At 30.4% G+C, this 72,089-nt stretch overlaps 2 protein-coding genes across 2 annotated transcripts; both read left to right on the forward strand.

Annotated features, from left to right (window-relative positions):
- The first annotated feature begins 53,425 nt into the window (after positions 1-53,425).
- Positions 53,426-60,164, forward strand: LOC116772745 (sodium-coupled monocarboxylate transporter 2-like). Its single transcript, XM_032665019.2, has 10 exons — positions 53,426-53,698; positions 56,531-56,655; positions 56,812-56,964; positions 57,111-57,330; positions 57,511-57,781; positions 57,908-57,996; positions 58,071-58,179; positions 58,337-58,498; positions 59,158-59,333; positions 59,849-60,164. Exons 1-10 carry the CDS (start codon positions 53,499-53,501, stop codon positions 60,144-60,146), a joined length of 1,803 nt encoding a protein of 600 aa, XP_032520910.1. The 5' UTR covers positions 53,426-53,498; the 3' UTR covers positions 60,147-60,164.
- A 6,408-nt stretch (positions 60,165-66,572) lies between these two features.
- On the forward strand, positions 66,573-69,745 carry LOC116772638 (uncharacterized). Its single transcript, XM_032664880.2, has 5 exons — positions 66,573-66,694; positions 68,287-68,339; positions 68,445-68,627; positions 68,761-68,891; positions 69,095-69,745. Exons 1-5 carry the CDS (start codon positions 66,670-66,672, stop codon positions 69,471-69,473), a joined length of 771 nt encoding a protein of 256 aa, XP_032520771.2. The 5' UTR covers positions 66,573-66,669; the 3' UTR covers positions 69,474-69,745.
- Positions 69,746-72,089: the final 2,344 nt, after the last annotated feature.

Consider the following 72,089-nt stretch of genomic DNA (forward strand, 5'->3'; position numbering starts at 1 on the left):
ATTTATGTAGCATGTTTACACCCTTCTAACATATTGAGAGCCACGTGCCAAAGGGTTGCTGTTGTTTCTCCGCTCTGAGAATAATTTTGAATGATGGTATCGTTTTCAATGCATAATTACAATGATTATACTAATTGTTGAATCAAGGACCTCTCTACTTTTGTTTTGCCTTTGACCATATTATGAATAGAAGAATGAAGTTTAAGAGTCCTTTGTTGAAATTTGAAAAAACAGAATTTGTACCCTTTTTTTTGTAATGACATTTTTATATTAAACTATCAACATCGTGAATATCAAATTATTTCAGAATTTTGAAATTTTTTAATTCTATACAATGAATATATTTTTATATAGCAGCTTTTAATTTTTTTTTTATCAGATACATTCGCAACCCGCATAGTCCCTGTTTAATTACACATTCATATGCAAATGTGTAAAACGGTGCAAAGATTCGTTCATACATTTTACCAGCAAAATATGCGTTCATGCGTGATCTGGTACACCCTACCAAAAAGGTAAAAACATATCAGTGAATAATAGACTTTATTTCTAGAAAGTTACGAGTTTGCTTCTAAAAGAACTGTGAGGATCACTGTAGTTGTCGGTACTATAATTAGCAGTAATATGAATGGAACTTTTTGTCAGAAATTACCAGCTTTTAAACGATGGCAAATATGGCAGACTTTTGAGTTTGTTTACTTTTGAATCGAAATGAATATAGACCTAATGTTAAAGCTGTTGCGTACAGAATTAAAATTTATGAACATCTCATTTCGTGATTAAATGTTATTAGTTATAAATATTGTGATATAAAATGTCGTAAGCATTCCAGTTTTGAATTGGATATCTTTATTAGGGAATACTATTTAAATATTATGTAGCTATATTTTATATTTAGACACGAGATATCGTACCGAAGATTTAGATTATTTTGTTAAAACATATTATTTATTTATATGTGTAAGTCGCCGATGTCCGGTCATCGTGCACGCGATCATATCGAAGAATCAAACGTTGTGCTTTGAACACTTAAATAAATCTCCCGATCTCTAAACATGCCACGGTATTCGTTAGGGGCTTAATTAAAAAACGAAATCAATTTTATTAATTGGAAGTGTTAAAAACGGGCGGAAGAGCCGCTCGGGGTCCGTATCTGCGTCGTATCTCTTATTTAATCCGACATTGAATGTGTTATTTTTACTTTTCTTAGTGTATATCGAATAAATTTTATCGCTCGGGACTAATTTGGTTACAAATTTATTTGGCTGTGGGGTCGTTAACAAGGGAGTACATCCTCTTGGCTATCTGAGCTGCACTCTTTAGTGCTCTGACACGACCGTTATAACAATATATCGACACTTGAAGCTTGATAAAATGAAGACGACACTTCACTTAGGATTAAATAATAATACTTGTTTTTTTTAATATTACTTTTGGAGTTTTTAGGAGCATGTCCGCTACATAAAAATTTTATTGTTACGAGTATATCTCGATCGCCTTCGAGCTAAGTATACGTATGTATGTAGCATGAAGCAAAAGCAATGCATACCTGATTGTTTATATTGGCGTACCTTTAATAACTATGTCATGGTCCGTATTTTTAGTCGTAATAAAAATCAAGTATTTTGATCATTGCCGTAAAGTATGATAACATAAAAAGTATCAAATTCGTGAAAGTTTTCCTAATAACAGAATAAAGCATTTTGTGTATTATGTTGAGTACTTTAGGTACTTATTAATAGATATAATTAAAACTAATTTTTAATTGTACGCACATATGCCATTTTTGTTTTTCTATTTTCTGTGATACATTTGTTGTTTTAAATATATATACTGTCAATATTGTGTGTTCGTTTAAAATTAATAGATCATTGTATTGAGTGTGGGTCGTCGTTGAACACGGCCGACTGAGGTGCAGATTGTAATTCTTACCCGAAGTGTAACATTATACAGGGACGGATTAAATATGATATAGCCATTACATTAAAATTATTGGACAAATTGATTTGTTTTATTTTATTTATCTGATCTTTTATTATATTTGTATTGAAATAGTTGTCCGTAAACTTAACGTTCAAGTTTCCAATTACACAAAGCTAACTGGCAGATTATTACAAAATTATTAACAAAGCACAGAAATATTATAAATAATATTAAATACCATTCATTCTATAATTATTGTAAGGATGGGAACACACTCTACCTTACAAAGTCCATTTTGTGTGTTTAATTTCAAAATACAACTGTGGAATAATAGAGTTGGGTAAATTAACAAAATCTTTGAATAAAATCTAATAAGTTCTCTAAAACGCTTCTCGATAGCAGTCTAATTTATCGATGAATAGTATTTTACCATATCGCATAAGTCTAAAATGATGTTTTACGCATGACAGTTATGTCCATACATTATCTACTGTTAACTCAAAAAAAAAAAAATTGTACAATGTTCCCTTAAACTGATTTTATGTTTCACTGTTGTGCTAGAAGTGTGTCTGCGTCCTTTCATAAGTTTGCGTGCGGGTTCATTTCAACGTGGGCCGCTTAACTATAGTTGCCCATCGATAATTTTTTTAAATATTCTTAATAAAGCTTGCTAATAGAAAGAAAATATAAATTATTAAATTGTTAAGGAAGCAATTCATGCTTGTGAACAAGTTGTCAAGTCAACCAGAATTAGAGTCCTTCATAGACGTATTGACGTCACGTGTATTCTATTTCTGAAAAACTAAGATTTTTAACATCTTAACATATCAACTGAACCAGTAATATGAAGTAAATGTAGATATAGTTCATTTAAATAGAATTTAGCAATCTTGTAAACAAACGTAATCAGCTGATATTGACAGAGACTTGTCTATGAACCTAGTGATGTGAAAGATACTAATCTTAATTGTTATATTAAAGTATTTATATAGAAAATACTTTATGTTATTATAATTCATACTTAGATATATTTTATTTATAAGTGAGCTTTTTTTTAATGTGTTTAGAAATGAAGAACGAGTGGCTACAAATAGTATATTTTTGCTTCCCAATAGCACTAAAATGGCTCACTCTAATTAATGATTGATCACCAGCACTGCAAAAATTTTATCTCAATGCCTTACATCTCAGTTTTAACTGATTTTCATCACAGCCTGTTAAATAAACTATAGTGTTTGTTATAATCAGATCTTTTTAATATTTGTGAGTTGGTTAAAGTTCAAATAATAATGATTATAAATATCTTCTTTATTATATATAAAAAAAAATCGTATTAGTTACACTATTTATAACTCAAGATCAGCTTTACGGATTATGCTGAAAATTGGAAGAGAGATAGTTTAGAACCAGGGAAAGGACAAAGGATACTTTTCATGCGATCGAAAAAAAAAATTAAAAAATACAATTTCTTCTTATTTACTGTCTTAAGTAACAGATTGTGACCGGTCAGATTTACATTTCTAATTTTGAAAGTAACGCAGACGAAGTCGCGGACAAAAACTAGTTGATTATATATTATCATGTACAACACTCCCTTTTCAAAGATAAATAGACTTTGATGAGTAAAACATGATCGTGTCAATTTGACAAACGCAATAAATTTTCGTGTTCAAAATTGTTTTATAAAATAAACATTTATACACAGTTTTTTGATGATGAAAAGATTGTTAAAACAGTAGTGGGTTTATTGAGATGTAATTAATATCAGGACTTACATTCGATTGTACGTAAGAACGGCGTAATCGTGGTAAATTGCTTTGTTTACAAGATCACCAAATTCTATTGAAATGAACTATACGCGTAAACTACATAGATAAAGTTAAGATATATAGTTTTTAAATGTGTTAATATTATATGATATTTGATGGTTTCATATGTCATACTGATGTGTTATCTTAGACTTAATTCGAAACGTTGTCCGCCACCCACGGAGCTTTAGGATTAAATTTAATCTAACGATATTAATGAAGGTTAATAAAGGAATCACGTTTTGTAATTAGGGATGAGGTCTTCATGTTTGCATATGTCTTTAAAAGTGTTGCTTAAATACTGTATGTTAATGAATTATTAATACTATGTGTTATAAATATATCGTAAATTACGATTGTTCATATAATAATAAGATTATATATCTTATTCAAACGACAAAGATGAAAAAAAAACTATATTTTTTTTTTCAGAAAAAACATCACGACCGATGTTTAATCTCTTCAGCTTTTTGCTTATATCTTAATTGAGGGAGTTCGGTTAGACTGGTCTATATCGCTTTGGACAATTTCGCAATGTTTACTATGTATTTTATTAAAATTATATTTCATTAATATTTGATAAGCTTCCTTAACCTTATTTAATAAGGATAATCCAAGGTTGGAGTTGGAACCAAATTTTTCCTGAAAGAGAAACATCTTCAAAATTCCACTCATAATTCTAGATTTTTACTAATTTAATGTTTATTACAAAATATCTTGAATGGGTTCCTTACATTTGAATTTTATATTTTTATACACATATTTATTATTGCTACGAGATAACAAAGAAACAAGACATGAGAAATGTTTATTATAATTTAAGTTTAAAAATAAAGAATTCTTGTTTATGGAACCGCTTTTATAAATCCTATAAGAATAATTTCACTAATTGATAAGCTCTCCTAAATAAAGAATACGTAAAACGTGTGCCACTTCGCCATCTGACCCCGGGTCGGCTCGCCCGATCATAATTATCAGTGAAATAACCTGATTGTGATCACACGCACACTTTTGTATTTTTACTGAGCTTCTCAACATTAAACGGGTTTTTGTTGTGTGAAATTTAATTTCAAGTTTTACCAAAACTTTTTTTATCCATTACAATTTGTCTGGATACGTCACACATCAAACAGGAAAAGTGATATGACAAAAATATTTAAATTCGTTGCTCGAATAACTGATGTAGAAAATGATATTATTTACTTTAATTTCAACAACTTATTTAATTTTAATTAATAAGGAAATAAATGTAATGTATCGAATAAAAGAAAAAAATTCTAGAAAATATATGAAGCAACTTACAACTTAAAATCTTTATTACGTATATAAGTATATGTAGTGAAATCACCAACAATTTATCAACAAATTATTATATGTAAATAAAGCTATGAAACTTTGGGAAGCTCATACCACATCAATGTATGCCAATGTCCAGACAAAACAACTAGTATGGCACCCTACGTCTCACCCACCATTTTGTCTATCCTGTTAAATAGCCGACCTGTCGATACATCAATCAAATAAACAAGCATCATTTAAATATTTTTCTCTTCAATTAGGTCTTTTGTAATACGTAAATACATTTTGAGTTAGTATTAAGCGTGTTGTTAAACATTGATTTTGAAGCTATCTTGTAGAGCCATTGTTAAATAAACAGGTATTTATCTAATAGCTTTTAATGTTCTCTATTGAAAATACATATATTGCTTATCGATGGGAATTTTATGATACTAAAAAAAATATATTAAGATTGAGGAAATTCTTTAAACCAAATAAAATACACAATGATCAATAATTTTCAACCGAAAAAATCTATACCTTTTTTAAATATTCAAAGTAAAAAAAATTATACAATCAATTTAAGTACAATACAAACCGATAACAATATGGGTTCTGCAAATAATGAAGATCACTTAGTGGCTTCTTTTATTTTGAAAGTGGAATCGAAACGTCGATCAATTTAATTGAACATTCAACGTGATCCGCGCTAAACTCGATATACGAATTCCAGACACTTAATCAATTTACAAAGATCACAAACCGATCGCTCCATCATATTTCTGACCCTAGATGAGGGCGTCGGAAGACGCTGCAAAACATATTTAGCTCAACACAACAAGCTCGTAAGTTCAACGGTAAAAGGTATATAAAATTATTACAGTATTCGCATTTATATATAGTTCTGTCACAGTATGTGACAAAAGAATATTTTTTTTTTTTGCAAAAATGTTGTGTTATTAAACTCATTTTTTAATTAGCTAAATTTCTTTGCCATATCTGCGATTCCAACTCATCGTTGCATTCTGTCTGACAATTCGTCATCATCACCGGGGAATTCGGTAAAGGGCAATCTTTAGCCGATTGGGTGCGACCTTATCTCCCTTTATGGTTCGATCTTAAAAAGATTTATGATAACGCACGGAACGAACGGGTACAAACACTTTAAAATAAATGACAAGGAGTCACATCCAATTGTGATGGAAATGCTTTCTGCAGTAAAATTAAACGATAACCCTGTCGTTTAGAGAGATTTAAATGACTTAGAGGCTTTATTGGGTGCGTGTGTCTTTTATTTGGTTGGATTTCACCATTTTATGGTCCTCACTCGAGGTGTTAGTGGATCGTGCTTATGCTTGCAAATGCAATATTACCAACATCAAAAATTTTCTTCTTAACAATAAACCGAGTTTAAAAATTTATTCTTGATCTCAATAGCATTTTAGATACCGTAGTATCTAAAACTATTCGCTTGTTAATTTACCATGCAAGGTATATATGAATTCTACTTATTCCGTGGGTGGTCTAGCATGAAGTACGACCGTCAAACATTGTATGCAAAACAAGCGACTAGAATTACATAAGAAATTAGTTGAAATTTATCATCTAATAAATATATGGAATTATACAAAGATGTTGCTATAAGAATGTTGAATAGGAGATGGCTATAAACGGTCTAAATATAAAAATGTTGCGAAAAAATATTTTAAAACATTATTGATTGATAAAAGTTGAAACTGACTTCTTTCATATAAGTTAAAGAATAGTCAGAAAAATAAAAATATTCAACACAAAACTTTAAAATACTGAAAATGTAAGTTTCTATGATTTGGTTCAATTATCTCGTTTAATGTGAAACGATTGAATACGTCTCGTAGGCGTTAGGCTAACGACTGACGAAAGCTGAGACGATGTTGTTTTTATTTTCTACCTTCAGTGCGACAACAATTTGTTTCATCAACAACACTTAAACGTACTTATTAATGACATACTCGTTTATTTTTACTGAGTTACGAATCGGAATGACTGTGGAGAATAAAATAAATATTTGTTTTACGCAAGCGTAACAACTTCACGAGTGTTGAAATAATTTGAATTTTAAATACTATTAATGTTGTAAAGTGTTTTTTATTAATTTTTAATAACCTTTAATGTATATTTACATACAAATTTATGTTTTTAGTCCATTAAGATGGATTAGATCGTTGTTGTAATAAAAAAAATATAGTAATCCGCCTGTTCTTCCGCGTTAATGCTTATTATGCGTTGATTAATATTTAAATATTTATATTTATTATAAAAGTTCGTTATTCTTTGTCTCTCGATGCAGACTATTAAGAAATTTAAATAACATATTAGAAGGTTAGTCGAAAACAGGAAAACAGACAGACAGACTCTAAAATAGTCAAACCCGATTGTAAATTTTTAAAGAATTAGATTTTGCTAAAACTGATACTAAATTTTGCTCAAACTTTACTGCAGAAAGTTAACGAAAACCCTGTTTTTTGGTTTCTTTGGATTTTAATATGAAAAAACAGATAGACAGAAAAAAAAACCTTTTTTATTATTCTTTTTTCGTTTATCGTTATCTCTTTTACTGGTAATTATATTTACTTACAAAGTAACAATTTTTTTCTATATTATTGTGTGACGTATTTATTATTTATATAGTATCAAAAATAATTACCTAAGTATCTTTAATTGTGTAAATGACAGACGACGAATGGATTATGGTATATTTAATTAATTTATTGATAAAATGACATTTACAAGTATATTTTGCATCAATTAAAACAATCGATCTCAGCTCGCATCCGCATTCCTGACACTTGTCGGGTGAACAACCTTTTCTTTGTCATCGTTTATAAATCCTTTCTATACTAAAATGTTTTGTTAATATTCATTAATTTAATTTGAATGGTGACAAGCGTTTTTGCTAGACATATAATAATATTGTTTCTAACGTTTCTGATAGCATATAAAATTTTCAACGCATTTAACAATACAGTGCTCTGTATGTATTAATTGTTTATTGTTGTTATGGGTAGCTCTTTAGCCACAAATTGTCAATAAGTCACTTTGATATACGTTCGCGTTTAATTTCTGAGCCAATAAAATCGTCCAATAAATATCTTCGGGTCATTGTTAGCGTTGTTTCGGTTTTTTACGATCAACATTTAAGTCTCTTTGCCGATGTTTTTTTAAAGATTTGAAAGTGTGACAAGGTGTATTGCAAGTATACAGGAATTGATATTATATTCGTCTTATAATAATAAGCTACGCTCATACGGTCGCGAAAATTCCTTTGTTTAGTGTAAAGTTAGTCGCTATACATTATTTATCATTACTAAAGGACACTAATGTCCTTATTTCTTTTGCATCCGATATAACACACAGTCTATTTTTATTTAAATGACCTTCATAAATATAGGGGTCATCTTAAAGTATTTACATTTCATACTTATTATTACCCAGAGACTTCGATAATATTAAATATAGAAAACTAATTAACTATTCTTAAAAAAAATTACATAATAAAAATAAATAATTTCAAAATTAACAATATAAAATCAACGAACATAAGATCAGAGAGACCATGGCCAGAAAATAACACCGATTTAAAGATTTTATCTCGCCGATACACATATCACAGAAAAACAAATTTATTTCTAAATTTACATATCCTAACAATGAACAAGAACCAATAACCAATAATGTAAAAAGGCTGACACTAATACATATTAATATATTCGAAATAATTCCAATGCATACGAGCATATCTATAAAATGTAAGAATTGATATCCTTTATTGCCTATTTACATAATTCTTATCTTGTTGGAATAGGGTTGAGTTTTGATAGAAAAGACATGATATAATCCTGTGAAGAAACGGCTGTTGAGGGAGGGCCCTTTTACCGTACTGGAGATGCTATGTTTTGGGATCAGGGTGACAACTCATACATTTGTTATAAATATAAAAAATTGTTTATGTTACACTGCTAATGATAGTGTACTATTCTTCTGTGACAAGGTCACAATCAAGAGCAAAACAATAGATCCGTTTGAAAAGCCAATAATAATAAATTATAATTTCTGACTCGTAAATTGCTTAAAGTCAAGTTTATCTTTATTAATGATTTTATTACAATAGTGCATAATTGAACTTTTGAATAATAAACGGATATTAAGACATCAAATGTTTTTTATTTTTTAATAATAAATATCATAATGTCTGTAAAAGGTTTAAATAAAAATATTGATTCTTTAATAAAACTGATGCTGAAATTAATACAGCCAAGTGATATAACTATTACACTTTTAAATTAAATTCTTTATAGCAGTGACTTAAAACAATTCACAGCGGCAAAGCTCTGAGCTAATCAGAACGGTAAAGATTGTGTCGGGAGATATAGAGAAAAAAACAATCATAAATATAATTCCGCAAGTCATAGTTTCCGACGCAGTAAGATCTAGAGATACGTCTGGGTGTTTGCCAGTTCAATTATCATTACGAGATGAAATTCGGTCTAGTCATCGTGTTATGGGTGACCCGCATTAAATCGGTTAATTCAAACTATTTATCAACTCCATTCGTTATGCATAAGATCTGATTTTGAAATTGTTTGGAGATGTTATAGCATGGGGTCCATTGTGTGGCATTAGTTTGATGGGTGTGCTCCAAGCTAACTGAAGTGATTGAATTGGATGATAGTATGGAATTAAAGTATAATAAGAGCATTGTTTCAATTTTATCTTATTAAATGTTGATGACAAAGACGTTGCAAGCGCTACCTGGCTCACAGGCACTTGATCATTAGAAGTGCCTATGTCTTGTGCTAATAAGAATAACAATAAACAAAAATAACATGGTGTATAGGGACAGTTATTCGAAAAAATTAAATAAAAGATACTATAGTCCATATCTATGATAAAGAAATTCAGGCTCAAAAAGTTGAATGGTGTATTAAGAATGAAGATTACATACAAGGCAACATGATGAAGTGTTGCATTAAAAATCAAATGTAGTGTCTCATTTATAACTCCCAAAGAATAAACAAACATATCGCTTAACGCAATATAAAGATCACGTCAATGGTAATACAGTTTTGGTATTTAAGGATTTACACAATGATAACAAATCAAATTGATTGCCACGATAGTTTATACTAAAAATGTTATAGGGCTATGGTAATGTCAGTGAACGTCCAAAACTAAAGCACGAGCTCCAAGTACAATGAGGCAATTGTTCACGTCCAATGAATGTATTTACAATGCACGCTTGACACAAATGAGCAACTAATTGGAACATTACGACATCACATACTTAAACCGTACCATGCAGTGTGGGATACTATTTTTATCAAAATACAACATGAGCTATTATCATGATTAAGTTAGGTTTAATGGAAACAATATTATTTATAATCGTTAGTAATATTTAATGTTGGAACTAAATAATCAATAAATCTATTTTAATTCTGATTCTTTGAAGTAAACAGGTATCAAAGTAATTTTCCTACATACACAGTATTGATAATAATCAGTAAATGATTGCAGGTAAATTAACACACTGATTAAGGCTTAGTAAATCACGCGAGGAGTAATTAAATCCACATGCTAATAAATTTTCCATGCAAATAGGTTTCCTTATTGTTTTCCTTGTTAAGATTAAAACTAATAATCATCTTGGCTGACTCTTTAACCATGACTAAAACAAAATTCAATATTTTATTTAAAATTACAGTCCGTAATATTATTGCTATGAAAGTTGTTTTACTTTATACTCCACTTAACTTCAGGTTGCAAAAGATCATCAACATGCATTACTTAAGGGAAATATAACTTACAGGAAACTGTTAAAACGGATTAATTTGGTGATACCGGTTAACCTCGAACTCTATTTTTGACATTTTTAACTATGTCAGTCAGGCTTCGTGTATCATCATGTCGTGACGCCCAAAGTGGCGACTTCGTGCTCCAAATTAATTAAACGGAGACACAAAACTGAAGCCACCACGATTACATTTAATGTTTAGGATAGTATGGATGTGGCTTGTTCATGTTTATGAACTAAATCCACCATGAATTTATCGTCCAACTTTCAAATTCAGACCAAATATTATGCTTTGTACATAGAGTTAAATCCGAACATAATTCTTTGAATTGCGTGAGGTAAAACTTGTAGAGTAAATAAATTTCTATAATGTCCTATATCTGCATAAACTCGAAATAAACACCTGTAAGAACTAGTGATAAAACATAACATACGTGTCCATATATTAGAGCTCATAAAAATCTTAACATCGGGCCACCGCTGTGCAGTATGAGGCTCCACACGCCAACCGTCACATTTCAAAATTCAATATGCTAATTAACATGACTCTTTTTTTATTTGCGCTACGAGCTCTCAGAAACGAATGCAAATTCCCGACGGGCCTTTAATTACGTTCCAAACACGACCAACGACGGCGTTAAAGATATAGTTTTAAGAATTGTCAGTGTTTGCTCTCCACATACATACATACGTAGGATTTAAGTGGTAAGCGGATTTAGTGCTCGCTTTGACAATGACTATGGAAATGTTTATTACTTGCACTAGAACTAGGGTTGTCGCTTCCATAAATTTTATTCTCACTTGCAACATGAAAAGATTAATCTTCTCTTAAGTCAACAATAACAGTTTCGAGTCTTTCCAAGAATTTTACTATAATGTTCGAAGCCTTATCGACACAATTCAAATCCTCATAGATGTCACCAATCAACAATAGAAAACGACATTAATTTCTATCCATCATGTTGGACCAAAAGGGAAGTTCATTAAAGGATACATTCCTCAAGTATTATTCTTTGAAAACTGGTAATAAAAATAATAACACGAGGGCCACCCTGCCAAGTGCTATCAGCTCCATCTGTTGTCGCTGCGGACAAACTTGCCTAATGAACGATGATAAATCATATTCGAGAGGCGGCTCGCAGGCTCCTTCTTGTATTTCTTGATCTATGCATAAACACGTTTATTTTGTTTGTTCGTTATACATTACGGCTTTAGCAAGAGTCCTTGATTATTATTATGTGTTAGAGAATCAATGGAGAGTAAGAAGTGTATTTTTTAAAACAGGGCAAATGTTCACAGGTGATATTGTAGGATGCCACTCGCTCGGTGTCCCTCCCAGCAGACCATTGTGCTTACTAATGATTTTATGCAAATGCATCCTCTTAAGATCGAAGTCTTAGCGCGATCTCAAACCGTCAGGTACCAAGCTCATTATTAACAATATGAAATATAACTCGGGATTTTTTAACAATGCATTGATAATAATATCCATTTTATCAAAAGCCTCATCTTAGTTTAAACAATATATACACCGTATATAATGTAATTTTTGTTTAAATTTATTTTAGGTTTATATTAATTTAAAAATAAGACTGAATTTTTTTTTTACATTTCGTATATTTTACTCTGAAAATTTGTGGGATTCAGAAGGATGTTTTTGTTTATTATTTTCCTTAATATTGTCAAGTGCTGAATATGAGTGCTCTTTATTTTCTAGCAAGAACATGTTTGCTTAAATGACTCACTGACTACAAGTCCAAATTATTTTCAAGAGAAAATCATTGCATTGCAGATATAAAAATTATAATATATTATCAATCTTTTAAAATTAAAAATTATTACTGAACAAATATTCTCACATAATTTTTTCTTCTAATTTATATTATAGAAATTGCTATATAAATTTAAATCTTAATTCAAAATGAAAGAGTTAATAGATAGAGAATCTTATAAGTTATTGTCTATTAGATACAGACAAACAGATAAGACCTCCACGACTCGAAAGTAAGACTGTCTATTGTAATTAAATTAACAACGTCTCTAAATACCTAAGTCATTCAAATATTGTCTAATGCCCTTTGGGGCCGTGAGAAGTTTCTGGTACTGATATTAATGAGTTGGGTAATTTGAAAAGTTTTCTGTGACTCATGAACTGAACGCTGGAAGTTTAACGTATTTGACACATTTTGCTAGAACTGTTTGTCTTAAAAAATAAAATAAAATAAAACGTCAGTATGGAATAGATAAATCTATTTTTTATTCATTAATAATTTTGTGGAAGACTAAAGATTTCTTTCAGACTTCCTATTGAATTGAAAATTGTTATAGAATTATCGGTACTTATGACATAAAAAGGAATCTAAAAATATTTCCCTATCATTGTAAATATGTTACACTATCTGTAACAGTAAATATCCGAAATAATGACACAATTTCTTTTTGTGACTTATAAAATTTCATAAAAAGAGTTAAAATAATCTTGCCTACCTATTAAAGACTATAAAATATAAGAAATATGTTTATAAAAATCCGATCATCTTTTCATAACAATATTATGCATTCAGCTATCAAGCAATAAAATTAATTACAAGGAATATTAATAAGTACATAGCAAATATACAAGGCAATTATATATATGCAAACTGCTCACACAATACTGGAATGTTCTAAGAAATCACTTAGTTTGTGATCACGATCGACTAATTACCGTCACTTCATACCTAATATCCCTTTGTCTCGACTTGCTGTTGTATAAATAATAATTTTAAATGGCCATATACATGTAACTGAATGAAATAATAACTTTTTAATTGGTAAAAAGGAGCATAATCCCAAAACAAAGTAATTTATCTATACCGAAATCTATCTTTATCAAAATCTAACAAACAGTTCGAACAAACACCGGTCACAGATAAATATGTTGAATTTAAAGTGAAAATTATTTTTTATCTGTACCACTAGAACAACTTAAAATGGGCGATTTAAGAGAGTAAAGGTAAAGGAAAACCGTTTTGCTAAATCTTGCAAGACATCAAAATAAAGAAAAAATAAAAACAATATTGCAAAGAGCATGTACCATTGAACTAATTATAAACGTGTGTTGAATTTAATCCAATTAATATACAAATAGGTTTTGTCGTATTGTAATTGTTCTATTTTTTGTTATAGATATATTTCTTACACTCAAGCAATTATAAAAGCGTTGTTCATATATTATGATCTTTACAATAATTGCTTAAATATCTCACGAGTAACACATCTCGGTTTTACCCATATCCGTCGTGCCAAAGGTATTCTATTTCATGGTATTGTGTTAATATTAATTAACTGTTTCGATTTCGTGACGAACATGCCATCTTTGATTTACAAGCTCCGTGATAGTTTAAAGGTTAATTGTGTTTAAAACTAACATTATGTCATAGTATAAGTACCACTTTGATATTAGAAAGTAAATTTGTGTCTCGGACTTCATGAATCATATAAAGATTTAATACATTCATATATCACTTGAATAAACATATCTGTTAAAAAGTTAACATGGATATATTTAATTTAATATGCAAATGTTTTTTAAATACAAACACACGGCCCTTAGTCAAAATGGTCTGCATTAGTCAGACACAAACAACGATCAACAATCCAAAATCTTTTAATTGGCATTAAGTATGACGACAGGCAGTGACTTGCCTAATCTGTCTTGTAATGATATGTGTATAGAGTTGATTACTCGTTATAGACGAAATATTTGAGTGTAAATAGTGAATTAATATTTTTATTCTCATACTAATATTATCATCTTCAAACCTTTACAAATCGAATGCAAACTTATAAATATTTTTTTACTAGTTATGCCATTATTTTCAGTATTACAACAACTAAGGTTAGTTTTGAATCCAACCTGTATACATAATAGTATGTTGAAAGTATCAGCTCCTTGCAATTCCCACATAGATGCCATTCTAATCTGTCACGTCTAGGTCGAGCGGTGTAAAGTTCATCAATGCTGAATTCAATTATCGATTACACCATTGTGTTCCGCTCTTTAGAGTTATATTTAAATATCAGTTTACGAGAAATGTATTGTGAAATTAGATAACTATTTATTGTATTAAATGGACCACCTGCCTCGAGAGACACCTCGTTAGTTCTTCGATTTTATATATAGCGTTTCAAATTCGCTATACTTACAAAACAATTAAAAGTATAAACTATATTTATATGTCATATTTGTTTGTAACTGAAGTATTGATATAAAATATATGTCACTTCAATTAATTCCCGCATATAGAGTTAACGATCTGAAGCGTAGGTGGACCCAAATAATACAGAAGCTCCAATTAACCGATAACGTTGTCTCATAAACAAAAATGTATCGGTTGACAACTAACGATAATTTCCTTGGTGGTCTGAGTGGACTTTTAATCTGTCATCCGAACTGTCAAATTACTAACGGAAGAGCGAGCGACCGGCTACCGAACGTGTTATAGATAAGGAACATAGATTATTAGCTTCGTACAAGTGCAGAGCTCTGAGAGACGGACCTTCGCTTTGGATGAAATTTAAAAAGATTTTTTTTATCATGCCACTCCTTTCCAATACGAATTTCAGTTTTTCGAATTTAATTAAATTATGATATATGTTACAGTAAAACATTTAGTTATAATGTGATTTTACTCAAAGCCATTGTGATTTGTGTTTAAGTTTAACAACAAAAAAATAATTTTAAATACTATTAATAAAATGATTAATCTTTGACGGGCCGCAAAATAAAACAAGTAGAAGTACTGGCACGAAGACACCTGATTGGTCTTGTTTTATTTTTTATATGGAATTTTAATTAATTTTCGCTGTCAACTGTACTCAAACAAAACGTGGCCAGTGATTAATTCGGGTTATAAACCAGTTGGTATCACGGCCTGTAGATAGGTGCAATGTATTTGTCAAATCTCGATTAATAAACGCTGATAAAACTCTTTAAATTTCTGATTGAGATTATAACCTATCACTGTGAATTACATTTAGAACTAATTTTTTTAATGAACTGAAAATTAATCAGTATACAAAATCTATAAGAAACAATACTAAAATTAAAACAAACGCAAAAAATATAGAATAATTTGATAATGGCTTAGTCATAAAATATTTCGTTGTAGGTATTTCTTTAAGTGTCATGATATGTCTTTAAGTAATTCTATTATTAATCTATTATTTTTAAACAAGCCCTCCTTATGATACATCGGCACATTAGCTTCATGATGATTAATTTCGGACACATGCACAATTCAATGTGCTAGAAATGAAATGAGGTATTAGAATGAATGAGTGCTTATTAAGAAATATACGAGCCCAGTCAGATATCAAACGATGAAGCTTTTCATCATCTCATGGATATTGATCGCCGGTTTATAACAATGTATAGTAATTATTCACATTATTAACCTAAAGACTTACAGTTTCAAGGTTTTCTCATCAAAAAACTATCAATCATCCCGTGAAACAAATAAAGACAGAACTCCAAACATTAAACGATTTGATTGACGATACAAACAAATAGCAATAAGGCTAACAGTATCTCAACTTTAAGCCGTTGGTTTATTAATGTATTTTTTTTAAAATAAAGTAAAACTTTAATTATAATCCGTGTGCTTATGATATTTTTTTTTTAATAATAATTTTTATATGAGTCTGCGAATCTATGAACTTGTAATATTATAATGCAACAACCTATCAATCAATGGAAAGCAAATATAAAGGGCAGGCGAAGTGAAGGTTAAAGGAATGTGCAGAATCATGAGCGCAATGATTTCTTGTCATTACTCATCTTCAAATAATAGTTTGCACCCCATAGCTAAGCACGGTTTAAATCGTATGAACATCTTTGAATCAAACATACAGTACAGTCATCAAATTACATGACCTCTCTGACGTGTTTGTTTATTAAACAAGAAATAGTAATATGAAATATTTCTTAATTAATTTACCACATCGATACATTTTCGTGAAAATTGTATATAAAAAAAAGTGCTAAGCAAAACTAAAAATACGTATCGAAAGTAAGAATCAACAGCAATATATATTATAACTGCCGATATATCACAAGCCGACAGTACCTTCACAGCAAGACGCAATTCCATCCACACTTTCATTAATTATTTCAAGTTAGATAAGACACTGCATTCTTAATGACTCTCGGACGAAGCCATTCCTCATGCGTACGACCGCTTTTGTTCTTCCATCATCAGACATTGTTCTGACCATATCGTAAAGTACACTCATAATATTATTTACAACCTGAAATGTATGAAAAAGACAGAAATTACTTAAAACTTTAATCAGCAGTCTGTTTATCGATATTACTCTTGAAACATTATTTCATCGAATTCTTAATTAGTAATCATAAAAATGAGCCTCGTACCTTTAATAACCATTACTTCAAGTGCCATTCAAATAATAAAGCTAATACATGAAACTTGATATTTTACCATTCACGAAAATATCGTAAAGAAATCGTGTTTTTAACATCATAAAATTTGTATAATAACACAACATATCTGGCTTACTTAAATACATATAAGATATAATCGATGTCATTGTACCCAAAAATATCATAGGTCCTAATAAAGAGCTCCTTAAAACCATTCCTTTGGAGTGTTCAAAAAAAATATATATTAAAAGTGAAATCCAGAGTTCTGATTGACCACAAATCAATATTAATGATCTAACCCAGCGGGTGTTCTTGTGGTATGAGCTGTCCTTCTCGCGACCATTTAAACGAGGAGGATGGAAGATGTTTGGACACGTCGCCCTTAAAGCGTTTTAAGTGCTAAACGAATAAAACCATTAATTACACGCAATTCAATGTACATATTGAATTTATTCAAATGGTGATAAATGGGTATAGAAGAAACAAGAGGTGCGAAGGATATGCTTGAGGACTCTTCGGGTACAGGAATGTACGTCGTGATTCAGTGCCTGATATCACGATAGCTTTGTTGTGAGTGTGATAAATTAAAATTTTGTATATAATTTTTTGTTTGTGGCCTAAAAGGATAAAATGGACTGGTACTGGAACAGGCACGAGTTTTACTTTTTAATTTCTGTTCATGTTGTTGATTAGTTTAAATACCTTTGCCATGTAAATTTCTAAATGTTTATTGAAGTATACACAAGCGCAAAATTTTTGTTGATTTCACTTATATTCAAGGGCGAGAGAGACTGAACATATAAGAGCATTGACAATTAATGCTGTTGACACACCGGTAGATATAGCTCGAAAAGCATTTTTGTTCCAGGGGTTATTGAAAGACGGGTTTTATGAGTAGGAAATCGAAATCTTTTAATTCTAAGGAAAATCACTAATATTTTTCTGTGACAGTGTGGTCTATCTTTGGTTGAGCCACTACTAAACAAAACCTGCAGTCAGTTTACTACCTACCAGACAACAGTATTTTTTTTTTTCTATTTTCAAGTAGTAAACTATGTTATATTAATTTAATTCCAACTTCTCAGCGTTCTTTTCTCTTGAGACTACTACTGCCATCTGTTGATAAACTTTCCAGTTCACTAATAATATCAAATACATATGATGTATGCTAAAATAAATACAATATATAAGGTGAATAAAAGGTATAATGTTCATCAATTTTATTGAGCCCTCCCTATACTTGAAAAGGTACAAATCAAAGCTAAGTTCGCAATGTGACAAATACAAAAACCATTAAAATAAATTAATGCTCCTTTACCACATTCTCTAAGACCGTTATGGAGAATTTAAGGATTCAAGATACACATTGTTTTCCTTTATGTTTAATAATAGCAGAATGTTGAATACGCTTTAATTTATTATTATGTAAATCATTTTAAATATTTATATTTGTTATAGAATATTTATTTAAAATTATATCGAAGTCTTAATGGCAGGCATAAATAATTCTCACTGTCTTCTTAAAGTATTTGGAAATTCTCGATGTTTCACAGATAAATTAATATAAAAGTTAAAAAGCCGACGCTAAACTTGTAAATGGAAAAAGTATTGGCAGTCGAGTTCATTCATTAAAACTGAAAAGTTTGAGACTGTTGAGGAAATAAAAGTTATTTTAATATAACGAGGAAAATATGTAAATGTTTTATCTCAGTGAAAATAAATTCTAACAGATCCTCACCGGCTGGGTGTTATTTACCAGTTTGGCAGTCTCTATGCCATCTAGTATCGCCATCTAGCGTCGAATAGCTAAATATTCTTTAGTATTTTAAGTTTATTTATTTGTATATATGTACATTAATTTAATAAGTTCTGGTCATTACAAACGAAGATAAAATTTCTAGAAAGTGAAATTATTATATGATATAACCATTCACATAATTGGGTAGTAATGTATCTATTAGGAATATATTGCCAAACCCAACAGCTATCGGTCCGATAGCCGATAGCTCCTTTAATTAATCAGCCTCACCCACACATTAAATCTTTACGACTATCACGTGAAGACATTTGATCTGTAGAAGACTTTGTTGCTGCAAATATATTGTTTAGAATGTTGAACTAACTGTTTAATTGTTGGGATTTATTTATTTTTTTCGTAGGACTTTATTATTAAAAATAAATATTTTTGTTTTACACCTTGGTCATTATGTATACCTATTAAATAAATTAGTATACACTCGCACAGATATTTGTAATTAGCACATTAAATATATATTTAAATGAGACAATAAATAATCCAAACGGGAATTTGATAACGCATCAAAAACACGTGATTTCCTTTCTTGATAGCAACTCGCACTCCTTTGTTAGGAGTCCCCGAAAAGATTTCCTGCACCGCTATGAAGACATATTGCTTTTCGCGTTTTTGAACTCGCGATCTCAACGCGTATTTACGTATTCACACTCGCATTACTGCTAGTAGTATGTTCGGGATGAGATATGAGCGTGTGTTATGTTTGTATGTATGCGTCAGCCTCTAACGATACCAATATAGCTTGCACCTTTAAACCTCCCGCGATACTATGCAAACGAGGAAAGAGTACAGATGACGTATGTAAGCAAGGAGATCTTATTCCATTGGTGATTTGCAACGTAGGCTTTAGTGAACATGTGTGCGTGTGTGTTGGTATGCCAGTCGCCTCTAGGCGCGCAATAGATGGGGGTGGGCTGCCCAAGAGGATGGGGTATAAAGGAAAACCATTTACATTTGAGCGATTCGTCCAATTTAAAATTCCTACAAGATAGCTTAGACACGGGTGCCATTCTTTTGAAGAGGCGAGCATCATGCAAGGGACTTTCGTGCTCTGTTATTTCTTCAAGTTTGCTTGGAATGAAGTTTTTTATTTAACGACTAAAATAGTCAATCTATTAAACAACAGCTCAAATGATGATGCGTTTAAAACAATTAGATTTTCTCTTAATTTAATCAAACATAAAATAATACCAATGAGCTGGTGTCTGTTATGAATATGAATCTTCGGTATGAGAATCAGTCGTAGAGCGTTCCATCAAAACGTCATAGGTCGCTCTGAGGACAAATTTGCCCGCTTGCCCACGTCCCGCGTTTTACGAGCCACGGCGACGAAGATTCAGCACCCAAGGGAGACATTCGGCCTCCAAAAACTTTACCCGTTACAAATTTGTTTTTTTTTTTGCCTTATCTGCTCCCCGCGCAAACCTAATTCCGTATTCAAAAATATTTCTGCAAGTATTGTGCTTGTACGTAACGAACGTTTTATTGCTGTCCATATAACGTTTTAAAAGTTAGACAGTTTCGACGCTCGGTCGCGTTTTTTGCTTTTAGAGCTTCTTGTCAAAGTATGGATGTATCTGGCAATTATTTTTATTTTATGATTTTCCTTTTTGATGGCTTTATGGCACTATATGACACTTTACGTTTTGTATTATTACGTTATTCTTCAAAACTTCTTTTAATGTTTACAACCAGAGATATTATCTAATATTCCTGTAAAACAAGACATCCTCGTAGCCTACAATGTATATAAGTTTAAGTTACCTAAATATAAATCAGAAACATCATATAAAATATACAAAAATATAGGTCTCTTAAAAGAAACTACAGCTGACATTTCATGTATCATAAACAATACCTAAAGTGGCCCATACAATCTACAGTAAGTTCTAATCAGGCAAAACACGAACGAAGACAATACGTTTTGTCGTTAGTGGCTTATTTTGCATTCATAGAATTTTCTTAAGCGTTGTTCAGAGGGTGGTTAGGAGTTGTGCCATCCAATTTACCATTCATATTTCGAAGCCAATCGTATAGGTAATTTCAAAGGTCGACACATTGATCACGTGGAGCGGATGAAATGTCGTTTGATATTTAGGGCAAATAACAAAATCAATCTAATCTAACAACATACGTGGAATCAAGTAAAAACTATTTTAAAATTTCTTCAACATTGCACCAAGTCTCTACGATGGTATGAGTATATTAAAAAAAGTAAGGTAGGCAAAAAAGGGATACACAATTTTCATGCAAGTTTTTTACTAACAAGTAATTCATTAAATCAGCGTATTTACACTCCATCACCGAGTAACTGTCTATTTAGGTAAATAGTATTAACTATGTTCAAAGTCCCAGATTTTTACATACCTACAATGTTCAAAACAAAAGCTTATAGCTATTGTAATATTTGAAGTGAAAAATGTAGAATAAGTTATGAACCTAATTCATCGTTATTCGTTCAACTAATTTTAAAGTGTCATTTTGTTAACAGGCGTATTAACGTAACTTTAACGACGCACTGTACCTTGCTAGATGAAACCTATATATATATGTATATATATATATAGGTAGCTATACTTATAAACAATAACCTAACTTAGCAGTGCGACCGATAACTGAATATTATTAATATAAAAGTAATTAAATTAACATAACATAACACGATTAATTCAAAATATTATATAAATAATTTATGAAAATTTTATGTTTAACGAATAATATATTACATATATAGAAATTCATTTATTAAATTCGTCTATAATTAATAACCAGTCTATATTTAGAATTTAAACGTCGAATATCTTAATTTTAACATTTAAGTTTCTTAATTTTAACATTTAAGTTTCTTTTAATGGATTTTAATTATATCTGAAAATTCCAATCATCACGGTGTACACTGTATCTGTTATGAAACGTATATTTTCTATTATTTCTTATATAATGTAGAGTAGCAAGCTTACGCATACGGTGTACGTTAAACCTAGATGCAATTGAAAATAACATTACATATATCATAAGATATGATCTCGTGCCGTACGATAATCCGTTCCGAAATACCAATATAGCTACTATTTGAATTCCTCGGAAGTTAGCTTTTAGAAAGACGTCCAGATTAATATAAAAATTATTATAATTCAATTATAGATGGAACTGAATAGTTTTTTAATGCATAGCAACAAAACAAAGAATTGATAGTTCCGAATTAATACTATCTTAAAAATTTCCATTTAAAGACGAATACGAATAAACGTTAATACGTTTTTACCGCTATAAGTCCACAGACATGTTCAAAGAAAAAACAAATATCCGTCTTAATAAATAAATGTAATTAAGTAAGAATTATAATTTTTTTATAATATAAATAAAGTAATAAATAATATAATACGATTATCATAATTAAATATTTAAGAATATTAATTATAATAATCTATTTAATATCTATTGTAAGTAAACGAATTAGAAACTTGTCAGTCTTTGTTGCAATATTCCTAGTCCGATTCATTATCACATAAAGACTATATTCTAAATATAAATATAAATAACAAGAATTTTCATATTATAACCATTGTATTAACATATCAATTATATTCTAATGTGTTTTTGAACGAACTACTGACATTTGCTCGTAAATTTCGTGATTGTGTACGGTCAACAAAATAATACTATAATTAAAATTTTAAAACGAAACCCGTTCAATATAAAATTTAAATGAAACGCAATCCAAAATAATGAACAATAATTCTATGAGAAAATGAATTCATAATGCAATTTGGTAAACGTTAAAACGAAGCTATTTTCATTGTGTGCTAAAGAATTATGACGTATGTGAAATCGACATTTGCGTCGTTTAAGTTATGCGGAGGAAATCGCAAACAATTTTATATAATAGGCTTGAAGCTTTCATAATGCTATTTTGCTGTAACGAACGGTGCCGAAAGGTTGTTCATCTATGAATTTTAAGGTGTTCAATGACTTCGTGTGTGTACGGAAGTTATATGACGTTACTGTATATTTTAAAAATGTTTTATTATTATATAATTATCGTTTAATTACAAACTAGATTACTATAGTTCTTGATTTAAACAAAAATATAAAATAAACGGATCATAATTAAAGAAAAAAAAAATATATTTCTAATTTCCCATTTAAACAACGAAAGGCTGACGTAATGGATTTTCGTTAAGGCTCTTTCATGGGATATACATATAGACGAACCAGTAGTAACCAACAGCTGTGTTACAACAACCGCTAAACCTTACCTTAATAAACCAACGCTTTAAAATTGCATGTTATATGTGTTGTATGCAAAATGATAACCATTAAATTGGTAAAGGTACCCCTTGATTTTAATAATAAAACAGTCCAGTTCCTACAGCAAGGAAAATCGTTGTGTAAATTCAATAGATTTTATATGCAAATAATAACATACCATTCGAATTGTAGTTTACCACTTTAAATATGTTAGGTCCCGATTCGTTTCACCGGTAATCGGTATTTGTAAACTGTTTGGGATATTTTAATGTTTACACAAATATTCGTTTATGCAAATTTTGCAAATTTAATATCACTTCAAGAGTTACTTGGTATGGAATATATAATAAAATAAGAATAACGCTTAGATTGCCCAAGTTTGTAGTTTGTCTCATCAACCGTTATAAGCTATCAAGTCATAAAATTGTTTATGTCTTCTAATTATAAATCTTAATTAAAATCTATTTATAATTAGTAACAGTAAAATATATCTAATCATTAATATTCCAACGGTACGTTCAGATAGAGCCGGATTCCAGTTTTACTTAGCCTTTGACACCAGCCTTAATTATACAAAATTAACATAATCGAAGAATGCGAGAATTTAATGTCCATTGTAGGAGATAATGAAGTTGCAATAGATTAAAAATTTAAAACTAGTGTATAAAATTATTTTTTGATTTAAAGGTTGCCAGCAAAGAGGATTTATTTGCTTTAAAAAATTTTTTCTATTCCACCAAATATCTATTTCTGTTTTCGAATTCCGTTAGTTTTATTGCATCTTTTAAATCACGAACGCATTATTAATGAACATAAGTTATTAAATTAAGATAGAAAGACGTTGCGAAGTAACAAACTTATCTTAGAGTGAAATATCTACTTGTTACTGAATCCATACATAAAAACTATTTATCAAAAGAGGTTTTAATCTTCTCTTTGTCGAGTATAAATTAAATGTCTAACCGTCTGAGGGTTTAAAAAGGAACTCAGTAATTATATCACACGTGACGAAACTATCCTGGCATATCTAATAGACGGCATTAAAACGAGAACACGATATCAAACAAAAGTAGTAATAAAAATAACGACCCTCTATCACGCATCCGAAACTCAGTCAAATTAAAAGTTGACTGCTATAAACAATAAATACGGTCTAGGCTTCGTTTCGTTCGTTTGTTACTGTTTTACGTAACGTAACTGTAGTTTCACAGTCGCTTTAATGATTATAACTTAATGAGCTTTTTATATTGCACGCCATTTTTTTTTTTTTTGGAGTTCTTAACAATCATTGAATACTTTATTTGGCGGATATAATAAAAATCTTTTGTTAGTTTAGATTATCCATAAAAAAAAATTAAGGTTCTATTATTTATTACTCTTACTTATTTATTCTTTTATAAAACATAACTTACTCCTTTCGAAAATCCCTAAGACGTATTTTTAGGCCTTCTTTTTAATACATAAATTTAACAAATTTTTAATCGTTCATTTCTAATACTTCATTTGTTAATAAAATCCAGTCATTATAGGCGTTCAGATACTTTCATTTTCATTAAGCCTTACTTTGGCAGCCGGTTATGTAGATTATATACCAACAAATCTTATAATTACATATAAAGAAAAATTAATTAACAAAATAAATAAATTGAACAATAAATATTTATCTATTCGAATATAATATTTAATATTATGAAATTATTATATTAATAGCACACATTGTATATGATTTACTTTGATTAAATTAATTTTTACATCTTTTTATAGATACATTATGTTTGTAAGGTTGCAATGAGCAGATAAATAAATCTCTTCTGTAACTGTCGACCTAATGGTAACACTGCATTAGGAAATATAATATTTTTTAAAGATAGCAATACATAAATTGGTATAGAACCAATGTCAGGGATATTAACGTTGACAGTTACTAACTAAACGAATGGAATGTACTTAGATACATATATGAAATATCTTAGTCATCTGTTAAAGTGTACTTAAATCCACTCATGACTATAATATGATGAAGATTTCTGGCAATTTACTTAAACGCTTAACTTTCCCATAATGGACAATAACCATCAAATTAAGAAGCATTGTCGAAGCATACAATTGACTAAGAAAAAAATTGCTATAAACAATTACAAAATGGCCTAATGACGCTGGTTATATATTCACAAACGACGTAGGTATAATTCTTAATACAACATTGATTAGGCTGTAGTCATGAAAATCGTAAGGTAATGACAATTTAAAGACTTAAAAAGGTCTGTTTTATTATCATATCGTATGACTCTAGGACCTATTAACCCTTATGACAACAATGTAATGATTATGGGGCACGCAAGCGTTTTTCTTATCGTGGCAAACGTTTATCAGACACAGTATATACGTACGCGATCGATTGCTGTATTAAATGTAGAACTTAATATGAACTCGATTTAGCAAAACTAATAAAATTTGAATCTAAATACAATTTTAATATACGACCCTTAATTTTCCCCTATCCTCCTTTAAACCTATTATGTCTTATAAAAACTTGGAAAACAAAAATCCTATAAGTAAGGGTTGCGAGACTTTACTAATTTATTAACCGCTATCAGCCAAATCACAAATTATCTATATATTTCTACCTACATACGAATATAGTACGCTTCATTAATTTTGATACTGAGCTTTGATTTGAGAAACTGATAAATTTATGTATATAATCTTTATTGCTTAAAGAATGTTTGGATTATAAAATATTTAGCTATAATTATAATATCATTTAGCCGTTAAAATAACATGTAAATAAATATTATAAAAATACATATTTAATCGTTTTAAATTCATAGGGACTTCAGGTTTGGATAATTTAAAGTATCAAATTCATCAATCCCGCTATAACACCGTCAGGCAAAGTCATAATAAGTTCAAAATTTTCTAATACGCTAACTTTAACATATATTAACGTATGCATATCTTAGGGGGTGGCTTCGACTAAGTATTCAGGCTATTACGGTTCTAATCTAAATTGATGGGGCGTCCGAAACCGTGCATTTTAGCCCGCATTAGTTATTTTTCCGCGTAAAATAATGTAATAAGCGTAAGCCATTCATTACTTAAGGAGCCTTCGAAAGTTATTAGAGATATTAAGGTAATGTTTTAATCCGAGCTTCGTGTATTAAACGGACATAATTTGATTTATGATGGCAATGCTTTTACAAATGTTTGTCGTTAGCTAGTATTTATTGAATACTCAATTTGTTATACTCACTCAAAAGTTAAAGGTAATGTTGTGAGAAATTTTAAAATAAAAGACCTTAAAAAAGTCTACAATTATATAAGTATAATATGTATTTAAATAAAATAATTATAATAGATATTAATTAATTAAACGTTAGGAACACTGTCTGTCTTAATTATGTGACACAAATAAAATCACGTGTCGTTCATTGGCGATCAATTATACACAATTTGAAGCACTCAGAGATAGCATGACGACTGTACGGACAATTTGTACGTTAACACTAATTGTATAGAGTACCACTTTCGCAGACGGAACACTTAGCAGATGAGAGATAATTAATTTAATTTTAACATAACCTGATTTGTCCAAGTTTTACTGTTAGAAATACTTACGTTTTTAAAGGAATTTGTTATAAAGGTATTAAGTGTTCTAATTTTTTATATCGATATAACATTCCATTACTATTTTGAAAATAACTTTAATGAGCAGCTTCTCCGCGTTTCGTCGGCAAACTAGAAATCTAATAAAATCACAATATTAATGTCTTTGAATTCTGTCTGATTGAGTATCATAACCACAATGTTTGATAAAATTTTACGAGCCAAATAAAAGCACATGATAATGTAAACAGTATTGTATAATGACAGTTATTACTCTGTACAATTAGTCTAAATTGCCCATTAAAATCGTCACAGATTCATGCAAATGACCCATCGCTGTACGCATTTCAGCCAGACAATCAGCACCAATCAATAATCTATTGGCAGGCTAATGACTAGCCAAGGATGCTGCAATTGGACCCGATTGTAACTCGTACAGATAATTGGAATAATTAAAACCGTCTGTTATCTGATGATGTTTTGATTGTTCGATCTGTGTCATACTTAATCTATGATTTTTAAGTATTTACAGATCTGAATACTATATTCATGTAATATAACAAATTTCAGGATTTGTATTTAAGTACTGATGACGTAAAACTAATATAAATATCTGTCACAGAATTCTGTGCCAACTAAAACAAAGTTAGTACGCCATGACCATAGAGTAATAACGGAACTAAAGTGTATAGGCACTTACAGTTTAAAATATAATCAATGACCGAAAACTAATATTTTCTATGTGCAAAATAGCTTTTCTTTTTGGGATAATCCTATTCTGAAGTGTTATACTCAAGACGACGAACACGAAGTTAGTTGACTGAGTATACTCTAAATTTTGGCTTTCCTAGATTTTAATACTCAAAGACCCTGGAAAGACAAAATAGCTGGAAATGCACCAAAGCTGTTTGTGCTACATTACATAGCATCTGGTGGCTTCTTCCATGTCTTTAGCCTTCATTCATAACGCTCCAGACAAATTGGCCAATATATATAGGTTTTTTTCCTATCCTTGATGGGCATGTAGATAATATTTGTTAATGGAAAATAGAATTATAATTCGGTACTTTCTTAATATTATAATAGATCGGCGTGTGTGACTTTTCTTATAACTTTAATTCCACACGTCTCACGTCCAAATAGGTAATATCGTCTATAAGGTTTTTTATTAGGATTACCGCTTTCAATGTCAATGAGGCAAGGAATAATTAGTTCTAGAGACCACCGAGTATCAGCCCACGCTTCGTGGTGTCCCATAAACATGGGGTAAGGAATCCCACACCGCAATTGTTGTGTCCGGTGTTAATAAAACGGAGTATATTTTAGTAATTTTGACAGTTTGAAGCTATTTGTAACATTACGTACCCATGGTCATGAATTTCTGTTAATTTTATTAAGAACACATCAATGGGAAATGACAAATAAAGATAACGTTACCTATTTTAAAGTAACTTATTTTAAAAACTTATATATAAGATATATTTAGGCAGTGGTCATAAACAAAAATCGATAATCCCTTTTTGCCTATACATTTTCTAAGCCTTTGAGAAAAATTGTTAGTATTTATTTCTCTCGATAATCCTTTTTGCCTTTTCATTTTCTAAGCCTTCCAGAAAAATTGTGAGTATTTATTTCGCTAAGTATAAGTCAAAGTTGTTCTAAACAACTTATTAGTTTATTTAATTCCTAGCTTTTGGTTCTGATTGAGGTTAGTTGACCATCTTATTGGCGAGTGTGTATCAGATAATAGCTGGAAGCGACTCGCTGCCCGCCTACGGTGCTCGTGAAAACGTTCTGCTTACAACTTGATTTGTGATTTCAAAGATTATTGCTTTTACAAACCATTATTGAGTTTTTGTAATTTAGTCTAGATATCCGATCGGTTTTAAATGGTAACTATATAAAAATTACATTAATTTTATCATATTAAAGTAGCGATTGTATTTAAACTAATATTCATATAAAATAAAATCAGAATTTTATTAGTAAAAAGTCATCGCTGGTCATTATCTTGTCGGTGACGCTGTGTGATAAACTTTATTTGTGATTTTTTTGTTTCTGTTTAAAATGAAAAACATTTTTATGGAATAAATTATATGAATGAGGTATATTTTAACGGTAGTAATATTGATCAGCAACATTTTAATAATAACATATTTTTCATTTGCTGAATCTAATTTCTGACGGTCGGAACTATTTCCGCCGCATATGCTCTACACCAAATGTCATTTTTATTACCATGTACTCAGCCTTTGCATTTTAAATTTATTTAAATATTTACTTTAAAATTTTATAAAGGGTTTTTTTTTTTGAACAAGTAAAAGTTTATTCATGCGTTCATATTGATTTTTTTAGGCTTTATATTTATATCAATAACGTATATAATCCAAAAACAAGAATATCACGCCCACCTCCGAGTACGCTTGATGCCTCTTCCTACCCAAATTCTAACAATGAAGCAAGCACATTGACTCAAAATTTTCCCTTTTTAAGCTGATGTCACACATACATTTTTTTTTTTTATCTTTTATGACAATTTTATTAAGACGATGCCTACGCATTGGCTCGCTCATTCATTAAACCGTTCATGTACATTACCGTTTCCTCTTTCATATCAGATGAGAAATGCCTTTTGTTACGTTTAAAATATTTTATGATCACCAAATAGAAGCGAACGGAAATTTATATGGCCAGAGTTATTTTAATGTATTTTTATTTATTTGTGACAGAACAACTTATTTAAATTTAGAATCTCAGCGAGCTCTTTAGTGCTAATTATGCATGTATTTCACGCTTGGAAGCACAATATGCTTATCTCCTAATAACGGCATATTCATGTCTGTTCGCGAATCATTTCGTTAAAAAGCGAGCTATATATAAATAATGGAATAAATTGCTAATAATAACATTTATTTGATTTGCATTTGTTGCGCTTTACATTAAACGAGATTAATGCTTACATATTCACTTATCATATATTTTATATTGTCTCGACATATATATTTTCTATAGATCACTCGAGTCGTGTTTGTGAATAATGAATATATTATTTATATTCTGAGAGTTATTTCTATTATAACATATTTATATATTATATCACGTTACATGTAGGCCGGCTTTGTTGAATAATGTTTAACAATATAGGAGTTTTTAATAAAATATGATACGGATAACGGTTTTCATTTGTAGTAAATTATTTAACTCAGTGAACGCAATCCTCATTGCATTTCGTTTTACCGACTATCGTCTCGAAAGGTGTCGTTTAAAAATAGTTTAATTGGAATAACACGTAAATAATACATAAATTTCTGTTTAATAATAAATTTAAGCTCATGTTTATACATTTATGTTGCAGAAAAATCGAAACGGGACGAACATTATACATTTTTATCATCAGTTAAATACACATTGTGTTTCCTTGTACGTTCCGATCGTTAATTAAGCGAAGGTTCTACTTTTACGACGTACGATCCTTTGGCTGAATAAAAATTGTGGTGCTTCATCACGCGGACAATGCAAGCGTATTTGGTTGATTCTCTCAAGGTTTTTAATTTTTGAAGTGGTATTTCTCGTGTTACAAAACATTCGTATAATACCTAATTGTGATGCGACCCACGCTTCGCCTGTCTCCGAGAATGCATTAAAAATATAGCTGCAAGCCTTTTTTCGCACGGGAATTATTATAGTCGGTTTAAGTAATTGCTGTAGGTAACATTGCTAAGATTATGATGTCATGAGCTTTGTTCGTGCAAGCAACGCCATCTATCGGCGAGTGGTTTAAATTTTCTGGATGTCTCCTATTGCGTATCATATAACATACGTGTTATATGTTTTCATTAAATAATAATAGTTTTAGCACATTGTTAATTATTTTTGTACTCTATCAAGTTATTTTTATATACATTATTTTGTACAACATAGATGTAAAGAATAGCAACAGTTTAATATTTTTGGGCAATATCGAGATGGATAACGATATAAAAAATAAAATAGTTATATGGGAAATAACCCATAACTCTTACAGTACTCATAGTTTATCAGTTACTTTAAACCGAATATTCAGATGTTCTAAAACGTAACATAAAGTTAAATAAAGAATTAAAGTCTTTTATCATTATATTGTCTACAAGGTCTATTGTCATTGTCTATTATGTATACAATATTCTTTGAAATTACTTAGATCACATTATTATTTTATATCGAAATCTGTAGTATATATCTCCAGATATCAGATCTGTAGTACTCTTGAGGATAGACAACCTTTTTTGTTTGATCTTGGTGTAATTATTTAGTCATATACCGTAACAAAATAGTTTCGTATACGCGCAATAATTACTTGTAGATAAAATGAATAAAAAGTTTTTAAATGTTTAATTTCATCCACGCGTTTAACAAAGGGGTAGCTTTTGATGAATGTTCTTGGTTTTAAACTCCGTTAATAGTTTTAATGGGTTCGGAGCGAGTGTTAAGGTTGCTTTGAAGTTGCCCTTTATTGAAAATCTAATTTTAATTGCTCGTTACATCACATGTGGTGAACTTAGTATGCGAGGTAGACAAAGGCCTGGGAAATCGGTCGGGAATTTTTGACAAGAATCTTTTGAGTTTAATTGAAATTATTCAATCTATATATGAATAAAGAAAATTAGGCATATAATCAATACACGCAAATAGGTTTTATAAAGAAAATAACAAAAGAATGTTTGTATGTGTTTTATTAAATCATGCAAAAAAAATCGTACTGATTTTGTTAAAGTTTTGACATATTCTTATCTGGACCTTCTACATTCTGTATCTTAAATTACAAACAAACGGACATCTTCAATTACAAACAAATGAACGAACTGGCGGTTGAAGTTTAGTTTTGTTCGATTACAAATGAAATTTAAAAAAATCAACATATACAAACTTTTTGGTGTAATAATGTTGAGAAAAAAAAAAACAGAAGCTGAACTAACATCGAATATTTAAACGAGTACACGTTTATGATAGAAGCTACTGACAGTCATTTACATTTATTTATTTCTCTGTTCATCATTCACACGTATCTGTTTTCTCACGAAGGCAGTTTAATAAAAGCATCATATCGAATACAAAGTTATAATTTCCATATAAATTACCAACCCCACTGTGTCAAACAATATGTTAAATTGAGCTGTAACGGTAGCTTGAATATGGAACTGAATATGAACTTTGACTTTAAATATCTAATTAAATTATAATAATAAAAAAAAAAAAAAACAAAATCAACACAAACAATACAAGCTATTATTATAAAAGCACTAACAGATTATAAAAGCAATAAAAAAAATAAAAAAAATACTTTTAAAATTAAAATGTATAATCTTTTCTTAATATTTTTAAATTTCGAACGGCTACCCGAACGTTACGTTATAATGCTAACTGAAAATTGATGCACATTGCCACAGCACACCCTTTCAAACAAAAAGCACTTAATATTCGCGTCAGCGAGGCGGCACGGCTGTGCTCTAATATCATTCATACCATTTATATTAGTTACAAATGAATGGATACCGATATCATTTAAATGCTAATTCAATAATTAAGCCGAACGGTCCGTAACGCGAGCTATTGATTTGATACAATTGTATGTCTCTGTATTATCTGTACCACACTGTATTGATGTGTATGGGAAAAATTTATTTAGGACTTTTTCGACTGTTTTTATTTCATTTAAGTATTTTATCTATAAAATATCTTTAGATATATAAGATCAAATAACTAACTAACATTCATATGTATATATATTAATTTTTAAATGTGACGGATTACGACAATTTTAGACGTAAAATAATAGGCAATCTAAAATTCACCGCAATTGTTCATAGCTTGCTTATAAATACATTAATATCAGACGGAGTCATGGGAGTGAATTAGTGATCTCTTTGTGCAATCAGGCGACCCCTTCCCGAGTTATGAATATGAATACTGGCACTCATTACTACATCGGTAACAACCAGCCTAACCTATTATCTACGTTTATAATATCATATATAACTTAAGAATAATTAATCATTGCTTGAGTTAAAATATATATTCTTAATATTTCAATATAAACATAAATATATACATATACTAACTTTGCTATCCTCATTATGTATCTAGAGGGCTATTGATTAGTAACGTTAAAAATAACTACTTAAATAACATTTTATAACATCCTTAAGTTTCCTACAATCAAGGTAAAGAAACAACAGAATGATTGAAACATCCATAAGACTGGAACGTACTAATAATCCTTGATATACAAGGAAATAATGATAAAACCACATTCATATATGTATTATATAAGCTTAGCTGAAAATGTCGAATGACAATATCTAAGATCAAACACACACGACCGGTGGGAACAATAAAAATAATCCTAACAGCAACAATTTAAGAGCATATTAAAAAAACGTACTTACAACAAAGGCAACATTAAAAATGGGTTATAATATCACAGAGACGTTTCTCGTCACACAATCAAGCTATTATCTCTTTCTTTACTAAGAAAACACGAATCGTCGCTTCAGCCAAATTGCCGGGTTATAATGGCGGAACGACATTTCCCATGAAGTCATAGATGTTGAGATAGCGGAGTCGTAACAATTAAACGTTGACGAAATTCAGTAGCGAGCGTGCCGCTAATATTAAAGAGCTAGCCGAACGACTTAACAAAGATATGTTCCTTGTAAAATTAAAAAGATGTTTATCGTGTGTAATTCTTGGTCTTGGAAGCACGTGCAACCAGCTTTAGGTTACAACCAGCCTTAGGTTGCAACCAGTTCCACGCGAGACGTTTTTCGTATTTCTGAAATTAATGTACGTATTTTATTTTGAAATGTATGTAAAATTATTGAGATGATATAATATTATGTTATCAGAAATTTTTGCTTTTATGTTTTATGTTATCGCATTTGTTAAAAAAAAAAAAAATTTAAAGTAATGTTTAGATTATTTTTTTTTAAATTTTATTCTTAAAATGTATACAGTTTTTAATTAAAGCATAATACATTCTACTCTTAATTACACGATATCTGTTTCCAAGTAATAGCATAATCTCGAAGCGTACATCGAGGGTACGTGCCATCCGTAAGTTTAAGGGCTTGCCCTTGCATATCACAGAAAAATCTAAAGCCGCAGCATCTTGTATTATTCAAATTAAATTATAACGAAAACTATGGAAATAAAGTAAAAAATGCGTATTCTTTTCCTTTACGAATATTTTAGTTAATTTAAATTAATTCCTTGTATTAGAGAACAGTTAGTAAAGTCCTATTTATTGCTATCGTCTCTAGGTATTAGTGGATAATGTATTCCTAACAGCTTCTCCTGTATTTGAATACACTGATGCAGAGCATTTACTAGTATGTATCACACAGTCCATTACGAATACAGCATATTATTATACGGACAATACTATATACTACGTTATATAAACATGTATATATATGTAATCCTGTATTAATTATTAATGTTAGTTTAATGTTAAATGAAAAATGAAAGCAAACAAAACAACAATTACATAGTATTTTTAGCCTCAAAATATATATTTTTTTAACTAAAATTCTGTCGTATTAAATTAGATCATAATAAAATGTTTCATGGAAGTTATTTGATAGAATAAAAAAAATTTAAAGTAATTGTTGTTAGACATAAACAATATTCATTTATGGAATAGAATTGAGAAAGCTTTTTTTAAAAAGTAAAAGTATTGTGTATTATCATATTTACTATATCCATAAATGTTCATATTTATGACCGGCCCTAAAAACTATGAGGTAGATATATAAAAATACAAAGCAATTTGAGTCATATTAACTCGTTAAACCATGTTTGTTGCAATCTTACATAATAAATAAATAATTTGATATGACAAAGAAAATCGTCAAAATGAACATATTCAAATACAACCATTTTGAATAAATAATGAGATCTAAGACTTCCGCGAGTTTTATTCATTTAAATGAAACTAATATATTTCGGATTTACTACGCGGATATTATTATTTTAAAACTACATAATCCCAAAATAAACTTAAACTTATTTAAAACTTTTCAGCAACCGTGATCACGGGCACATAGATCTCGTTTGCCCGTGATCACGATTGCTGAAAAGTAACCGAAACGTCGGGATTATGTAGTTTAAAAGAGACGTTACAAGTTTGAAATCGATGTGTTTATCTGTTTGTGACATAGTAGCTCTCGAACAGGCCAACCAGTTTGAATTGTAAGCCAGTTTTTTGTCGTGGTTCTTGGACTAGGTTTGATTAACCAAAATGTAAAGTACTACAACTTTTTTTAAAATACATAAGGCATTTTTGGGGTATGATTACTAATAAGATGCCTCACATTTTATTTAAAATTATTACATTATAAAATTTTTGATAAAGTTTTTGTTTTGATCAATTTTGATGGATTAAAGATATCCTTGACTTCACTACATAAAAAATTCAGATAAAACCTAATAAATTAAGTTTGCATATACATACATACAAACATACATATATCCGTTTGTTAGTCAGTGAATACGAATAAAATGTCCTAAATATATAATGTAATAATCCATATATGGTGAGGGTGACGCCGTGAGCAAACGCTAGTTTTGCATAATTAAATAAAAAACAACAGCAATATCAAATAGCAAACACCCTTAAGATCGTGTCAAATAAAATATATTTTATCCAGCAGAGGATGTACTCTCTTTGTGTTCTATATGTCAATATTATAATAGCTGTCAGTCGGAAACGACATTCAGACCTCTCGACCCCAAATGTTTTAAGAATATTGCATGTATCGCGAACTGAGACGAAAAGATCGATGATAAAGGATTGCCGTCGTCCTGTTTGCCTTGTCTTATATATTGCGGTGGCAACTTTATACTTTAAAATATATATATATATAGAATATATTTTATATAATTCTAACTTCGTCATCACGATTAAAAAGTTTCAACTTAAAATTCCGGACCGTATCCACGTTCGTAATTAATACAAGTCAAACGGAAATATCTTTACTCCATCAAACTGAACAAAGGGAATCAAATACGAAATGGTTGGAAATTAAACAGTGCAAATTCAACCCGAAATTCTTGGAACAAGTGCCTGAATTACCCTTGCTCTTTAACCCTTCTTGTGATTGAAGAACAAATTAATCATCATCATTTACATGCAACGCTGGTAGCAGATTTGTTTCTCCGATTATGTCACCCTCCTTGTTAGGGGTTGAGCGGATTTTGTGGACGTGTTTTAATATTTTGGATGTTAATTATGATTTTCGGGATCGCCAACCCTAACTCATTTAGGGTTGGCAATGACGCTTAATTGTTGAAGTCATTAAATCTCATCTGCAGGGAATATGAAAATTGCAATTCGAGTGTGTAAACCGACATTGTTTTAATGAAGTACAATTTACAAACATAAGATAAAATCTAAGAGAAATACAGTCTTATACATTATCAGAACTATTTTGAGCTTATATGTAAAATTATAATGGAAATTTATATTGATGTCTCTGAATAGAAGATCCATAGTAGTCTTTCATTGAAAGTCGAATATAATAACGCCAAGGGCGACTGGGACTGGGCAGTGACAATTATTGCGTTCATTTGGATTTAACACTACCGTCCCCCAGCAGCGGAAGGGTTACGTAACGAACTGTCCATTCACATAGAAAATTAGGATATTAATGAATTTACTATTAAAACCAGAATCAAAATTAGAATGAATCCAATGTACATCATAATCAGAATAGGTTTATTTCTCTTTATTTTCGCAATTTGTATTTTTACCATCGAACGATATGAATCTACGTTCAAAAAGTCGAAAACATTTCCCTGCATTTTTCCCAGTTCATTAGTTTCCTCCCCTCAGTTAGAGAAGGAAATCAAGGAAAGATGTTTGCAGTACTTCTAATATTTCAGGATTAATGATTCCACTCGAATTAAAGACGATATTAAAGTTTCCGTTTCATGATATTGAAATATTAAAACCGTCTCGTATTTAGTGTCAAGTCTTGTTAATACAAAATTTATTACCATAAGCCAAACTTATTCGTTCCTATTGTTCCTCTCGGAATGATTCGAACAATACCTTCATAATTTACTTTTCGATGCATCCCTCTTCTACGGCAGATAAAGTCGTGATAACAAATGGTAACTAAAATAATAAAATAAACAGCGGCTCCATAGCGACATATTTCATTAATAAAGGCAAAACAAGCAACGAGGTATCATACGGACTCACTTCGCAGTGTCCATACGTTATAGAGATAAAACAAAAGATTCGAAGCCGTTGAATTTATGCGTTATCGAAGCTGGACTGATGCTTTGTAAGAAACAATGGGAGATCGTGGCGCCCCATGCGGCGAAGGACGTGAACTATGCTATGCCTTCAGAGGACCCTATGGTGACATCTATTGACAAGTAGGGAAACTAGACTCTTTAATGTAAATAGTCTGTGCTTCATCCCGAATAAAGGTTTGTTTTACACGGACATAATCAATTGCCATTTGATAAAACAGATCGATTAATTGAGTTTTTTTTTTTATTTGAACGAGAATTGTACACCATCGAAACGATTTAAGTTAAATAAAGTATATTCTTCCAATAGAAAAGCAACGAATTTTGCCAAAAATATTCATAAGCTGTCATCAAGCGACTGGACCTACGCCAGATGCGGCAAACCGACGACAAAATATTTCGCAGCAAAATACTTACTCAAGTAAATCACCCCTCCGCTCTTTAAAATCACTTTTGAGAAATTGAGCGGCAATTCCTTCAAAGTTTTGCCAAAATTAAGCGTCGAAACTTTATTGGAATTACAGCCGGAAGTTTTTTATGGTTATGACAGGTATATATTTCTTCATTGGGGAAATTATATTACAGACTCTAGAGAACTGGCAAGACGCCCGCCTACTTAATTAAGTCCGTTTTGTTTTAACAATTCCGAATTCCGCTAGCGTTTTATTATCCAGCAACAAATAGTGCTCACTTCCGCATATTCTCTTAAACGCACCATTACAGTCGCTGGCCCGTTGCGACGTTATTTATGCCTCGCATTAAAAACAAAATGATATGCCTTCGCTACTGAAAATCTAAAAAGAATAAGCAATAAAACGATAAAACCCAAATCTGATACATACTAGGGCCGCAATCTTCCGCAGGGCGTGAGAGCGAGACGGTGCTATACATCGCCGGTATGAATACGACGCTACTGTTTCATCTCTCACCTCTATCGGCCGGCGATCTCTGAAGCGTCCTAACTGTTTTTACAATAAAAGCAAACTCGACCTTACCCACCAGATTTGAACAGCCAATATCGCATGAAGATTACAACAAATGGATTTGAGATTAATATAGTACAAGTGCCACCCCCGTCTCATACCACCCCATTCGACGTTCAGCATTCAAATAGGAATCGAAAGGATGACCAAAACATAATATCGTTGGAAGATTCAGCGGCCATAAATCAAATGAGAAATAATCTGTTTCGGTACAAGATAGTCGCGAGGAGCGTCGGGTGACCCCAATAAAAACGCAAAACGCTTCGTCTGATTGAAATAGTTTAGTTACGGGTGGAAATTTTTTCTAAGCGTTATTTCCCATTTTATTTTCCTTGATGTATAATCAATGTGTTAACGGATGGCCGCCAAGGGCTTTGAGAGTAGATTTGCCACACAAAAGATTCTGATATTGAGTTTGAAAGTAGTTTCTCTTTTCTTCCTTTATGTTAATGGCAGTTCCGCGGCATTCGGTAATGGCCTGTGTGAATAAATGTCGCGTTTCAGCTACATGATGTGACTGTTCTGACACAATAGAAACAGAAAAAAAACTCTGATACGGATAAAACAATTGCCGATCTAAAATTTATGTTACAAGTGTTGAGCTCGTAATTTATTAAATAATTTTATAGCGATTAACCCGTCACATTATAATTTAAGAAATTCGATAAAATAACCAACAGATTGCGCCACATGTGGTCAACCTGTCTCATAACCCTGGCACATGCCATGCCTTCCACAGTTTCTACTTCAAAAAAAAAAAAAACCTAAACTACAAATTGACTCGAACGAAATTCAACCTTCGATCGCTGTGTCAAAGTCAAAAATCAAATGACTCAAACACGTCATGGACCCCATCTGTTCCGGACGGTTGTTATCAAAAAATTAACAATTTGTTTAAAGTAAATGAACCGAGGTCAAGTCGCCGATAAATTATTGGAACGTTTAGCGACGGCTTGAGAGTTTTATGCTCACCGAATGTCACCTTTCCTGTGCGATGCGCTTATCAATGTAATCTTGAGACGATATTTTAATATGTTTTTTATTGAGCGCTCCCCGTGCACAGCTGTCTTGTTCCGTGAGCGTTTGGGCTTACGATACTCTTTAAACAATTGAAGATCACTTTTAACATTCACAAGCATTGATAAAAAAATTCAATTGTTCAAAAATTACAATGACGTACTGCTCGAAAACAACTAAATACAGTTTCATAAAAGTAATGTATTTCAGCATAAATTTATTACGATCCCTTTAACTACTTTCCAAGAAGTTATTCTCCTTATTCCGTGATACCTCTTCATTTAGGTGTCATTAATGTAATGATATATTACATGACAGATAACAAAATTAAACGAATCTAAGCTCCAAATAGACAATCGCATGTTGACAACTAATTATCAAAAAGGTTTACAAACTTTTTTCATACCGTGACTGTTGGTATAATAAATCTTATCCTAATGAGATATTTATGCGAACTGTCGTATATATTTTTTTGTGGACTATTAATACTTGATTTGGAGACATACTTTTGTTAACGTTGGCTAAATAATACAGCACTTTCTTGTAATCAATATAAAAATATATATGAACATTAATTTTAAAAAGTACACATTCTAGATAGAGGGGTGTGTTTTGATCACTTCTATAGTAAATAAAAGTTAAGTAAAAAAATTTATAAACATATAATAAATTTATATTATAATTTAAAAGACAAATAAATATAATGTGAGTAATATATTAAATACGTCTGCTTAGTCTTATGAATTTTTGCAATAAATATAAGCAGATTATATTTTTTTTCACTGACATAACTTTCAAATTTGATAGTCCTATACAGTTAAGTTTATTTAATTTTCGTAAAACTGATAAATTATTTTAACATAACAACAAACTTGTTTGGTAATATTTAGCGAATATACATACATACAAACAAATGTCAACCTGCTGAACTTATGTGTACATATAATTCTATATAGGGTGTCTCAACTATATAGGGTGTCTCAATATTTTGAGACACCCTATATAGAATATTTGATATATTATCACTTATATAACATACAAGCTGTATGTGTAATATGTTCCATTACAGTAAATTTACCTTTAACTTAACTATTAATTCATTTATAACTAAAATTGAGTGTAGTTTTCATCGAATATGACATGAATAAAATTATACAATGACTGACTGCAGGGGCCGGTCACACTATCGTGCAGTTAATTGGCGTTTAACAGACGTTTAGCTTTAGATAAACATCATGACCGTGTTATATTGAATTTTTTTGTTAGAGAAACTAATGAGTGAAGCGAGTGATTTGAAATGAGTGAATTAAATTTAAATTTTCGATTTGAAAACATCGTTGCATAATCAATTCGTAATATCAAAATGTTTTCATTGAAAAATAGTATGAATTGTTCTAAACTGAAAGCTTACAGCCTAAGCCCTAAAAAATAAAGAATTCTAGTGCTATCGGCGCCTCAATCAGAAATTTTTGACTAAAAAGGTGGAAGAAATACATGAAATTATTCGGTCGAACTTATGACAATACAAACATTTTTTCTATTCAAATTAATTTCCGATTACATCAAATGTTCATTTACGTCGATGATAAAAAAAATATGAGGTCTATTAAAGCAATTTATTGAAGTAAATAATTTACATTAATAGGCAAGCCGTCTTTCAACACCGGTACATAAATAGCTCGTGCGGTCTAGTGTGACGTCACGATCTTATCTCTAATAGCTTTATTGGGCAATTAATTAACGTTTAAAACACAAGCAGGTTAACTTTTAACGGAGCAAAAAAATGCTATGTAATATTCAATTTCAGTATATTAATGTTAATGTACCACTAGCCTCATCCCGTGGTTTTGGTCATAACTCATAACGATGATAATAATTGTACTAAAGAGGAGGCGATGAACTTCTCTGAAGTTAGATTAGGCTTATACAAAATCTTCATCAAAATTTGCACAGACATTATTTTTGAATCTATAAGTTTTCACATTTAATTATCACGATTAAAACTACATATAGTACTACGAAAATTAAAACATTAATCATCTTGATCAAAAAATAAAATAAAACAGAAATTTATAAATATTTGGTTCGTAACTTCTTCAATATTACCAAAAACGTCTTAACGGTCACGTAAAAATCAATCGCATTAAAACTATTAAATTCATATAAAAACAAACATATAACAGAAATCAGACGTATAAATCCAAAAACAAAATCCTCTTTCGGCTGGTCCGTGTAATTTATGGTGGAGAAGCGAATAATCATGGAGGTGGCGCATAAATCGTGGACCATTTGTAAAATAGGAATTACGTACCGTTGTCACCCCCCCAACGTATCTACAGCCCGAGTAAGCATCCACATATGTAAGTGTAGACATAGCGTCATATTCCTTGTAAGATTATATTGAATGCTTATAATGTATATGTTATAAGCACTTATATACGTGTAGTAGGATAGAGTGATTATTTATTTATAGTCATATATATATATATATATATATAAATGTTGTGAAAAGCTTAGAATAAATGTATCAGTATTGAAATACTTAGAGACTTGTAAGTGAAAAAAAATATATATTTTAAATAATTTAAATTGGAAAACAACAGCAAAAATTTATAATATCATTATATTAAAAACGGCTTATTTTAATATATTCAGAGCTATACGAAACTAATACCTGCTTCTGTAAGTCGAGCCAAACAGGAGCTGGTCTCGGTAGCCACGAAATTTTCTAATAAACGTGTCATGCACTCCACTCGCGATATCTCTCACAGAGAGTAAACCACATATCAGCTTCGGAATTTTTAATAGTTTCACCCCTTATAATGTATTTCGGTTCTCAAATCTGTCTCGAAGCCATTGGCAATAGCTGTTCGGAACAAACATTGGCCCAACTTTTAACTACGAGACTACCAGATATAAATCCAATGGATATCTACTGCATAGTGGGGAGGTCGGCCCGATTGGTATATCATTTTAATATTATTGTTCCTTGACTATTATTATTATGGGGCAGTGTTATTTATTTTTATTGTATACATTAATTGAATACAATCGTTCAATATTACTTTTATTGAAGTGAAGTGTAAAACTTTCGATTAATTTATTTATAATATTTTTTATGAATAAATTGTAGTTAATTTATTAATAAGATATTTGGATAAAATTGTGTCAAGTACCTACTTTTAAAATTTACTCCCTTGTCCAATCGAGCCCGTCCCCCCACCGTATCGTAGACGCTTTATACGAATCTCCACGAAAATGCACATTAATATTAAATGGCTTGGAAATGCGTGGGGAGGTAGGGGCAACATGCTGCAATAAAAATACAAAAGTAATATAAGACGATTTAAATTACATTTACTTGTTTTTTTGTCGCCTTCGTTTAGTTAATTGTCATATAGAGATTTTTATGTTTTTTGATTAAATTTATTCTCTACCGATAATGGCTTAGGTACCTACTAAAGATACTTATATATTATATTGCAAGCTATTATGTTAAAGTTTTGTCTACCAATCCATTTCCCTTATAGAGTGCTTTCCTTAAACTATTTTTTTTATAATCGATAGTTCTGCCATCCACTACTAGATGGCGTTGTCCAAAACTAGTGCTGCTCTCTCAGGCAATTTACTCCTCGTACTAATTAAAAGAGCGAGCGAGATAGGCCACGCCCACAGCAGAGAACAAATAGATGGGGGAACGATTTCAACCAATCAGATCGCTTGATTATTTATAATTAGAACGTCGTGTTCTACCTCCGAGCGAGATGACCAATGGGATTTAGTTTTCAGCTTCACGACTTTAGTTTCTGAAAGAAGATTCGGTTTAATTATGTAAAGAAAGCTGTTCAAACAGCCCCATTTGTTTTGCAATTAATTTGAATGGGTGTGGTTCATCTAAGGCTCTAAGTAAATTCGTTAAGGTTAAAATATGTAGGTACCTTGGTAATGAATTTGTAAAAGGAATTGCATTGCAATTATTTTAATGACGTTCAGCTTTCAAATAGTGTAAGTGTTGTTCTATGAAATGACCGTATAATTGTCTCTACATATCTATTATTGAATTTTCACCAAAAATATATACAACAATTAATTAAAATGAGAAACCGACACACAAAGATCGGTTTGTAAATAGAGAATGAATAAAAGAAACGATTAAACCAACTATATTTCATCTCCGGAAATGTAGTTCAATCTGATTGAGGAGAAGAAAAAAAACAGAAAAGTTCCATAGAAACAGCACAATCATTCAACGGAACTTCTCAAGAATCGGAGCCACAATGAGAACTTCTGCCAGTTTGCATATAGAGATAAAAGTGGGGAATATTAATGTAAGCCCCCCGCCCTCCACCCCGCGTCTCTACCTCCCCCCCTGACCCGTCCCAGAGGGTGAGGCGGGAGGTAGAGACGGGACAGTCGTGATTTTAATTATACTGCGACGTAAGAGAAATGGTTCGGTTGAAAGTTTCAGCTCTACCGAAAATTTTCGTTTATGAATTACTGGATTGCTATTACAATTATAACAATGGAATGTAACTAAATCTATTTCATATTATCTCTACCAATAACATCACTATTATAAATTTACAAACTCTATCGACTCTATCAATACATGTTTAACTTCTTAAACGTAGAGTTGGTCGCTTGTCGTTCAGATAGATGTCTTTGTATCACGTGACACTTTATACGTAAATAACATATAAAACTCATGAATATTCAGATCGCTGAATCTTATACAAGAGCTTCCAAAACTACAACAATAGCTCTATATAAACTTAACCCCTTATTCAACTCTATCCAAGTCACATAAATTTCTTTCGACAAACTAATGTCAATGTAAGAACGCCATTAAACAAATTCCGAGAACCCACACAGACGCATCCACGTGTGTATGTTGTACTTACATATGTGTGTGTTATCCACAGAGCAATGAAGGATAGAGAACTTAAATCGCATATAAAATATATATTGTATACCATATTGTGATAGTATTAATATAATTAGTACGAACATAATAAAAAATTCTTAATTAAACTAAACATAACTATCATTTAACATATTATACAACGGTTTCACTAATATAAGAGTTTAATTAAACTATTTATGTTATTACTATATACGACGCGACGGTGAGAATTTAAGACGATCTGATGTTGTTCAAGATAAAATTTGTCACCTCTACCGTTCGCTGATCTATGTTACACATACGTCAAAGGGCATATGCATATATGGTATGTAAATACGTAGCCTAATGTATGTGTGTCATTATCGACCTAAGGTCACCGCGCATGCTCCCGCAAGACCTGGGACTGGCAAGTAATTGAGTTACGACTTGAGCCAATTCTCTTTTACTCATAGCATCCCATCTAATTGGGGTTTCATTGGATTAAGATACGTAATGAATTTCATATAACTCATAGTTTAGTGTTTAGTATATTGGATCTGAACTGTTATTGGACAAAAATAGTGTAATACTATTGATTGATTCTATTAATTTGTTAATACTATCGACTGGACACAATTAATACTCTAACCTGAGTATCAGTTTTGTGTTATTAATTACTACTTATGATATTTAATTATCTAAGTAGTTCATATTATTATTTTTTATATTCGACTCGTAATTATACAATGCAAATAATTCGGGTTCGTTTGTTTTTTGCACAGTATATATTTATTATTCATTATACAGCCGCTCTTTGCTGGCCGGGTTTATATTCACGAGGCGTAGTTGTTAATAGTTCGCCCGCTTGGCCTTATCTTCGACACTCAGACTGATACACGGTGAAAACGGTCTTGATGCTTGAGTCATATTAAATTTAAATAAAACAATGTTTTTATTCAATACGCTATATATATAGAAAAGTAAATATATTTTTAATTTCGTCTGCCCGTGATCACGTTTGATGTAAAGTGATCGAAACTTCGAGTAGATTTTAAAATAAAATAAAAAAATGTCGTAGTTGTTAGAAAAGCAGAATTTCCTTTTATAATTATAAATATATAGTTCTTGATGTTCAAAATTTATAATTTTTTGAACGTAAGTACTTAGAATTTTTATAGTTTTATATTTGTGACACTTCTATATATATATATGACTAAAATACATAAAATATTTATATATATTTCTAACTGGAATATATATAAATATTTTATGTATTTTACTGGACAGGAGCTTGGACAGTGGAGGTGAGCGTTTAACGCGCGTTAGATAAGGGCCCCGAAACCTACACCTGGGTCGCAAGTCCCAGACTCTGTTGAAGCTCCTCTCCCCGCAACGCACGGTGAATCCATTAAATGTTAAGGTTTCGTCTTTATTGTGCTTATTTTATAAAAAAAATATTTTAATCCTTTATAAAAATAGACGAAACAAGAAAATCGTTATGTATATTAAAGTATGTTTGGCTCTAACAAAACTGTGAAGGTGCTGAGACGTATTGCATGTTATAATTACTGAGGTATATATTACTTAAGACCACGTGATTGCATCAACTTTAGGATAAAAATGACGGCACATTGCTGGTGTGGCATCAGAAATCTTCTGGTTTAAAAAAACCAGCTGTTCGTATCTCGGAGTCAGCAGATTCACTCGTTATACATTATAGATACAACGGGAATACCTCGGTTATGTTCGTAATTATTTTTAATGGCTTTATTACGGAGCACTTGTAAAATAAGAGTTATTTGTTTATCACATACTAAGAGATCTTTCACGTCACCAAGGTTACTAAATCGTTTCTAATGGGACTCCCACTGTGTGATAGATAGGTTTGTGGAACTAAAATTTGATGATAAAAATATTTGGTTTCATTGAAATTGTATAAAAACAAATAAGTATGATGTATAAATACATAACATTATTATACAAATTATACATTGATAAATGTAATATTAATTTATTAATATTTTTTATTTAGTATTTAATAGTTCAAAAACAATCGGTCCAGCTATTCCACCTTATATACGGAGGCTAGAGGGTTGGGAGAAGGGGTTATTCCTTAACCACTAGTAACTAGATGTAGATGTAACAAGGAAAAACATACAGCTCGTTATATTCTGTACATTTATTTTCATTTTTAATACAATCTCCACAAACATAATGCAAGCAAAAATAGCCCTTATTATCAATCGGTTATTCATTAACACGTTTCTATTAAACTGTAAAATAAAACGTTTTACCTGCATATAAAGATTTTGATATAAAATTATTCAAATTCAGTCGACATTTCGGAAAACCCTATCCGGAACTTAAGCTGGAGTACCATTTATTTGAACAATATCCAAGTAATAATGTATGGAGATTAGGTAACGGGCGACTCTGAGCCGAAATGATACATCAACGTCCAGCGGACAGTCCGCAGTAATGCTCGGACCCTCGGCTACGAAACTATGGATGTTTATCATAAATCATATATATATATATATATATATATATATGTTACAGAGGTGTTAAATTAGGATTTTGTATGTTATTATCGACTACATCAAAACATACTATACTTATTATATTGACATTGATAAAATTAATGAATGATTTTCATATAAAGTTTTCAGGTAAAATAAAAGCCTGTAGAGTGATGTCAGATAAAAGGTAAATAAAACAATACCCCTTACAGTATAAGTCGGTATGTTTCGGAATAAAATGAACATGTGTTTAATTATATAGTTTCAATTTTTAAAACACTTTAACACGATTAAAAGATAATTGCTAATATTTATACAATAATAAAATTATATACATTTAAATGAAATAGGTACATGCTTGGGTATGTCTAATAGCAAAATATTATAGTATAAAGCGAAGAATATCTATACATTACATTTTATTTTTAAATATAATGTAATACATCAAAAATTTATTTAAAAGAGTAAAAAGTATAGACAATACGGTATAGTATAGTATTTTATAGTAAAATCCATCTCCATACTTAGCAGTACCATGTCAAAGACTAATAGTGTAGACGTTTGGACAGGGCTTTGCATACCTAAGCGTGCTTGTTAAGCGAATTAACACTGATAAATGCAAACGTTTGTCGTTATCATTAATGACATGCTTACATCATTATTTATATCATTAATGATATGCTTACATCATTTTTTATGTCATTAACAATATACTTGCATTATTTATATCATTAACGACACGAGCCATGGCATGAGTTAGGATTTTACTATTGTAATGTTACGACTTCCAGTACTTGATGTATTCTTTTAAGATTCTCATTCATATTCATGGAAATGTTATCACGGGATGTCTTGTCATATTTATGTTACGTTTTAAAGGGTAAACTTATGTTATTTATAGCTTTTATTGTATAATATAAGCTTCTTTAACAATTGAAGATTTTGTTTAGAAATATATAAATAGTATTGTGGTTCATAGACATCTATTACAAGGTTGCTATAATGTTATTGTCTTAATGCTATAGATTTAGGTTGAAAAATAATCGAAGACATAATTCTTTATTCGATATCAGATATCAAGAACAATTTCGTCTAAATCATTCTCAATATGATCTTGTCTAGAAAAATATATACTAACGACATGATAACTAAGACTTCCGAGAGTATTCATCCAAATAAAACTAATGTTATTTATTTTAAAATTTTCAACTAATGCAGTAGGTAAATGACGTTTAAAATAAAATTCCATTTATATACATATAACGTTCAAAACCTTATTATGCCTATTATTAAAAATATATATAATAAAAATAAAATATGTATCCTAAGCACACACAACCAACGAAATTAAATTTCCGCCAGATACATTTAAAACGACTACAATTTCATATATAAAGTGCGAGAGCGGTATGTTTTCATTCGATCAGGAGCTCGTGCCTCAGAAATGAACTTGGGTATTAGAAACTAGACTATCTCCTAGACTATTTTCAATTTGTTTGAAGGGTCGAAAAAATACGTGCACAGATAGCGACAGAAAATATTATAGTGAAATTAAAATAATGTTTTGTTTCAAATATTTTAAATAAATTGTAGTAAAGTATTCATTCTAGACATTGAATCGAAAATTTTGGATAATTATTATTCCAACAGAATATAAGAGCAATGACCGTTTAATAAAACCTACTTATATTTTTCAAATTAAAATCATGATTAAAATAAATTACGCATTTTCTAGATCGCGTATAGATTGATTCAAAATAACAGAAAATAAACCTTAATACAGAACAAACAAGAAGTAAGGAAAACGAAAATAATGTTTTTCATAGTGTTGCCAATATTAATGTAACTTTTTTATACCATATCGGAGGCTAGGGCGTGTTCACACTAAGAAATTACGTGGGGGTAGGGTATGACGTCACTAGAATAAATGTGATGGAAATTGGAGGATTTGTTTACCCATTCCTCTCACACTTTTGACACTAAAAGGTGGAACGGGTAATGCTTTGTTAGCGGAGTCACTATTGGTTGTGTTTGAACAATATATAACTAATGGAAATATAATGTGATCCAGTCGTTATGAAACTTATAAGTGGATTATATATTTGATATAAAATTTCCATTTAATTATATATCATAATATGTATATGATGACATGACGTGGCAGTAATTAATATTATCTCGTAGCATCTTTACTTGTTAGTGACGTCACTATTATAATAATAAGAGTAACATTAAGCCTCATATTCGTCTCCCAGCCACATGTTTACCCAGCCATTCATTTTCTATCCCCGTCCCAACCCAATATCCTGTGGATGTATATTTATTTAACATATCATATCAGCATTAGCTTGATATATGCCCGCTATTTTTACTTCTGATTTATGAATGTATCACATTGAATTGTGGCGACAAATTCTTAGCTACATCGATTGTTACGTCACCAAAATATTTTAATTTCGATTACACGGTTAAAGGAATAAAATCGGTTATTTAATTGATCAGCAAATGAAGTATGATTTATTTGCATATAAGAAAAACTATTATATAATATTAAGATGATTATAGAAAATCCGCAGAATGAACGAAATGGCTTTACGCAGAAGTAAATCCTAGAGCTAAAAATATCTTTCTAGAGCTTACAATAAATAATATAACTATGGTTTGATAGCTGCTTAGAAAATTGCAATATTTTAAAATCTTCATTACACTTTTACATTACTCTGTAAAATAAAGTGTCTTACGTCATAATAATTTCCAATGTTATATCAAAATTGTTGAAATTTTGTATCAATTGGTTTTCTGAATGGATAAGCCTTTTTAAATTTGACTTATTTGGGACAAAATTTTAACTGAATCTTCTCTTTATCTTTCTTATCGACACGATCTTACGTCTGAAATATTTATAGATCAAACATTAGTTGTGTTCCAGAACTATGAATACCAAATTCCAAAACAATCATACAATAGTTAACCTACGTGTTAGTTTGCAATACACTAACATGTTCTACCATTAATAATATAAATAGGAAGTAAGGAAAAAACATTAATAAAAATTATATGAGAATTTCGGAAGCTTGGTATAACGACAATTAAATATAAGCTCACACTTACAAGGAGTCGCTAAATAAACTTTCGGTAGTGACGTTTTCTAATCGCCTCCACGGATACCAAAACACCATATTTCATGGGCCCCGGGGCGGGTGAGGAAGATGAGTTTTTTACGCCTTACCACACATGCCAGCTTTATCGATTACACATTATAATATAATCGCTGAACATAAAAATAAAACGAACAGCATCATCTTATATAATCATAACTAAATGTATTTAAGAATACTTCCAAATATTCAGATGATATACATATCTACATATTATTACTTACTTTGGTATGTTACTAAACATTCAATTATAATATTATTGCAGCTCTCAAAATAGTAGTAAACAGTGCTAGGATTCAATTTATTTGGCAATACCTACCTTATTCGTATTATTTATCAGGGTTGTATGCAAAATCAACACATTCCCATCACGCACTTTCAATATCGAGTACGATTGCCTAATATATTTTATGTCGTGAGGTGATATTTTTCTATGTGATCGATGGGAAGCGGCCTGGTTTAGTGATGCTAACTAAATTATAAGGCAAAGGTTGTTAGCACATATGACTGTTGATAAAGGTTTTAAAATGAGGACTTCCGACGTGGTACTCTTCTTTGGCTTGATAATGTATTAATTTTATATAAATGACAAAGCTAGATTAAAAGAATTTAAATAAGCAATACTTACAATGATTTTTCTCTATTTGATATATGGGTGATTAGTAGGTATGAGTTTTTTTACCATTTTTTTTTTCATTATATAAAACTATAATTTTCCTCGTAATATAATGATAGTTAAATTAGAAGTAGTATTGATATATATAACAGAAGTTGCCTTAAAAATAAACAAGGACAAAACATACCCACGTCATACACCACCAATCAGAATCTCATTACAAAGACAGTACTTAAAACAATTTAGACCCAGATATGTTGTTGACAAATCTTATTGAATACAACTTCAAATTCAGACACAATATCATTCTCAATATAAAATTTAGTATAATATTAAAACTATGCAATACCATAAAAATATACCCTAGGAGTACCGCCCGGGGTAACCAATTCATTGCTTCTTATATCCGGTTATCACCAGTTTATCATACGCCCGGGGGTCACCAGTTACAGTGAGCTTAAAATATAACCTTCAACCCTTAAAGTTGATTAAATTGATGATATTCTTGGGTATGTTATCCCTTACTAGGACTACTGCAACTATCATATACATATATATACATTTCAAGTACAGATATCAAATCAGTCTTACAGTCACAGTAAAACTGATACAATCTTTCAATGGCATCCCTTCACTTTTAATCACAATCAACTCCGTATCGTTTTTAATTATTGTTTAATTTTAATATAATATTACGAAACATTAATTCTATTGAAGATAAGATTGTAATCTATTTCTAAAATGTGTATAGTCACTGATTAAATAATCAGATATATTTAATAATTGAATATATATATGCAAACAATCCAAAAAAAAAATACGTACGTTATGAAATTTACGTTAAATCTATCGTAACGTAATTACGTTTATCATAACCATTGAAGGAAGGCAATCATCGGATATCTCCCTAATCCCTTAAAAGGCGTTCTTTATAATTTTCTTTCGCCCCGGGTCGGGTGCCGAAATGCAAAAAAAAAGAATCCCCATCCCAGCGAATGTATTGAAAGCCTTCAAAATATACAACGTTACAATAATTCAAGCATATTTACTTTATTTTATAATTGTCGATAATTTTATTTACTGTGAGCACAAAGTCTTATTTTAAAAAGTGAATATTGAACAATTACGTCTCTCAAATCAAATCAAATCAAATCATAAAATTCTTATGATTTCCAAGATACTCGATAACTAAAATTCCTTTAAAAAAAAATAATTAAGACTTAAAGAATAACTTAAGAAAAAAATATTCCGCTATAATTTTGAATTTCGATAAAATGCACGAAAAGTTAAAAGAATATCTAAGATGACTGACTAATTTTGTTCCTCAAAAACCTTCAATTCTTTTTGCAATATGTCACAAATGTATACATATCTCATAGGCCTGCAACATAAAAATATACTCTAGTACAAAAGTCGGCTAATGTGAAATAAAAACTCTCCAGGCGCTGTGAAGAATACAATTGATTTATAACTAACAGCTTCCCCAAATCCATTTGCAATTTCCCACAACTATACCAAATAAAAGGAATTCCTAGTACAAAAGGGAAACCTGGGAAAGGATATAAAAAATATAATAATTCAAAATGGCGTCTGGCCACTTAATAACTGGCTGACACCATTGGGAAATATAATTTAATTTTTCTTCCACAGCATCCCTTTTCCTCTTAAAGGATAATATCAACTGTCTCTGTCTAGCATTTAACTGATGCTCCCACCTCCTCCTTCGAGATTCTTCCATTTGTTTGGGTGGTTCTCTGTCACCCAGTTTTCTGGACAAGAAATATTTGCCATATTGTGTTTAGATGATTTGTGTAAGGCTCGAACATTTTCTGCGATAGTTTATCGAATTATATTGTTAAAAAGATTATATATAAATATTATGGTCCCAAGATCAATGACCATAGGTAAAATTTGTACAATTGAATAGTGAACACTAATTAGCAAACTGATTTGTTGAGTACAATTCAAAATAAAATTAATTAAAGATAAAAAAAGCAAAAAAGAATTCTTTTTTAAATCAAGTTTGTCAATTGTACAAGCATTCGTACAAAAAAACATAACGCTGAATTACGGCTGGCTAAGGCTTATACAAAATTGCGGGGAGTAAAATTTAATCCTCTTAAATGGGATCTTTGTTTTGAGACAAAAACCATATTAGAGTGCGCCGTGAAGAGCAGGTGCGAGTAAATATTTTTAATGTTGTCAGCGCCGTCCATATTAATACAACTCCTTCCTCCATGTACATAATGTGAATGGGTCATACCTATATCGTGTCGTATAACTTATAAGTATATAAAATTATTTAGTTTTTCTCCATTATGTTATTAGTTTATATAATAACTCAATGTTACAATTTTTTGGATACTGAATTTATAAAATTTGATAGAAAATTTGCTATTTAGTATTGTTCTAAAAGTACATAGTCGATTTTCTTTATTGTCATCATTAGGCCCTTTTCCATTTTAAGGGATAAAAAATGATTAAAAACGTTTCCGTGTGTGTTATCTTGAAAATTGTTTAATAAATTGCACGATGAAAGAATTTAGCCATGAACGTAAACCCATATAAAGGGTTATAAAAAGTATACTCACTTTTAGTATAGGCGCCATCTAACGGGATCAAGGAAAGATTGGACGGCAAAATCTTTCCTACATTATTTTGTACAACGTGTCTCAATACTTCTCCAACGTTCTTAAGCTTGTTAACAGATGGCGCTTTGAAAATTGTTACGAGAAATGTGTTAACAGAATAAATACTTATTTAAAGATTACAAATTTTTTTAAAGAGAATATTATGATTTATATTGAATTAATAATTTGGTAATTAATTTAAAGAAATCAATTCATTACACAATTATGTAACACCATATGAGACAACAACGTATTGTGTAACGGTTGTATTTGAGAAATATAATTCGTCATTAGAAAGACTTATTTGGTTTTGTAAACAGTTTTAAGGAAATCCACTTTATCTTGTTGTATCTTATTATGTTATGATGTTTATTTAGAAGTGATATCAATCATTAGCTAGAGCAGCATCGTCGCAGCAGGTCGCATAATAACTAGTTTTTCTCTACTTGTAATTAAAAATGAGGAACTCCAGTGTTCCAGTGTTGCCTATTTATTTTAACGTGGCCGAGTATTGTTTATTTGGTATAATCGTTGGTGTCATTATAGGAATAATAGTTTATTATGTATTTGTTAACAATAAGTACAATACAGTGTCTGGATTTTTGTTTGGAGGAAAAAATATGTCTATCATATCTATATCATTGGCCCTAACAGCAAGGTATGGTATTTTTTTATAGTTTTGTAATAATATTTTTTTATTACACATTTGTAATGTAAAATTAAATTTTGCATAATTTCTTCTTCTGTTCCAAAAACGTTGTATATGTTTTTGTTTATCATTCTTATGTCTAGGTCTTATCTTCTCTATCATATCCTCTGAATACATTGTCAGTCTTTTTGAGCTATATGAATATGAGAGTTAATTATTTAATTGAAAGGGACAATAAATATATATTTTTTTATAATGAGATCTAAGATTTTCGCGAGTATTCATTTAAATGAAACTAGTGTTATTCGGATTTACTACGCGGATTTTATTATTTAAAAACTACATAATCCCGACGTTACGGTTACTTTGCAGCAACCGTGATCACGGGAACGAAACGTCGGGATTATGTAGTTTTTAGATATTTTTTTATTAAAATTAATCTTTTAAAATCATGGGACCCTAGCGTGCAGTAGTTTATGACTTTTGTGATTTTAACGTCAAACAAAAAAGTCCATAAACTTAATCCGGATATTCTTACAGTAACACAGGAAATTGTATAAATACAAATCTAAATCCTTAAACTAACATTGCATTCGTGGTTGAAATTCTGTCAATATTACGTGACGGAAGATAACGATCGTTCCTAAATTTCATAGAGAATATGTGGTTTGTTTGATTTTGCGGAATTATTTGTTCCAGATTTTATGCTGGTTTGAAAAAAAATGTCTCAGGATTGTCATTCTTGATTGTGATTTTTATTTTTTTTAAAGACAGACATAACAACTTTATAAATAACTATGGCATACAATAGATTTTTTTGCATTCATATTCAGATTAACTTGGTAAGACTATTTAAAGATATGAGAGATTATAAACGAAAATCTACATGCAGACTAGGTGCATGGTTTTTAACATCCTAAGAAGTTTCATTATACATTTTATCAATTGGAAACAGTTATTTATTACTGGTCATTGTATTTGATAGGAAAGAAATAGCAACATTTTCAGAGTTTGATCAGTTTGAACCATTTTGTGATGTTTGGTTGAATTCCCTTCGTGAATAATACGAGGATGATCTCAAACTCCCATTTTATTACCACTATTGCATTAAATAATGTAGCATTGCATCTTTTGACAGTTGCTCACCAAATTTTGATCACCAAAATGTCGGAAACATCACTGATATTCACCAGATAATTTAAGACATAATTAAAGTAAGATAACTAGTTGTCTTAGAGACTTAGACAATGAAAAGCTCAAAATACTGGATTTTTCATGAAAAAAAGTTTGCCCGTGATCGGGGTTGCTGCAAAGTAACCGAAACGTAGGGAGTATGTTGTTTGTAGTACGTAGTATGTAAAAAAATAAAAATTAAGTCTTCCAAAGAAAAATCGACTTTAAGCTATGTTATAAGAGCACAATATGTCATACGCAGTTTTTTAACAAATAAATAAAACCATATAAAGATTATATTATGAAGCGTAAAAATTTGATTATATTTATAATTGTAGTATATTGTGTTGTTTACATTTTTAAACTGAAGGAAACTGGAAATTGTATATTTTTAAATAATTTTTGTGTATTTACATGCGATGGACAGTCCATTGAAAATCGTTTTTAATAATATGGTTATTGAATAAAACAAAAAATATATCCCAGCAAATAGCCTTTCGATGAAAGTTAAGAAATATATTTGTCATCTTTAAGTATAAATTAAATAATCATATTATAACGACTTTTCATTCATAGAGATACTTAGGGCCAATCATCGGTTTCACATTTTGTTTTCTATTTGTCCTTGCACAATTTGTGGAGGTCCAATCTACATATGTCGCTTACTAAGTTTCTTTTTTTTTACTTCGACTGCATACTTCTTGTCTCTCATTCCACCAGTGATAATGTGAAAATAAAGATGTAGGTGGTGGTAACACTATCAGTAACAGCATATTCTCCCTTCCCTTGTAGAGGTCCAAATTTTAAGTCGAAGGAAACACAGACGGGGTAGTGTTGCTAACTTAATGAAAAAGGTAATGTTGCTTACTTAATGGCAACACTAGTTCAGCATTATAAATATGTATGTTATTACAGCTTCGTCCGACTCAGTATATTTTTTCTTTTTATCGTATGAGATGTGACGTATACCTACATGTACATATATGTAGTCTAAACAAAAATCCATTGATTTGAATCCACCTTGTTAATCTTTTCATTTACATTGAACATGTTATAATTCTTCATTAATTTTATATTATTTCTATCTCAAAGTTGTTGAATCCTCTGACATTTTCGTTCCACTTAATTTGATTTGTCAAATAGTAATACAAATATCGGTACTAGAATTTGGTCAATAAGAGCGATATAACCATTCGACCTAGTTCAAGCCTAAAAGATCGGTTTTTAAGTTCTACGAGTAAGAATATCGGAACCTCAAATATTAGTCCTACCTACTTCTCTTTTATCCTGCATCTCCTTTCCTGTTCTTCCTAAAACCATTAATCCCTGAGCTTTGGAGCCATTCTTACCTATCAATGGATGGTTATAGCCACTAAAAAAAAGTGAGACATCACAGCATTCACTGATCGTTTTTATAAAATGATAACGACAATTAATAATACATCATACTTGATCACGTATGTGTTTCATATAAATATAAATAATATATTGTATACTGAATTACGCTAATTCCAATCAGTAAAGGTAAGTTTTATATGTACTTTGAAAATTTTTCCATCATGTTTAATAAACTTATTTATAATACAATATTTACAGAATGATGCATAATTGTATTTTTATAGTATGAGAGTAAAGAAGAGATAATTGTAATACAATGAACTTTTTCAGTCACCTTACAAGTATAACATTACTCGGAGTTCCAGTCGAGATATACTTGCGTGGTACTCAGTACTGGGCGTCCGCTTTATCACTTATCTTTGTCACTTTCTTAACAGCTGTAATTTATTTGCCAGGTAAATATTAACCGAGTGATGCTTCATAATTATTTGTTTCTCTTGTTTAGTATCAAGTTTGCTTTGTCTTACAATTGAGCAGCGTTTTGTTTGATTGATTTCATTATTCCTAATACGTTATTTGATATGACGATAATAATTTCGAATTAATTTCAGTTTTCCACAGGCTACAGCTGTCTTCGAGTTTTGAATATTTAGAAATCAGGTTTTCTACTCACATACGTACCATAGCAGCGGTTCTGTTTGTTGTTAGTAAGCTGATGTTGCTGCCGATTGTTCCCTACGTCCCCCTATTGGCTTTCAGATTGGGTAATATCTTTTTTCTTGTATGTATTTTTCATTTATTTCTTAGTATATAAAAAGTCTTAGTAAATAAAATATTCTAAATGATCATATTTATTATATAATCTTTCATTTGAATCCTATTAATGTATCCAAAAACTGTTAACTTTCAGTAACTAATGCGGAAGCTAGCCGAATCACTGCCGCTCTATGCGTTGCTTGTTCGACATTTATAGCAGTGGGAGGTTTACGGGCAATAGTTAGCATCGGAATTGTGACAACGTTTTTAGCATTTGCCGGTACAGCATTACCAAGTGGGCTGGCGTTACTGCCGATGGGATTCAAGAAAATGTGGGAGGTCGCTAACCATGGCAGTAGACTGGTTCTGTACGAGTAAGTAAACAAATTCTCATAAGGAAATAATTTCATTTCACATAACAAAAGTACTATGCTATTATTGAATGTGTACATTAGCAGTGAGAAATGACATGTAGTATTGTGTATAATATATTTTATTCTCGGCAAGCTATATATTAGGTTTTAAAATCAAATAAAATATATATATTTTTGCAGCCCTGATCCTGAAATTGCTCACCACACATCTTTCTTTGTTGTAACTTTGGCACTAAGTACAAACTGGCTGTGGAAGATAGCGCTAAGCCAGTCTTCATTGCAGAAGTTGTTAGCCGTTCCTACCATAAGCAAAGCCAGGATATGCCTGACTATATCCTGTGTTGGTGTAATATTAATGAAACTGTTATCCTGTTTCCTTGGATTGGTTTTATACGCTTGGTTTGCTGGTTGTGATCCATTACTCACAGGACAAATAAAAAAACACGAACAGGCAAGTCGGTAAACAATTTATTTAAGATATTTAAATGCAAAAAAAACTGTTAGTGCTGTATTTTAAAAGCACTTAAATATTTATTTGGATCAAATGCTCCATACTAATGCATTATTTTGTTTGCAGCTGGTACCGCATTTTTTAAATAATTTGTCAACGATGTTTCCAGGAATATGTGGCATCTTTATAATATCTATCTTCAGTGCAACGGCATGGTGCGTCCATAAAGACACGTTCGTAGTTTAATGACTCTGAATATTTGCTTAAAGATAATAATGTTGTTTCGCAGTTGTATTGCGTCTATTATTAATTCAGTGTCTGGGGTTGTGTTTGAAGAATTCATAAGACCGTGGATGCCAGAAAGTACAAATGAATTGGCGTGCTGTAGATTTATGAAGGTATTATATTAGGAACGTAGAATAAACATTGGTAATGGGCAAAGGATTTAAGTTAGTACTTGCAGTTTTAAGTCACAAGTTATCATGAGTAGTTGTAATGGAAAATTGATTTTTATGTGGTTTTAGTACTCAACTACTTGTTACCCTATATTTGTAGTTTCTCTGCATAGTGGTTGGTCTTTACTGTGGAGCTGTTATATGGCTGGTGCTTGAATTAGACCGCCTGCAACATGTAGCTTCCGGTGTAACTGGAGTTACTGCAGGAACACTTTTGGGCATATTCACTTTAGGTATAGTCTTCTCAAGAGCAAATTGTTCCGTAAGTAAACTTTTTCATCAATTTATATAACAAACATTTTGATTAAAAAGGTTATATATAATTAAAACTTAATCGTGAAAAAATTTAACTATGTAGCGTCTACACAGATAAGGCGTTTCAGTACTTATAAATTATTATTTTTTATATAAATTTAATAATAAGTATTCAAAATAGAGACGTTTCCTTAATATGAATTCATTATTATGAGCAGACATCTTTGTATTAAATGTAGAACTTCGAAATTATAAATATCCTAACAGCGCCATCTGCCGAACTATTTTTAATCTATTAATGAAGTATCTTTGAGAGATAGTCTGTTTTCAACTTCAGTCAGTAGATGTCACTGATATACTATTTATTTAATAAATAGGAAGAATATAATTTTTTTTATAACCAAACTCAAAAAGCCTTTTTATTATATGTATGTTTTAAATTATTATTTTTCTCTGTAATCATTTTATCCTTATTATGTGTTATCGACTGAAAATTTGGCTCAAGCAATCACCCTATATAGTATGTACATAATACTTCCTACATTATATTAGCAATCCAGCGAATCTTAAGCATATTTCTTAAACTTTGCCTGTCACATAGTTAACCTCCGGAGTCTCCGTGGTAAAATTACTTATACAATATAAACCTTCCCTATACATTCCCAGGGTGCGTTAAGCGGCTGCCTCTTAAGTTTGCTACTCTGTGGCTGGCTTCTCGTGGGGGCTGAAAATGCTTTAGCCACGGGGGCATTAACCTTTCAGGGTAAACCGCTAGTAACGTCAGGATGCGGCAAAACTAACTTTACGCATATTCTGAATGTGACAACTATTATTCCTGTAGCGTAAGTATTATGATAATGGAACATTGACTTAATATTTAATATTTCTCCCGCGATACTCTTGTTAAACTAAAGGTATGTTGTCAGGGTTCATATAGTGCTAAAATGTTTCGCTAAATTGGAACATAAATTGAATACGTGTAGGTAACACGTTATGGATTTTACGTGCCCAAATATTGTTAAAATGAATTAACGTATTTATTTATTAAAATAAAAAGCATTATAGAGAAAGTTTTATTATTTTCACGTGTATTTTATTAAATTGTTAAATTGTTATTATATTTAAAAAAAAAATATTATAAAATTATTTGAATGTGAAAATGTATCGTATAGTTTTATTAGTATTTCACTTCACATTCAGACAGGTCAACATTGTAATTTAAGTAAGGAACCATTACATAAAATTATATTTAGGCAATAGGTGATATAAAAAAAAACGCAAATTCAAGTTTAGTAAAAAACCAATGCGACTTGGTATATTTATAACAATCACTAAGCACAAATTAAATTATTTGCAGATTAATGCCAAAGAAGCCGCTGCAGTCATTATTCCGAATATCTTTTACCTATTGTCCATTCGCCGGAGCCATAACAGTTCTCCTCATTGGAGTGCCCATGAGCTATCTCACAGGAAAATCAAAAACCGATTCAATGAACCCAGACGTCTTTTGTCCTCTCACACAAAGCTTTTTACACAGACTTCCCGATAGAAGTAATTCCGTCTCCTTGGAACTCCGACCAGCTAACACCCAGGAAGTTTACATGGCGTTGGACGAAGCTTTGAAACATTTGAAGGAAGTTATAGATAAGAAATAAATAAATTTTAACAATCTTGTCAATTTTGTTCGCTTAGTTTATAAAAATATGATTTAACTGAAAATGCAATTCGACGTGACTTGCAAAAACTTTCAGTGATTGAACAGTTAATGATGGTTATTTAAAATGAAATTGTTACTGGATTAAAATTAATATAACATAAAAAAACGGTATACAGAACTCCTACCGATATATATGTATAAAAAAGTTGAATATTAAGAAAGAAGATTTAGACAGTGCTGAGTCCGAAAAAATTTCTTGTTGATATACAATTTTGATTGATACATAACACATTGGTAAGACATTTACGAGTATCTGGCCTTATAATGGAGCGATTACACCTTTCACTTCATCTCCCTAAAGAATGCGATTTCAGGGTTCCGTACCTTACAAATTTATAAGTCATCCTCCATTATTCATGTGACGTAACGATGATATATTAGGTGTCATTAAGTCTACCTGATCCGAATTCCTTGCCTCATAAACATTACCATTCGTCATTTTTCGCTCCGATCAACCCGAAGCTAATCCCCGTAAGTAATTTGATTGATGGTATGGATTCATTTATAGACGAGAAAATGAAATAATTCACACATTTCCATTATCTTATCACTCAATGAATGCGTGTATTTTTAAAAGGTTATGACTGATTAGTTATAAATGCAAGTCATTTATTAAAAAAAAAATTTTTGCTTATTCATATTTTTATGTAGTGCTGTGAGATAAAATCTTTGATGTATTATTTATACTCTTTGACCCAAGAAAACAAAGCGAACTCCTCTTTGTCGCTCCAGACGACGATGAAAGTACCAGCAGTACAAGTGCGTGCTAGATTTTAGGCGCGCTACATTAATTCCTAGATCGCAGCCTGCCGTCTCGAGTACTCGGCTCGGAATCAAAATGACCTTAAGTCGAATAGCATTCAATTTTCCACCATGTATTTATGAGGATAAAGTTTATAATACTTTGGACGAAATAAATCTTTTTTACTATCAGATTCTTGCCGGGAATGAGGAAACTATTCAAATGGTAATGAAGAGAAAATTGGTTGTATTTTAAATTTCTTAAGCAAATGAAGTTGGAATCATAGTAACATATTAAACATGTGTTTTTAATTGTTTGTTTTAACAAGACCAAGGCTATAAAATACTATTCAGAAGCTCTTACTATCTTCTCAAGGGTGACTTTATTGAGAAAAAAATAAATTTGTTTGCATGAACACATAATTTTATAGAGATATATGGCTATTAGTATTCAATTAATTTATATCGAATCTTATCTAAATGTGTACGACTAAGGCGTGACCAAAAAATTTTCATCAAATTTTCGTTTTGCTTAAATACGTTTACTTAAGACTAACTACTAATTACCCTTCAATAAGTTATGTTAATTTCTTATATAATAGTTTTCGGTAATTTGCAATAGATCAGACAATTGTGACTTACTTGCTTCTATTTATACTCCAGCAAGATACTGACAATAGCACTCATTTGACGAGTTAGGTTCCCATCACAATCCCAGGATCGAAGTGGCGAGACACATACGTCATGAAGCTATGGAATTAATGTCCCCTAAATATGCGTTTCCATTGCCTTCGAGGTAACTATTACTGTATTCTGATTTACTTTACAATTAAGTCAAGGACCTACAGTGGTTCTGTGGATGGATTGGAACACATGGTCCAATCCACATTTAGAAGACATCTAAGGTGATAAATCATATCTCGCCTGTTATAATGCAAAGTTTTTAACATTAAATCAAATAATTATTTCCATTACAATTTGTTGACTTATCTAACAGCAATAAGAGGTATAAAATAGGCATTCAATTTACAAAAGGCAAAAGATAAACTAGATGATTGGATGTTGAAATATTTCTTCCTTTTTCACCCACTGTCGTTCCATATAATGTGAACAATCCCAGGACGATGCGCTTTGTAGTTAAGGGTAACCACAATGGTAATTGCAGTTTAAATTGTATGAAATATGTCTGGTCATCCAATTATTAGGTTTGATAATGTCCATTGCATTCATTTCTGAATCAGTCTCATTAACGTAAAAGTATGTCAAAATGAATATTTTATTTTAAAAACAAAACATATATTCCGCTGGTTACATGACTTATAATGTAACCTTAGACGAACAAAGAGCGAAGCACATGGTGTAGCTCCGAGAGTTATTCTAATATTGTTTATATGAAATAAGAAAGAAAAGGAAAGGAACAATGGAAACAATGGAATAGGGCTAAATCATCTACGGAAATTAAATTGCAATAGCCACTTCACACCGATATTCGGCGTGGTCATTGTATCTTAAACAATCCAAGCGTGTCTCTATGCGACTTGAAATACGGTCATGATATATTCCAACGGCTATAAACTATTAAATAAACAATGTATGTATTTGTAAATATGATTTTTTTTATTTGTTTCAGTTGCAATGAATAATGCTTACCTATTGATAATATATTGATAAATAAACATTTTTGATCAAATATGTACTTTTATGATAGTTTTGTTTATTTTTCTCTAAATTTCTTGAACAATTATAAAACTTAGTATATTTTAAAAGGTGAAATCAACCGTCATTCGTTCATTCTTTCATTAAGTTCACAGATAATCATTGTCTTTGTCCTTTCAAGTGTTCTTTTACAAATATAATTACCTTTCATAAACATGAATTTAATTTATTTATTTATTTATTTATGTACCAAGAGTTTAAAAAATTAGTTACAAAAGGAGAGTGATGTACAAAGGATAACTTATCTCTTAAAAGAGATCTTTTTTTAAGTTACTAGTCATTTAGTCCAGTCAGATAATTTAAATATATGTAATTTGTCATTTATTGCAAAACGTAACGCGCGTAATTATTATTGATTATTTATTCTTTGGTACCTACAAGAAGAAAACTTTGAAGCAAACATTAATTGTGCAAAAGTCATCCAGGATTGTACGTCAAATAAGACAACATCACGTTACTGTCACGGAACTGTCTCTTCCTTTCAATCACAGCCAACATTAACTCAATAAACAGTGTCTTCTCTTATATTGATCTATTGCAGTTAAACGCTCATACTAAGTTAGCAAATAATTATGATCAAGAATATGACATCCTGATACATATAAACATATAATGATTACTAATATTTTCTCGGTACACTTTTGAATGCAATTCTGGTTTTCGGATACACTAGGTACGTGAATTACGGTATAAAATATACCCAATGATTCAGTTGCTTTGCAGCAATATACGCATATTAAGTAAAACAGCAAGAGTAAAAATCAAAAATTATGGTTCAATTCATATATATTCTTGTAAAATTACAATCAAAATTCCACTCGAATTATGAGAATTCCTTCGTATTTTACGTTCATTATTATCACTTAAAATGTTACGTGAGGAATTTAATTACACACACGTACACAAATACACCAAGGAAGTTTTTCAATCTTACTTTTCGAGTGTGTTTGACACTTTGATAGACGATTCTCACAAGCACTGATCGCTCACTGTATACTTCCGATTCGAATTCTTATGAAGAGTGTGAAGGCTTTATAGTAAATAAATAAAAACGTACTTTAATTATGGTATGTTAAATTAAATTTAAATTTAAATTCAGCTCGAAGAAATATGCAGTGTAAACATAGTATAGTATTAATTGGCACGAACAGGAATCGAACTAGTAACCTTCTGGATATCGCAATCCAGTTACGCAATTGAGGCCCGACTGAAACCAGTGATTTAAGCCTTTTTTATATTTAAGTATCATATCGAGGCAGAAGTTACCTGTAAGGCTTTGCAGTGTACAAGAAATATTGTAAAGATGCCACCATCGACATTAAATTGGATAGTTAAATAACTTGAACGTGATATTTCGAAGGTTACGGGTTCAATGAATTTATTAATTCTACATCAATATTAGTTTACGAATAAAGTCTTTGAGTTTCTTTCACTAAATTATAATTTATATACGTTGCGCGGAATAGAACAACTTTTATATATCACAGGTAAAAAAAAAGATAAAAAAAATAAAAATGAAAATCCTTTGTCAGAACCAAACTTGTAGTTTTTTATATATGACATTAAAAAGTTTCAGTTCAAAAGAGAAATTTTAAATCGTTATTTCCTTATTTAAAAAGGAGTTGTTAGGATGAATGTCATTGAATTGGTTGGCCTTGAAGTTGAATTTATAATAGACATAATTAATGTAATACATTATGTGTTTTTTCTAAACTTCAATTTTATTTCAAGGCAATAAAAAACATTGAAAACCTTCATTTATTCATTGTTCTGTTCCATACTAAATTTTTTCTAAAAAATGTTAATAGAATCAACAATAAATTTGAACGTGAAAACAAGGAAATTACTTGTTCAATTTAATCAAATTTAGTAACTTGTAAGCGGGTAATCTTGATTTCTGAACAAGCTTACGCCTACTTTGACTTGATGTTTGTGTATAAAATTAAGGCATCAGTATAAGACACAAAGTTAGTTGATAAGGCAAAAGTTTGCTCGAGACAAAGTTTGCACATTTTTGCCAGATTATATATAAGGCAAATAGGAGGGTTATGTTGTGATTGGCATATTTGTAAATAAGTTATAAAAAGAAAAAATAATTAAAACATTACTTAAAAATTGTTGTCCGAGTTCCGTTAATAGTCAGAAACTTAATTTCAATATGAATATGATTTAGATTACTTAATGTTTTATACATCTTTAGGTTCCATTTTTATTTGTTAACGTTTTGAAATATATAACAGGTTGTAGAGTACATAGAAAGCCTTGAGGGTTCACAGAAAATTTTATCCCCGGTCCAAAACAAATTATATGTATATTTAAGACAGACAGTACTTATAAAACTCTAATTTTGTAAGTAAGTGGACTTTTAACGATACACTCCAGCGAGAAAACACTAGTCGGAAACTTGTGGAAGAAAACAAATAAAATGTAAAATTGTATATGAAAGGAGTTTTAAAATACAAACTAAATATGCAGAGAATTATTTCGGTGTAAATGCTGTCTAATTAAGGGTAGGTACATTACAAGACAATAGCATTAAGGAACACCAGCTGACGATAACGCAATTGAGAAAGTTAAATCGTATCTCTTGAATTAGCTCATTACTGAGAGATTTAGAATGTGGATCCTATTTACAAGCCATTCTACTGTGGATTAACTACGGATTTGGGATTATTTCGATTGTTCAATCGCGAATAAGACTGAAATTTATTTTATGGAGCCAGTATTATATGTATACCATTGTTTTAAAATGGTGTCCCGAATCAAAACCGCCCTCTTTGTTCTTATGTTATTAATTTTTGCTTTAAAAACAGAGTCTTAAATTATTTTATTTTTATTTTCTGAAAAAAATATCTTATATTAAATTTATTGTGTTCTTACAAAGATTTTTTTACACTTTGTTTTTCAAAGATGATAATAATTTGTGGAGTAGGTAACATTATAACGTTTGAGATTCTAAATTGCGTCACGTAGTAAAATGTTTATTAAGATAATTAGCATGGCAACAAGGATATATAAGCTCTCCTGCTCTCATCTTTTGTAAGAGGAAAGTAAGAGTTTTAGTACATGCTTGTAGGAAAACTGAGGGGGACAAAAGGGCCGACAAATGCTATAGAGTGGGGTGTTATACTTCCGGCTTGGCGAATAGACTAGCGGTAATAGCTATTATTATTTATTATTATTAGTATTACTTCGATGATTCGAAAGAATATGCTTTACATATTCAGATATATGTTTTTTAACGTTAGTTAAGCTGCGGCATCAAATATTTGTAAGTTTTCAGATAGTTTTTATAAAACGATAAGCATTTTCTTACCTCTTATGCGTTTTTCATTCATTGTTGGTCAGTAACAGTTGAATGGGTTTTCGTCCACCTTCTTATAATTGATATTTTATCATTTTAATTTGGTTGGTATAGCGTAGCGTCACTGAACGTCATATGCAGTATCCAGAATCTTATGTTACATAAGAAGTAAATCATTGCATTATATATTAAAGAGTAAATAGACGAGACATTTTTTTACCTTCAGTTACCGGTACTGCTACAGGATAAAATTAAAACTAATTTCACACTGAAAGACAAAAAATCTCTCTTTTCCTTTACAACAGAACATAAACGGTAATTGCTAATTTTACTAAGACAGTTATCTAGAATATTTTTTTTTTGCCCTAAAATTACTTTGTCTTTAAATAAATGGCAATATTATTTATATTTTTTTGTGTAAATATTTGCAAAGTAAAATACATAAATGTCGAAAATTTTAATATATAAATATATGATTATCTTATGGAGGCCATTTATGTATATCTAGCTAACATTGGCGTCACAAAGGTTACCGGTTTCTTTAAACTCGTATCACATTAATTTATCTCCATTAAAATTCGGACTTAAAACATCCAGTACTCTGTTAGATTCCGGCGTGGGCGCATGTGTAAATATTAAGTGATATTTTATAAAAAAAATATATATATATTAAAAAAACGCCAACAATTACATATCTAATATGGAGTGGTTTTCGACAGCTGATGGTATGTTTTATATTAGACTGATAACGTGAATTATTGACGATAATAAGTTACCCGTGTGATATACAACGATAAACGACCTGGTATCAAACCATTGTGAGAAGTCTATTCATAATAAATTCTAGTTGACCCCTTGAATTGAATTTACGTCACTACAGTTTCGTTTTCATATACATATTTTATACCAAATCTCTACTATTATTACATATTTCTCATCCTAAAACACAGCTCAAAGGGGAAAAATATTAAAAATAGTGAAGTGTTTAAATTATTTGATATTCATTTGACTAAATATATGATAGTTTAACGATCAACGTATGCATATGTATGTATTTTATTTATGTTTGATAATAGATAAGATTTCATTATTATGTTGGACACTCTAACATATAGATAATAAAGAAGTGTTTAACATTGTATAAACCTTTTTCTACTAGTTTGAGGATTATCAACTTGTATCCCTAGCGTATATCGAAAATTTAAAATTCGAACAATTTGTTTAATTTCTACAATGAAGTTAAATTTGTTATTTATAATTCATCACCATAACATTCAAAAGAAGCTAGTTTTCTGTCATTTGGCTAGCACATAAACTAGACTTGTGTTATCTAATCGTATTTTGAGCCATATTTTGTTAGACCATTATTATGACTGTACATTTATAACTTTATAACAATTATAAACTCAATATGCCTGTTATGCGATCACTTAAACAACATAACACTACTTCACAGTCGATAACATAAACGAATAAACTAGCAGATGCAAGACATTTGTCGGACGTTCGTCAACAATCTCGATCAAAATACCTTGATTGTAGTAAAAATAATAGAAATGAGTCCAAATATATTTAATAGTCCTTCATTCAAATTAATATTCTTTCTCCATATTACATTTAAAGTCAAAAATTAGATACCTCATACAAAAAATGTCTGTCTCACACAACAATATTATTATAGCAATGAAACAAAGTACAAGTCATCGAAAAACTGTTCATCCTTGAATTCGTGACTACGATCACAATACGGATACGTCGTTTGAGTTGCTTGATTTATTTAACGACTACAGGTTTATACGGAACTGATCATTGAATTTTTTGTCTCAATTCCAACTATAATAATGTATTGTGTGCACTTAAGATTCATGAAATTAATTTAAATAAATTAAAATCATAATTAGTTAAGTGAGAACATAATATAATAATCAAATTAAGTTTGTTGCTTTTCTTCTACAAGTGAGGTGAAACAAGCCAAACATCCCACAAGCCAGTGATCTAATTAGGTAAATGCTTGGTAGAATATTGTGTAGGTTGGGATTTCTCCCTAAATATTCCTATTTCTTGGCAGCATTTTTCTTCGTCTATCTGATTTTCAATATCAGCTTAAATTCGAAAAAGTCATATTTATAAATATATGTTTTCTCAAATGTTAAAAACGTAAAAGTTGTACTAAATCGAGAAAGAGTCGGACAAAAACTTATAATTATATCCTGTTACCATTGATTGGTAATTAATATATTATAATAAAGTATATCTTATGTTCTCAGCTAAAAGAAAAGTTAATAAATTTGTGTTAATAATTAATTTATGTTTCTAGGAAAATATAGAATAGAGTCTTTGTCGTCAATTACATTTCCTGGTGCATTAGAAGTGAGTTGATTTTTCAGATTTACCTACGTCTAGATAGATGCTAAATAATTTAATTTATCTTTTAATAATGTATAGTAATAATATATGAAATCAAACTATTAATAGGTAATTCGGACGGCTTTTTGTCAAGATGAATACGTATCGATAGGAAGTGAGGTAAATAAAAATCCTAAGGCTGCTGAAGAATTGCTTGAGCTATGCGCCGATGCAGCTCTAGACGGCGTCTCCTTGGTAGCAGTAAACGTTGAAACTGGAGAAGTCGCTGCTGTCGCTTTTAATAAGATTCAGGTTAACATAATATTGATATGACATTTTGGCGACAAGATTATGTCACCATATTTTTTTTTTATTTCCTGTCTTTATTTCGTAGTTTTTTCAAGTTTATATTTATTATTTTCTAAATAATACTTGTCATTTTCAGGTTAAGGCAAATGACGCATCTGAAAAACCATTTTTCGTTATTTTTTCTGAAGAGCGATGCACTCAAGCATCGTCCCGATCGCTCATAGAATTTATGGCCGACGTTGATGAGAGATGCAATTTATTTGAAAAGTGAGAAGAGCTTAAATTATAAAATAAAAAGAAGTGAAAAATTTCCATAGTTGCATATTCAATTTGGATCTTATATTTATTGGTTTTAAAATATAATGAATTTCTATTATTCAATTGTTCATTACTTTCTGTACGTCGTTACTCGAACACACAAAAACAGTGAGTTATTTTTAATATTAATTATATATATTTTTTATTTTCAGATACAAAGTTGACTGTAGTCTTGAGATTATGTTTTTGGCTACATTACGCAACTACAGAGGACAAGGCTTAGGAAAACTTCTTACAAAATATTCCATAGAAGTTGCCAGGAAGTATAAATACGGTCCAATTGCGCCATTGTGTCCAAAAGATCTGGGACCAAAATATTCCAATTTAACTTCTCGCAAACCTATAAATACATATCCCAAGATTTGTCAAGCTATCTGGACTGGAAGAGCTTCTCAGAATGTTGGAAAAGCTCACAGTTTTACTGTGCACTTGACAGTACCTTTTTCGGAATTTGTTTTCAATGGCAAAACTTACTCCGAGCGCATCGGAGACGTTTCCTCATTTTGCGAAGTAGCAGCCCTATCTCTGTAAGAAGTTGTAAATTACGGAAGATTTAAAGCAGAGATAAAATAGCTAGCATAAATTTTAAGGAACGCTGTTTTAATTACATTTACTGGCGGAAAATAGCTAATAGACATCTCAGAGAACATTATTATGAGTTAATTTAACATATAACTGATGTGTATTTAAAGTAATTATTATATTTCAAATTCGATACATTTATGTTTTGTGTCGTAAAATAGTAAAAGTTTATGCCATATCAAGAAGGATATAAAGAAAAAAATACATTTCAGTTTTATAAACATTTTTATTTATGAACCCAATAGAATGAGAACAAGGATAAGAATTAGAATATGAAATAGTAAATTATAAATTAAATGCAATCTATATGTGTAATAGAAGTTAAAAAATGTCAATCAAATAGTTGTTAGTTCTTAATAAACCTAATTTTACAAGTCGTAACTATATTATAAAATTTGTGGTAACGAAAAATATTACATTTAATTTTTATTTTAACACATACTTTGTTCGGATCTGTACCCCTAACATTAGTTTCAGGTAAATTTATCTTACTCTTATAGAATTTAAGATCAGAATTATTAGACGCAACAAAATTTGTCGAAATAAAAATAAATGATTTTTAAATAGGTTACGACAACTTTTTAGTTTTATAGCATTTTTTGTCATATTAATATTATTTAATATATACGGTTAGTAGTTATGTATTTAAAATTTCTTAATATATGTACATCCGAAGAGGTATACGAATAATACATAATTTTACGCAACAACTCAAGCAATTTGTTCCGAGTTAATTGATTTGGAGCCTACTAGCTACGTTGACCTACCCTCGCTGGCGATTACTCCATTATTCATTCATTGTCACGCCGGACATCGAGATGCAAAGAGGTCGGAATTGAATTCCGCATCAATTTTATTTAAAAAAAAAAATTTTAAGCGGAAAAATAAAAATCATCAGTCACAGCCTAGGTGATAGGTTTTTCTTATATTTTGAACATTCAAAATTTTTTTACATTAAATATGATTAGCAAAAAAGAATACTTTTAGTAATTAACGAATTAAAAATAACGTTAGTATTAGTAATTAATACGTACCGAAAACGTGACTTAGTTATTTAATTCTAATCTTGATTGACTTCAAATTTTCATTAGTTGATGTTTAGACGTGATTGTAAAATCACTTTAATTTATAAATAAACATAATCCATGTCATGTACATAGCATTTATTAATAATATACACATATATGTATATATATATATGTATTGGAAGAACAATAAACTACAGCCATGTGGAACAAACGATATGATATCGATGATTTTTTGGCTGGATTGTAAATGACCGTACTATATAAGAATGTAAAGGGTTTGAAAGCGATCCAGGGGTGCCTTTTTGGAGGCACAAAAGGCATTGTTTAGGGTTATTGCCTTTATCGAATAGGTGTTATCGCTTCCTAAAAATGAAGATTTTTTTGTTGGTGTAAAGGAAAATAAGTGCAGTGTAAAAGCTTTTTCATGTTATATATTAAACGTACATGACTAGTTATCTTCACTATTCAATCTTTAAATCAAAACTTAAAGCGACTACCTCTTATATTTTTATATTTGATTTTTGTTTCTACACTCAGTCGCTGACTTATTCTCATTTTTATCTCCGATGTTCTCATGAGTCATGACGTTCACTGTACATAGAAGCATTCATAACAATTAATTAGTAACAAAAATATAAAAAAAGGACGACAATATTTTCTTATACATTACAACATTTCTAACAATTGATAATAACATTAAAGTTTCTTCACAGCTTTATTCACTGTATCAAAAGTAACTCAGAAAAAAAAAGTTTTCTATTCACAATTTTTCTTATTCTTAAGTTTTATGTATTTCTACAACAATAAGATACTTTTCAATGATTTTTGAGGATTTATATAATGAAACAGCGCTTGTTTCTCCAACAAAATAAACCAAAAAATAATTCTTGGTTTTCATAACCTCTACGTTTGCTTAAAACTATTGACGTGTTATACCTACAATGTAATTAATGTAATGCATTTTACATTTATAAATTTTAAATATTCGCTTTGGAGGAGTCGCACGAATGGTAACGACGTTAATGCCTTTTGAATATCTTTTCGACCCTTTTAAGTCCCTTCATTATCTTAAAAGCAATCTCTGGTCTACATTTCCGAACGGTATAACGATTTGAGTTTCCGAATAGTTACATATTTAAATTTTTTGATTTTCTTTTTCCTAATTGATGAACGTCTTGTTATAATATCAGTATTTGTTTTTTATAAAACATATTTGTAGTTCACACCATATCTTGTGTAGATTTTAAACAGTTATGAAATTTTTACTAAGCAGACATATTTATAGTAAAATAGAGACTTATGACAATTTTGAAACGCTATAAGGATGTGGTCTGATTGAGACGTGAATTTTATTGTATAGGTTATAAGAGTATCATAGAGGCAGCGTGATTTAAATCTAGATTCAGAATGATTATGTGATTAAAGGACAAAATAAATGTATTTGTCTCACAGAGATTTCAAGGCTACGTTGACAATACAATCTCCTCATAAATTATTTAAACGACGGTTATAAATTTCAAATTCGAAAGGCTCAAAC

This window comes from Danaus plexippus, chromosome 12, assembly GCF_018135715.1.
Source record: "Danaus plexippus chromosome 12, MEX_DaPlex, whole genome shotgun sequence".
NCBI classification, from domain to species: Eukaryota; Metazoa; Arthropoda; class Insecta; order Lepidoptera; family Nymphalidae; genus Danaus; species Danaus plexippus.

Coding starts and splice junctions, on each gene's coding strand:
- LOC116772745 (XM_032665019.2), top strand. CDS start 53,499: ATGAGGAACTCCAGTGTTCCAGTGTTGCCTATTTATTTTAACGTGGCC. Junction 57,782..57,907: donor AAATAAAAAAACACGAACAG/GCAAGTCGGTAA, acceptor TTTTGTTTGCAG/CTGGTACCGCATTTTTTAAA. Junction 58,499..59,157: donor TCTCAAGAGCAAATTGTTCC/GTAAGTAAACTT, acceptor ATACATTCCCAG/GGTGCGTTAAGCGGCTGCCT.
- LOC116772638 (XM_032664880.2), top strand. CDS start 66,670: ATGGAGTGGTTTTCGACAGCTGATG. Junction 68,340..68,444: donor CATTTCCTGGTGCATTAGAA/GTGAGTTGATTT, acceptor AACTATTAATAG/GTAATTCGGACGGCTTTTTG. Junction 68,892..69,094: donor AGATGCAATTTATTTGAAAA/GTGAGAAGAGCT, acceptor TTTTATTTTCAG/ATACAAAGTTGACTGTAGTC.